The sequence below is a fragment of the Peromyscus californicus genome, unplaced genomic scaffold (genome assembly GCF_007827085.1).
Source record: "Peromyscus californicus insignis strain IS unplaced genomic scaffold, ASM782708v3 Scaffold_4__1_contigs__length_199733344, whole genome shotgun sequence".
Lineage (NCBI taxonomy): Eukaryota > Metazoa > Chordata > Mammalia > Rodentia > Cricetidae > Peromyscus > Peromyscus californicus.
This window is the reverse complement of record NW_026294562.1, coordinates 62,701,410-62,773,498: the sequence shown is the minus strand read 5'-3', so window position 1 is coordinate 62,773,498 and position 72,089 is coordinate 62,701,410. Positions and strand designations below refer to the sequence as shown.

The 72,089-nt window shown below is 42.3% G+C and overlaps 3 protein-coding genes and 2 pseudogenes across 3 annotated transcripts; 4 read left to right on the top strand and 1 right to left on the bottom strand.

Moving 5' to 3' along the window:
- Positions 1-7,666: 7,666 nt before the first annotated feature.
- Positions 7,667-8,620, top strand: LOC128094478 (olfactory receptor 13A1-like). The gene has a single exon (XM_052712886.1). It carries the CDS (start codon positions 7,685-7,687, stop codon positions 8,618-8,620), a length of 936 nt encoding a protein of 311 aa, XP_052568846.1. The 5' UTR covers positions 7,667-7,684.
- Positions 8,621-26,159: 17,539 nt separating this feature from the next.
- LOC128094451 (olfactory receptor 13A1-like) lies at positions 26,160-27,113 on the top strand. The gene has a single exon (XM_052712846.1). The coding sequence runs from the start codon at positions 26,178-26,180 to the stop codon at positions 27,111-27,113; it is 936 nt and encodes a 311-aa protein (XP_052568806.1). The 5' UTR covers positions 26,160-26,177.
- Positions 27,114-30,072: 2,959 nt separating this feature from the next.
- On the bottom strand, positions 30,073-46,013 carry LOC128123818 (olfactory receptor 13G1-like; annotated as a pseudogene).
- Positions 46,014-49,282: 3,269 nt separating this feature from the next.
- On the top strand, positions 49,283-50,236 carry LOC128094452 (olfactory receptor 13A1-like). Its single transcript, XM_052712847.1, has one exon. It carries the CDS (start codon positions 49,301-49,303, stop codon positions 50,234-50,236), a length of 936 nt encoding a protein of 311 aa, XP_052568807.1. The 5' UTR covers positions 49,283-49,300.
- A 14,761-nt stretch (positions 50,237-64,997) lies between these two features.
- Positions 64,998-65,884, top strand: LOC128123817 (olfactory receptor 13A1-like; annotated as a pseudogene).
- The last annotated feature ends 6,205 nt before the right edge of the window (positions 65,885-72,089 follow it).

The following is a 72,089-nucleotide window of genomic DNA, read 5'->3' as shown; positions in this document are numbered from 1 at the left end:
GACCAAGCCCCTCCCCCCTGCATCAAGACTGAGCAAGGTGTCCCACCACAGGGAATGGGCTCCAAAAAGCCAGTTCATGCACCAGGGATAAATCCTGGTCCCACTGTCAGCAGCCCCAGAAACAGACCAAGCCACACCACTGTCACCCACATTCAGAGGGCCTAGTTTGGTTCTATGCAGGCTCCCCAGCTGTCAGTCCAGAGTCTGTGAGCTCCCATTAGCTCAGGCCAGCTGTCTCTGTGGTTTTCCCCATCATGATTTTGACCCCCCCCCCTTGTTCATATAATCTGTCCTCCCTCTCTTCAACTGGACTCCTGAAGCTTGGCCCAGTGCTTGGCTGTGGATCTTGGCATCTGCTTCCATTAGTTACTGGATGAAGGTTCTGTGCTGACAATTAGGGTAGTCACCAATCTGATTACTGGAGAAAGCCAATTCAGGCACCCTCTCCATCATTGCTAGGAGTCTTAGCTGGAGTCATCCTTGTGGATTCCTAGGAATTTCCCTAGAACCAGGTTTCTCCCTAACGCCATAATGGCCCCTCTATCAAGATAGCTCTTTCATTACTCTCCCTCTCCTTACCTTCCAACTCAACTATCCCATTCCCTCATGTTCTCACCCCCCATCCCCTCTCCTCTTCCTCCCTACCACAGTTTACCCAGGAGATCTTATCTATTTCCCTTTCTTAGGGCAATCATGCATGGCCCTCTTAGAGTCCTCCTAAATTTGCAGGATAAATTTCTTTTTTTATTTTAATTTTTATTTTATTTTATAATTTAATTTAATTTTACATATCAGCCACAGATTCCCTTGTTCTCCCCGCTCTCGCCCACCCCCCTTTCCCCCCAGCCCACCCCTCATTCCCATCTCCTCCAGGGCAAAGACTCCCCTGGGTATTGAGTTCAACTTGGTAGATTCAGTCCAGGCAGGTCCTTTGATATACCACCTACCATAGTTAAATCAAGATCCATATTGACTTAAACAGACCTGTAACCCTAAGTGAAATATTAAATGTGATTAAAAGTTTCTCAAAAAATAAAAGCACAAGACCAGATGGATTGAGCATAGAATTCTACCAGACTTTCAAAAAAGAATTAATACCAACACTCCTCAAATTATTCCACAAAATAGAAGTGGAAGGAACATTGCGAAATTCTTTTTTACATGGCCACAGTTACCTTAATACCTAAACCATGCAAAACCCAACAACAAAAGAGAATTACACACTGATTTCCCCTATGAAAATAGATGGAAAATTCTCAATAAAAACATTGCAAACTGAATCCAAGAACACATCAAAAGGATCATCCACATTGATAAAGTAGGCTTCATCTTATATATACAGCTGTGGTACAACATATATAAATCAATAAATGCCATCTACTACAGAAACAGAGTGAAAGACAAAAATTACCAATTAAATTCAAAAAAAGCTTTTGATTTTATATAAAATTTAAAACCCTTTTATAATAAAAGCCCTGGAAAGTCAAGGGATAAAGGGACATACCTCAACATTATAAAGGTGATTTGCAGCAGCCCACATCTACCATCACACTAAATGTAGAGAAACTCAAAACATTTCTACTAAATCAAGAACAAGACAAAGATATCCACACTCTCCATACCTATTCTGTAGTTCTTGAAGTCTTAGCTAGGGCAATAAGACAACTGAAGGAGATCAAGAAGATACAAATAGGAAAGGAAGGAGTCAATGTATCGTAGTTGCAGATTGTATAATTGTTTACATAAAAGACCCTTAAAACTCCACCACCAAATATCTATAGCTGATAAACACTTTCAACAAAGTAGAAGGACACAAAGTTAACACAAACATCAGTAGCCTTCCTATATAAAAATGACAGACTGGGAAAGTAATAGGGAAACAATGCCTTTCACAGTAGCATTAAAAACGATCTTGGATAACAGTAACCAAGCAAGTGAAAGACTTAGGTGAAAAATTTAAGACACTGAAGAAGTTATAAGAAGACAAAATATATCCCATGCTTATGGATCAGGAAAATTATATAGTGAAACTGGACATCCAACCAAAAGCAAGCAGCAGATTCAATGCAGTCCTCATCAAAATTACAACACAATTCTTCACAGAAAATAGAAGGACAAATTTCAGCTTAATATGAGAACAAAAATATAAGGATAGCTAAAATGATCCTGAATAAAAGAACTGCTGGAGATACGACCATCCCTGATCTGAAGTTGTACTAAGAGCAATAGTAATAAAGCTAACATTGTTTTTTATATAAAACAGATATGTTGATCAATAGAATTGAATTGAAGGCACAGACGTAAGTCTACACAGCTATGGACACCTGATATTTTACAAAGACATCATAAATACACACTGGGAAAAAAAAGACAGCATCTTTAGCAAATTACGTTGATCAAACTGGAGGGCTGCATGTAGAAGAGTAACGATGGATCCATCCTTTACCCTCTTCACAAAACTCAATTCCAAATGGGTCAAGATCAGACCAGATACCCCGAATCTGACAGAAGAGAAAATTGTCTTGAACTCATTAACACAGAGAAAGATTTTCTGGACAGGACACCACCAGCATAGGCACTAATAGTACCTCATGAAACCAAAAAGCTTCTGTATGGCAAAGGACACCATCAAAGTGGCAGGCTATAGGATCAGAAAAGATTTTTATCAACTACACCTCTAATAGAGGGCTAATACCTAATAGAGGGCTAATATCTAAAATATATAATGAACTCAAAAAACTGAACATCAAAAAAACCCCACTAAAAAGACCCTGCGCCTAGACAGGGCCACACAATAGAGCCAACCCTGTTAGCAGAGATGTGGGTGAGCCAGCCCCAAAATTGTGAGCATGAGAAAGATGTCCCCACTTCTCATGTGTCTTGTGGCAGCATGGGAGGGGGAATGATGCCCTTCCCCCAGCCCATCAATACCTGAGGCAGGTATGACAGCTGAAGCTGACCCTACGGTCGTAAGAATAAAAGAGCCATCCCCGACCCCTACCAGCTTTGATGTTTGGGAGAGCAGACCCTGCACCTTGCCAGGGCAGCACAATAGAGCCAACACTGTTAGCAGAGGTATGGGTGAGCCAGCTCCAAAATTGTGACCATGTGAGAGCTGTCCCAATCTGATGGACCAACCCAACAGCTGCCCAGGCCCAGACCCAGGATTATAACTTAGCCCACCCCATCTCCAATCTGTTGGAGCATATCAAGGGACCTGACCCGTAGACCCAAAGCTGCAGGATCTCCAAAATACAGGGCAGTGGTAGGATGTCAGGAAGAATTCTAATGGGGGCTGGGCCCAGCATCAATTGTGGAGTGGAGACCAGGAGCCTCAAACCAGACCAATGACTCTTTGCAATGAACACTTGCAAATAGAGATGTATAGACAAAGGGGTATAAGCATGACTTGTTGGGTCGCATTGCAGCTTCCATGATGAGATTTTTTTATTTTTACCTATTTTTTTTTCATTTTATTTTCTTCCTTTTTTCCTTTGAATTTTGTTTTGTTTGGTTTGGTGGGGGTGATGCAGGGGCACAGGGCAGAAGGGAAAGGATAAGGAATGAATGGGATCAAGATACAAGATGTGAAAGACACATAGAATAAATTTTAAAAATGGTGTACAGAACTAAACAAAGAGTTCTCCAAAGATGAAACACAAATGACTGAGAAACATTTAAAGAAATGTTCAGCATTCTTGGTCATCAGAGAAATAAAAATCAAATTACTTTGAGGTTTCATTTTACCCCACTCAGAATGGTAAAGATCAATAAAACAAAGGCAGCTCATGCTGGTAAGGATGTGAGGTAAGGGGAACACTCATCCATGCCTGGTGGAAGTGCAAATTTCTAGACCCTTTATGGAAACCAATTTGGCAATTCCTTGGAAAGATGAGAATCAATCTAACTCAAGATCCAGCTTATCATTTTGGAGGCACAAACCCAAACGACTCTATATTCTTCTACAAAGACAGTTGCTAATAATCCATGTTAATTGCTGCTCTATTCATAAGTTCTAGAAATTGAAAACACCCTAGATGTATGCCAATAGGTGAATGGATAAAGATAGGGGTAGATTCAGGTGTTAAAAAAAAATAAGAAATCTGCAACAGAAAAGTGAATACCACCCAGCTATGAACTCTTCAATCTACAGTGGTGAACAGCTTGCATGATAAACTGTTGTAACAGTGGCACAAAAGTTTTGGGAGTAACCAACCACTACTTAATTGGATGTAATTTCTACTCTATGAAATGGAACTCATGCCTGACAGTGTTCCAATGGCCAGAAACTTGAGACTATATAGGACATGAAACAGGGGGAACACCAAACATTACAGCTCTCATAAAGGTAAGTAGCAACCAAATGACTCCTAATGACGTTCTGCTATACCCATAGATCAGTATCTCACTCAGCTATCATCAGAGAAGCTTCCTCCTGCAATATATGGGCACAAAAACAGAAATCCACAACCTTACAGTGTGCAAATAGTGAGAGATTTGGAATACTCAAGGATAATTCATTCTCACCAATAGAGCATCACTGGGTATATAAACCCTACTTATGGGTAGACCTCGTAATCAGTAGTAGATGGAAAAGAAAACAGTCTGAGTAGTATTTCAGTAGACTTTATCTGTCATATTTCTTTGGCTGTTTTTTCTCTTTCTAGTCTTTTTCTTGTATATTATTATTTCTGATTTTCTGTTGTGTGGCTTTTGGTTGTATTGTTTGTTTATTGTGTTTGCTCTTTTTGTTGCTTGTTGTTTTGTTTGCTTTTTGTTTGTTTGTTTTCTAAAAACAGAGAAGCAAGGGCATGGAGTTGGGTGGATAGGAAGAATCTAGGAGTTGGGAGGGAATCACAATCAGAATTTATTGTGTGAAAAAGTCTTTTTCATTTAACATTTTAATTAAATTGGTTTTATTTATGTTTTTCTTTATGAAGAATCTAATGACACATAAAACTTTGAATAATTTTTTGACTTTAAAATTTGTTGAGGTTATAATTTGATTTTAACTTTTATGCTGTTCCTTTCTCCTTCAAAATCTTCCTATATATTCCTCCCAGACTCTCTCCAAATCATGACTGCTTATTTATTTATGAGTTGTTACCGACTGCATATAAGTATATGTATATTCATGTATATTCCTAAATATAAACTGTTCTGTCTGTATAACACCACCTGTATATATAGTCTCAGGGCTGAATGAATATTCTAAATGCTTATAAATGTAGCAAACAGAATGGAGGTGCAGAGTTATAACAATAACATTGAAAGACTTGAATGGAGGAGGAGGAGGAAGGGGAGGCACAGAAAGTACAAGATACTTAGAATAAACCCATTGCATGTGTGTAAAAGTCAGAAGAAATACTCTCAGAGGAATAGGAAGAGTCAATTCATATCTAAGTAACACCTTCCACACAGGCCAGGAGAATACCGATGACATTCTAGGAGATGCATGTAGAGTGTTGGAGGAGGGAGGTGTAGAGGACCAACTGCTCCTACCCACACTATGAGATTCCATTTACCACTGTCCTCCACACCAGTCTGCAGGGAGTTTGGGTCATGAGGCTATGAGTCCCCTTTAATTGATCCTAAGAGCTTTCTCCTTCAGTTTCTATCCCAGGAGGCACCAGGACAAGCAACTGCCCCTGGTCTCAGAAAATCACAAGTATTTCTGAAGACCAATGACCTCTACACAAAGGAAGACAGAGCTTCAGAGAAACACTAAAGACTTGGTGCTTGCAAGAAAGGAGAGTCTGTGGTCAGCAGTGTGTACTTTTGTAGGAGACATCATCACCTGAATTCACAATGACAAGAAAAGGTGAGTGAAAGTTTAGTTTCCACTGTGTGACTCTTCCAACTAACAATGGAGCTTCAAAACAGAAGTCTCACTATGAAAGTGACATTTATCCCAGTGTTTGAATAAAAGCACAGAGGGGCATTACTCATGTTCTCGATGAGTCTTGAGATTGAAAAAGAGTTCTGTGTCAGAGAACAGATTATGATAGAAAGATTTGATTTCATGCTTCATTGTATAAACAGCAGAATGTTCTAGCTTCTAATCATGATCAGATAGTTTATTCATGTCTGTTATTTTTGCCTTATGTTCAAAACTGGGCTTACTCTCATGACCCACAGTGCTCACACTAATTTAGAATTGAAAACCAGCAAATTTAGATGAATCTAAGATCTATATTGATGACTAGAAAAGACTTGAATGTTGTCTTGTTTGATCATGACATCTACAGAGCATGGTGAGAAAATGTCACAGAAAGATTTTCATACCCTGTAGTCCAGAGTCCACTGTTGAGGTTCAAAAAAGACCTTCATCTTGCATGGAATTGAAAACACCAGCTCAGCCCTATTGGTGTTAGCCCTGCCTTATCTGCTACAGACCAGGGCTAACATGACTGGGAGTCACCTAAAGAAACAATTACAGCTGTCTAAATATAAGTATCAAGAAAAATGGTCAAACAAAGAGGAGGAGGACTGTGATAACAGGGCTGTAAGTGTACATGCTTCCTCTACCAATCTTTCTGGACAGACCATGGAATCTGCAGACACTCCAGTTTGTGACCACGGTGAGGATCCTCAGCTGCTTTGCTCCTGGTTGAGGCTCAGTTTCTGAAGGTTTTCAAGTCAGCCCTGCTGAGATCTAGCTTACATGTAGACATGAGGGTCTGCTGTGAATTTGCTTCACCACAATCTCCCCACCTGGATACTAGATCCTCCCATGTCTACTTATGCACAAACGGGCACCCTAGCAATCAAAACTAAATTCACAAAAGAGAAGGATGAAATTACAGAAAGGGGGCTTGAGTATATGCAGCTAGACTCTCTGCTTCACAGTGTACATGTGTGAACAGTAAGGAAACTTATTGATTAATTTTTCCCTCTGTATAGCAGTATCACATCAGAGTAAGATAATATTATCTGGTAGGCCAATAGGAATGTCAGGCATCAAAACATAGCTAAACATCATGTGTATGGAAAAATGATTATTGGTTTATAGTTTTCCAGAAGTGTCATTCTACTTTCTGTTGTGCATAACAAAATATCACACACAAAAAAAGAAAGAAAGAAAAAAATTTTTAATGTGCATTATTTTCTGGGATATAAAAGTATGTGGCATGACCCCAGGTAGCCAAATGCAGGCAAGACGGCAGTCTTTGGTCCCCAAAGTGAGTTCTCATCGACCTCTTCTCTCAGTAGTTTATCTTCTATGAGGAGCACAGGAGAAGTAAGTACTTTTCCTATGAAGAGGCACATCCACTGCAGGGAGCTGAGACTGTGTGAAAGTCCTGTGTCTAATCTAACATTTGCCCATCAAGATTCATAGTCATGGGGAATGATAATTATCAGGTTTCAATGGATAGTGTAGTTCCACTCCAAATATCAGAGAAAGCAAAATGATCAAGATGAGAAAGTTGTAGATGTCCCCTTTGATCCAAATGTCCAGGGTAAAAGATTCTCGATGTAAAAACAAAAGCAAGTGAAATACAAAATGGTAGGGTAAGGACATAAGGGACAAGAGGCATCCCTGATGTTAATACATTCACTCATTCCTTTTCAGACAACAGAGACTCTTGAGATGATCAAATTTCAAAATCAGACTTTGGCATGGTAAATGGTAATATGTTCTCAGAAGCCAACAGACACGGTTGTGTAACGGATACTCTCCATCATGATGTTGAGTCCCAACCAGACAATGGTGACAGAGTTTGTGCTGGAAGGGTTCTCAGAGCACCCTGGTCTACGGCTGCTCCTGATTGGCTGCTTCCTGACCCTCTACACAATGGCTCTACTAGGCAACATTGTCATCATTGCTTTGGTCACCTCCAGCACTGGGCTCCACAGTCCCATGTACTTTTTCCTGTGCAACCTGGCCACCATGGATATTCTCTGCATCTCCTCCGTGCTGCCCAAGGCACTGGTTGGTCTAATCTCTGAGGAAAACACCATCTCCTTCAAGGAGTGCATGACCCAGCTCTTCTTCCTTGTGTGGTCCGGATCCTCTGAGCTGCTGCTGCTCACAGTCATGGCCTATGACCGCTACATGGCCATCTGCCATCCCCTGCACTACAGCTCTAGGATGAGCCCACACCTGTGTGGGGCCCTAGCCATGGGTGTGTGGTCCATCTGTGCTCTGAATGCATCTGTCCACACTGGTCTGATGACAAGGCTGTCATTCTGTGGCCCCAAGGTCATCACCCACTTCTTCTGTGAGATCCCCCCACTCCTCCTCCTCTCCTGCAGCCCCACATATGTGAATAGCATTATGACTCTTGTGGCAGATGCCTTTTATGGAGGCATCAACTTCATCCTCACCTTACTCTCCTATGGCTACATCATCGCCAGCATCCTGCGCATGCGCTCTACTGAGGGCAAGAGGAAGGCCTTTTCTACCTGCTCCTCCCACCTCATCGTGGTCTGTGTGTTCTACTCATCTGTGTTCTGTGCCTACATCAGTCCTGCTTCCAGCTACAGCCCGGAAAGAAGCAAAGTGACTTCGGTGCTGTACTCAGTGCTCAGCCCAACCCTGAACCCCCTCATCTATACACTGAGGAACAAGGATGTCAAGCTCGCTCTGGGGAGACTCTTGCCCTCTTCCTCACATTAAGTGGAGATGTGCAGGCTGTTCTCCTGGCCTGGGCTCTTCCTACACATGCCCTCCTGAGAGCATCCCTGTGGAGTGGGGTGTACCTATTATTGTGTTAGAAAAACATTCTCTGATGCAAAGATTGAACAATTCCACTTACTGTAACCTCAAAAACAACAAAATTCTTAGAGGCAATGTAAACAAAACACTCAAGCTTTATTTCCTGATAAATACAAATTGTTCCTAAAGTAATTAAGTTTATCTAAATGTGGATGGCCGCATTCCACTTCCTGGAAGATTTTCAGTGGGCAAGAATGATGATAGACACAAAACAAAGCCCTTTCATCCAGCGCCACCCTGCAAATATCTCGGGGCTTGGTGTCAGAACTGCGGTTAATGGATCCAAACTTCTTCAGGAAACTTGAGGTGTCAGCATGCCACAGAGTCTTGGAAGACACAAGTCGAGTGGCGCCGTTCTCAATTTCACAGCTTCCTACTGAGCTGTGCAAGTCAAGGCTGGTGGCGTTGGCATGAAGAGGATGGCAATTAGAGGAACAGAGATAAAGTTTAAAGTTCAAAAAGGAGCTCACAGATGTGATTCCAGCTTACTTATGACAACGGTGATACTTAAATGTGAAGGCAGAAAAAAAGGAAGAGGAAAAGGAAGTACATCTGCAGCCACTCTAAGACACTGACAGGAAGACAACTGAGTGGAGAAAGGGCAGCATCTGAGGCAACTGCTGCTGAGATGATGCTGTATCCTTTTCAGACTGAACACATTATTCATCAACTTACTTCCTTATTCTTCTTAAATGCTGTACCACAGCAGAACATGTGATGCAAATCAGGTATGTTGTATTAAATAGCTCTACATCCTTGTGGGCAAAATACCTTTTCAAAACGTTTGTTCTGTCTCATATTTTCAGAGGACTCAGTCCATGGACATTTGGCTCTTTGTCTTGGCCTATTGTAAGGCAGGGACTCACAGCAGTGGGGGCAAGTGGGAACCATCATGGTGGCCCAGAACACATATCAGAGGAACGCCGTGTTCAGCTGGATTTCTCCTTTCACTTTAACCCAGACTTTCTAGTCCCCAGTCCCTAGGATGGTATTACCCACATGGAGAGTGCATCCCTTGCTTCAGTGAATGCTTTCTGGAAACACTCTCCACTGCATGGACAGAAGTGTCCCTCAGTGATTTCCTAGGTTATTTTTCATTCAGCTATGGTGGCAATAGAGAGTTACATCGGTACATCACTGGCCTCAGCCTGTTTCAACCGTTGGTTTCTTTCACACTGTTGGCTTCAAGTCATGTTTGGTGCCATGCCTTCGGTTGTTAGTCTCGTGACTGCTGTGTAAGCTACAGAGCAACTGACAATCACCCAAATACTAAATACAAAAATGGTCACAAACACATCTGCATGCATACATCTCTTAAACACATTATTTGGGAATTCTTATCATGATGGTGTGATGCCTAAAGAAACTGTGTTTCTCACTAGGCATCCATCTTGGTAGCCATTTATCTCTGATTCAAGTTCCTGGAAGATAACTTCTCAGTAACCCTGACTCCTTGACCACCACCCAGAAATGTACAGCTGTTACTGTGTGATACGGCATAATTCCAATGTCCAACTCTCCAATAGACAGGACATCCAGACTAAAATTACACAGAAATGCTGGAGCTAAATGATGTCATAAATCAAATAGACCTAGCAGATATTTCCAGGAATGCTGCTGGAAGATCAGCTTTCAGCAGCTCAGGGAAACCGGAAAGGAGTTGTGGTGTTGGTGGAGCTGTACACACACACAGGAGACTGAGGGCAAAAGCTTAACTCTTCATTTTATTTTTCTCTCTGATGAATGTTCTATTCTTTTTCTATTCTGTTCTTTTACCCTGTTATTTTCCTACTACTTCTCCCCACTTGGTCTCCTTCTATGTCTTTCCTAATGTCTATTTCTATTACTTTCCCTCTTTCTCCATCTCTTATTTTTTCTTAACCCTTTACACCTCCTAGTATGAATATTTCTGTTCAAGAAAATATTACCTCATAACCACAAGTTACATTTTTTCCAAAAGCAATTTAAAAGTTTTACATAAGAATCATATTAAGATCACAGAGATGCTGAGACCATGATTGGAAAAAGCACAGGGACAAATAGCCAAACTAGTGGAAACACATGAACTATGAACCAATAGCTGAGGAGCCCCCATGGAACTGGATCAGGCCCTCTGGATAAGTGAGACAGTCGATTAGCTTGAACTGTTTGGGAGGCCCCCAGGCAGTGGGACCTGGACCTGTCGTTAGTGCATGAGCTGGCTTTTTGGAGCCTGGGGCCTATGCTGGGACACTTTGCTCAGCCTGGGTGGAGGGAGGAGGGGACTGGACCTGCCTTGACTGAATCTACCAGGCTGAGCTGAATCCCCAGGGGAGTCCTTGCCCTGGAGGAGATGGGAATGGGGGGGTGGAAAGGGGAGAGGGCGGGTGGGTGGGTGGAGGAAGGAGGACAGGGGAATCCGTGGCTGATATGTAAAATTAAATTAATTATAAATTTTTTTAAAAAAGATCACAAGTTACATGTTTTCTTTAGAAGCCCACAGGTAGCTAAACATTTTTCTTTGTATTAATTTTCCCACCATAACATCTTCACCCTAAAGCAATGATTCTTTTATGACTGATTAATAAGGTTTTGAGCAAACTAAGTGTATTTCAGTCTATTTCTTTTGTCCTGGCGGTCAGCTGTTGGTAGTTTTGGTGTAGCAGATTTCTATTCTTAATTCCCTCTGGAGAAACTTTACAGGACTGATCAGCTAACCATCTATTTTTCCTTACACACAATAGGGTCATCTAATTTCCTTTCACAGCTTTACTTTTCAAGGTGCATAGCAGGGCTTGTGATTAATTCTGTAAGTTACATGACCAAGGAACTCAGGCCTAACCTTGGGTGTAGAGACATAATTGCTTTCTTTGATTATCAACCTGTTTTCCACAGACAGAATTCATGGGCCTCTAATGCATGAAACTTCCTTGTTCTTATTTTTCATCTTCTGCAAAGCTCATATCTAACTAAAGGGAAGGTAACTTTTAGCCTCTTTATATCTTTTTTGTATCTCTTATTGGCGCAATTATCAGAATAACCTAAATCATGTCCCTAATCATCTTTACTAATGTCCTAATCACCTGTATCTTTTAGGCTAACTCAAAGACTCCAATTAAATCATAGATCTAACTAATCATCATTACTCTTATAAAAATCATCTTCATTATGATCCTCAAGTAAATTGCCCAGTGAGGAGTGGGATTTTCCCAAGAAACAATCACACTATACTAGATACAGTGAGATCCCTTCATATAGTGATCATACGGTGCCAAATATAGCAGGAACCCGGCAGCAGCAAACAGAAGGAAGACCAGCAGGAGTAGGGGGGCATTAACAATCCTCCTGGGGCTTTGCTCTCCAGAGGATGTATCCAGAGTAGCTTTGCTATCCTGAAATAAGCTCCATTGCTGTCTACAGCTCCTCTGACATGGCCATCAGCACAGTACATTTCACCCAAACAAAAATCAATATACCTTCTTCTCAGCAGCTCGTAGAACTTTTTTCAAAATTGGTCACATATGCAGATACAAAGAAAGTCTCAATAGATATGAAAATATGGAAAACACCCTGCATTCTATCTGACCACCATTGATTAAACTTGGATATCACCAAACAAGGCAACAACAGAAAACTACAGACTCATGGAAGCTGGACAACTCCATACTGAATGAAAAATGGGCCAAGACACAAAGTAAGATAGACATTAAAAGCTTTTTAGAACTGAATGAAAATGAAAGCTCAACATACTCAAGCCTATGAGACACAATGAAGGAAGTATCAAGAGGCAAGTTCACAGCACTAATTACATACATCAAAAAAACTGGAGAGATTCCTATTACCAACTTAAAGGCACACATAGAATGAAAGTTCTAGAACAAGAAGAAGAAATATCACCCAAAAGGAGTAGATGGCAATAAATAATCAAACTCAGGATTGGAGTCAATAAACAAGAAACAACAACAAAAAAGCACAAAGAATCAATGAAACAAAGACTTGATTCATTGAAACAAATCAATGATTGATAAACCCTCAGCAAAATTAACTAAAAGGTGGAGAGAGAAGATTCAAATTAATAAAATTAGAGACCAAAAGGGTACAAACAGGGAAATTCAGAGAATCCTAAGAACACACTTTAAAAATATGTACCCCAGAAAACCTGAAAACCTAAAAGAAATAGATAAATTACTTGATATAAACCACCTACCATAGTTAAATGAAGATCAGATAAGCAACTTAAACAGACCTATAACCCCTAATGAAATAAAAACAGTAACTAAGTCTCTCAGTCAAAAGAAGCCCATGGCCAGATGGATTGAGCACAAAATTCTACCAGACTTTCAAAAACAAATTAACATCATATTCCTCAGTTATTCCACAAAATAGAAATAGAGGGAATATTGCTTAATTCTTTTTATGAAGCCACAATTAACCTGATACCTAAACCAACGAAGATTCAACAAAGAAAGTAGATTACATAGTGCTTTCCCCTATAAATATAAACGTAAAGATTCTCAATTAAAGAAAAAAACTTGCAAGCTTAATCCAAGAACACATCAAAAAGGTCACCACCTTAAGAAAGTAGGTTTCATCCCTGAGATGCAGCCATGGTATAACATATGTAAATCAATAAATGTAATCTAACACAGAAATGGATTGAAAGATAAAAATTACTAATTAGATGCAGAAAGGGCCTTTGACAAATTCAAAACCCTTCTATAATAAAAGCCTTGGAGAGACTAGAGATAAAAGGACATAGCTCGACATTATAAAGGTAATTTGCAGCAGCCCACATCCAACATGACATTAAACAAAGAGAAACTCAAAGCATTTCCACTAAATCAGGAACAAGACAAAGATGTCCTCTCTCTCCATGCCTGTTCTATAGTATGTGAAGACTTAGCTAGAGCAATAAGACAACTGAATGAAATCAAGAAGATACAAATAGGAAAGGAAGAAGTCAAAGTGTCTTTATTTGCAGATGAAATAATTGTTTACATAAAAGACCTTTAAAGTTCCACCAGAAACCCTTATAGCTGATAAACACTTTCAGAAAGTAGAAAGATACAAATTGTACACATAAAAATCAGTAGCCTTCCTATATAAAAATGATGAATAGACTGGGAAAGGAATCAGGGAAACAATCTTTTACAATAACATTTAAAAAATATCTTGGAGTAACTCTTATCAAGCAAGTAAAAGACTTATATGATAAAAACTTTAAGACATTGAAGAAAGATATTGAAGAAGATATCACAAGATGAAAATATCTTCCATGCACTTGGATCAGTATGATTAATATGGTGAAAATGGATACCCTACCAAAATCAATATACAGACTCAATGCAATCTTCCTCAAAATTACAATGCAATTCTTCACAGAAAATGAAAGGACAATTTTCAGTTTCTATGCAGTAAAATGTTTCTAAGGAGGAGGAAACCATCATACCTCTCATTTTTTTTTCAAATAAAGTTTTATATTCTGCACCAGAATATCACTTTTGTAGGTTACTAAGTGTGGTGATTCATGTTTTGTGGGCTGAATTAATCTAATAAAATATACAAAATTTATAATTTTAAAAAAAGTTTCATATGGAAAAAAAATAAGGATAGTTTTTAAAAATCCTGAAAAACAAAAGAACTGCTGGAGATATCATGAACCCTGATCTGAAGTTGTACTACAGAGCTGTAGTGATTAACAGTTTATTGATATAAAAACAGACACATTGATCAATAGAATCAAGTTGAAGACCCAGACATAAATCCTCACAGCTATGAACACCTAATAGTTTATAAAGAAGTCATAAATACACTCTAGAAAAAAAAAGGCAGCATCTTCAAATGCTCAATGGGAAGGCTGCATGTAGAAGGGTGCTAGTAGATCCATTCTTATCACACTGTTCAAAATTCAACTCCAAATGGGTCAAGGACCTCAACATCATGCCAGATATACTGATTCTGAAAGACGAGAAAGTGGGGAATAATCTTGAACTCATTGGCACAAAGATTTTCTGAACAGGACACCAATGGCACAGGCACTAAGAACAACAATTAACAAATGGGACCTCATGAAACCAAAAAGCTTCTGTATGGCAAAGGACACCATCATTCAGACAAAGTAGTTGGCTACAGAATTGGAAAAGATTTTTTTTAATAACTACACTACTGATAGAAAACTAATACCTAAATATATAAAGAACTCAAAAACTGGACATCAAGAAACAACCCAATTTAAAAATTGAGTATAGAACTAAACAGAGGGTTCTCAAAAAATGAAGCACATATGATTGAGAAACACTTAAAGAAAAGTTCAGCATCCTTGGTCATCAGGAAAATGTAAATTAAAATTACTTTGAGATTTCATATTACATCAGTCAGAGTTGCTAAGATCAATAAAACAAATAAAAGCTCAGCCTGGTGAGAAGGTAGAGTAAGGGGAACATTCATCCGTTGCTGGTGGTAGTACAAACTTGTACAACCACTATAGAAATCAGTGTGGTGGCTCCTTGGGAAGATCAAGCTTACCATTTGGGGCATGTACCGAAAGGACTCTACATTCTACCACAGGGACACTTGCTAATCCATGTCAGTGCTACTTTATTCATAAATCCCAGAAAGTGGAACACCGTAGATGTCTGTCAATGGGTGAATGGATAAAATTAGTGGTAGGTTTACACACTGAAATCTTTTCAGGTATTAATAAACAAGAAATAATGAAATTCGAAAGAGAAGAATAAATTCCTCCCAACTACAAACCCTTTAATCTTAATAAATTGGTGACCAGCTTGCATGATAAACTGTTGTAACAATGGCACAAAAGTTTTAGGGGTAACCAACCACTATCTAAGTGAATTTAAGTACCACTCCATGAAATGGAACCCATGCCTGACGCTGTTCTTGTGACCAAGAACCTGAAATAGGTCAGAGACCAAGGGAAACACTATATACTACATTTCTGCAAAAGGGAAGTACCAAATAAATGACTCCTGACAACATTCTACTATAGGCAGAGATCAGTGTCTCACTCAGTCATTCTCAGAGAAGCCACCTCCTGCAGTACATGGGAACAAATACAGAAACCCACAACTGTACAATGTGCAAATAGTGAGAGACCTAGAACACTCAGGGAAGATCCATTCTCACCAAGAGAGTATGACTATATATATAAACCTCACTTGCAGGTAGGCCCAATGACCAGCAGTAGATGACCAAGAGAAAATGAGCTCAATGGTGTTTCCTCAGACTTTTTCTCTCATATTTCTTTGCTTGGGCAACTATGTGTCTTACTGGCCTTTTGCTTGTATATTATGGTTGCTGGTTTTGTGTTTTTATGGACTTTGGTCATGTGTGTTTGTTTCTTGTGTTTGTTCTTTTTTTGTTGATTTTTGGTTTTTTTTGTTTTTTTTTTGTTTGTTTGTTTGTTTTTTTGGTTTTTCGAGACAGGGTTTCTCTGTGTAGCTTTGCGCCTTTCCTGGAACTCACTTGGTAGTCCAGGCTGGCCTCGAACTCACAGAGATCCGCCTGGCTCTGCCTCCCAAGTGTGATTTTTATTTTATTCGCTTTTTGTTTGTTTGTTTTCTAAAGACAGAGAGGAAGAAAGGGCATGGAGTTGAGTGGGTGGGAGGCTTTGAGAGTAGTATGGGGAGAAGAAACCAGAATCAGAATATTTTGTGTGGAAAAAAAATATTTTTCAGTTAACACTTGTAATTAAATTGGTTTTATTTAAGTTTTCCTTTATAATGGATCTGATGACATCTAAAACTTTGAATAAATTTTTTCTTTGAAATTTTTGAGATTATAATTTGATTATAATATTTTTGCCCACATTTCCTCCATCAAAACCATTCCATATATCCAACCCCCACTCTTCTTCAAATTCATGTCCCTTTTTTATTTACTAATTATATTAAATGCATATAAGGATATGTATACTCATCTATATTACTAAATAAAACTTGATCTGCCTGTATAATGCTACCTGCATGTATATTCTCAGGGCTTAAAAAATGTAGCAAATAGAATGTAAGTGTTGATTATACTAATTCATAACAATACATTGAAAGGCTTAGATGTAGGAATAGGAAGGGGAGGCGCAGAGAGTAAAACATACTTAGAATTGCACGTGTGTCAAATTCAGATGAAGCACTCCCAGCAGAATACAGAGGAGTCCATTGCTACCACGGTGAGACCTTCCACACAGAACATGAAAATCCCAAAGACACTCTGGGAGATGAGTGCAGGGTGTTGAAGGGAGGGTGTGGAGGGTGAACTGCTCCTACCCACACTATGAGACTCCCCTGACCACCCTCTTCCACACCAGTCTTCAGGGAGTTTGGGTCATGAAGCCAAGAGCTTTCTTTAATTGATCCTAAGAGCTTTCTCCTTGAGATTCTCTCCCAGGAGGCACCAGGACAAACAGCTGCCCCGGGTCTCAGAATATCACAGGAATTTCTGAAGGTCAGTTCCCACTCAGCACGAAGGAAGACAGAGCTTCAGAGGGACACTAAAGACTCCATGTTTGCAGGAAATGAGAATCTGTGGTCAGCAGTATTCACTGTGTGAGACCCACCCATCACCTCAACTCACTGGGACAAGGAAAGGTGAGTGAAGGCTTATATTCTACTGTGTGATTCTTCAGGCTAATAATGGAACTCCCAAGCAAAAAGGTATCTCACTATAAAAGTGACATTTGTCCCAGTCCTTGAAAATCAGCACAGAGGGACAAGCACACAGGATAGCTGTGTTCTCAATGAGTCCTGAGTTTAATGAAGAGGGCTGGGTCAAAGGACAGAAGATGACAGAAAGATTTGGTTTCATGCTCCACTGTATAGACAGCAGAATGTCTAGCGTCTAATTATGATCAAAGACCTTATTCATGTCTGTTATTTTGCCTTATGTTCAAAACCATATTTACTCATTTGAAACCCACAGTGCTCACACTAATTTAGAAATGAAACCAACAGATTTAGATGAATCTAGGATCTATATTGATGACTAGAAAGGACTTAAATATCGTCTTATTTGGCCATGTCATACAGAGAATGGTAAAATGCCACAGAAGGGATTCCCTTGCCCTGTTGTCCAGAGTCCACTCTTCTGGGGCAGAAATGACCTTCACCTTCCATGGAGTTAAAAACACCAGCCCAGCCCTATAGGTGTTATCCTTGCCCTGTCTGCTGCAAAGCTTGGCTGGCATGACTGGGAGTCACCGAAAGAAACAATTCCTGATGTCTATCCTTAAGTATCAATAAAATGGCCAAAGAAGCGGAGGACTATGATGACAGGGAAGTACGTGTAGATGTTTCCTGCACCAAATTTTCTGGACAGACCATGGAATCTGCAGACACTCCATTTGTGACCATGGTGAGGATCCTCAGCAGCTTAGCTGCTGGTTGAGGCTCAGTTTCTGAAGGTTATCAAGTCAGTCTTGCTGAGATCTGAGTTACATGTAGCCACGTGTGGCTGTAGTGAATTTGCTTCCCACAAACTCCCCACCTGGGTCCTAGATTCTTCCGTGTCCACTTAGGCACAACCGGGCACACTAGCAATGAAAGCTTAATTCCCAAAAGAGCATGATAGAATTATAGAAAGAGTGCTCAGGTAGGTGCAGCTTGTCTCTCTGCTTCACAGTGTACATGGATGAATAGTTGGGAAACAAATTAATTCTTTTCCCTCTGTATGACAATATCACATCTAAATAAGATAGCCTTGTCTGCTAGGCTGGTAGGAATGCCATGCATCAAAATATTGCTTATTAAACACAGCAAGTATGAAGCCTCACTGTTGACCTGTGGTTTTCCAGAAGTGTCATTCTCCTCTCTATCATGCATGCAAAGTATCCCACAGAAAAGCTCTGCATTTGGTTGTTGGATATACCAGTACACAGCATGCCCCAGGTGGCCAGTCCAGACAAAATGACAGTCATTGTCCACCAAAGTGAGTTCCCACCATCCTCTTCTCTCTGTGGTTTATCTTCTATGATAGTACAGATACTGAGGCTCCTCCATGGTACACTGCAGGGGATGCCTGGTGTGATACTTATGAGAAGCAGCAACTGGTACCACTTGGTGAGGAGCACAGATGAAGTTAGTACTTTTCCTATGAAGAGGCACATCCACTGCAGGGAGCTGAGACTGTGTGAAAGTCCTGTGTCTAATCCAACCTTTGCCCATCACAGAATCAAGAGCAAAGCTCCCTCCAGTGTGCTAGCCAGTCTCAATGTGGACTTGGGAATCCCAGCATTAGGCACCTGTCTGATGTCACGAGTTATTCCAGTTCTTGGTGCTTCAGGGTTCTCAAACCATCATGGTGCCGATCTCCTAGGACAGGAGCTCATTATTCATCATGGCACTACAGGATCTTACAAGTTGTTACTGCAGTGTCTGTGTCCAGGCCCTGAACAAGCCCTTCATCCCTTTTCTGAGAGATCATGTTTATCAGGCTTCAGATGTTCGTTGTAATTGTTCTGTTCTTGCTTCTAAGTGTTCAAAGTAAAATTGAGTGGAACATATTATTTTTCAATGTGGTTGGTATAGGTTTTATCATAAAATTCAGCACACAAGCTAAGGAATCATTGATATTTTCCTGTGTTCAGTCTAGACCTATCTGGTGCTGTGCACACACTCACATTCTATCTCTCATTGCTGACAAATGAATGCATGAGTGTAGATGTTGCCATTAGTACACTGTTCAGAAGACATGTCTCCATGTGACATGTCCTCTCCATTATTACCTCCCCAGTAATAATCTAATTCCACAGAGGTCACACCCTCTCCACTTTCTTATTGTTGTCTCCTGACTCCACCTTAAAGTGTGTGCTCCCATTACTCTGTATATGCATCCCATTTGCTCTAACACACTTAAAACATTTTCAAGCCAGGCTTTAGTTAAAGAAAATTTTAAAAGTTAAAGTAATCTTTCTTTATCGTTTTCAAGGCGCATTTAAAGAAGAGGTTTGCATTTTTTAAACTATTTTGTGTTTTAAGGAGTGCTTTCTTTCATGTATCCTAGTTCCATAAAGATGCAGGACATTTTCATGATCCTGAAAGTTCTCTAAATGATCTTGTTTAGGTCACAATAATTAAGAGGTAAAACAGATGTGCATTTTCTGCTACAGATCATTTTTTAGTACATTTCCCTCCACATGAAAGCACATAACTGCACTGTGAACAGCTATTTTGCACATCTTAAACTTTGGACTCCAGCCACATTGTTCTCTGTTTACATCTTTCTTTTCTGTGATATATTTTTCTGGGTTGATATTATGAATAACAATAGCTATCATGAGTGCTGTCAGTCAATACTGTTACTTGTAACAAGAAATCATTGCATATGTTGATGGGATGTGAGCTGATATGTCAATATGTTTACATACATTCTCAGTAAATGTTTGTGTTTCTGTAACTTTGTCATCTGTCTTCTCAAGCTTTCAGTTCCTCTCTTTTTTGCTATCGTAGACACTATATGATGCAGAGCCTTAGAATTTATTTTTCTGTCTAAATAAAGTCATCTACTACCTGTGGCTCTTACAATCTTATTTCCTTCTCCCCTTCCATGAAGATTTCCAAGTCTTGTGGAGAGTGATCTAGACATCCAATAAGGTCTGAGCACCCCAAAGTTTCTTATTCTGTGCACACTGACCAATCATAAGCCTTTCTGTTCATTGTTATCTACTGTAAGAAGAAGTATCTCTGATGAGGGTTGTATGATGCACTGATCTATGGGTATAGCAGTAAATCACTAGAAGTCTTTTTAACACTGTGTCTATTTAGTAGGAAGAAGTAGTAGGTTTTCTTTAGACCTATGATCTATCTAACCACAGATTCTTGGCCTTGTTAACAGTACCAGGTATGGATTCCATCTAATGAAGTGAGCCTTAAACTCAGTCAGAAAGTGGCTAGTTACTCCATAACATTTGTACCACTCTATTTTTTTATTTAAGAACCTTTTTTACTCATTTTACATACCAACCACAGATTCCCCTCTCATCCCTCCTCCCTACCCCCTCAGCCTTCCTCCCCCCAAAACCCCCGTCCCATCCTAAAAAAGGGTAAGGTCTCCCATGGGGAGTCAGGAAAGCCTGGTATATTCAGTTGAGGCAGGACCAAGCCCCTCCCCTGTGCCAAGGCTGAGCAAGGCACCCACCATAGGCAATGGGCTCCAGAAAGCCAGCGCATTATGCCACTCCTGCATCACTGATGCAGTGGCCATATCTTGCCAAGCATACTGCTGTTATAGTTTATAGAGTTCTGAGCTGGGTGAGATTGATGATGATTTTCTTCCTCAAGTGGTGTACATAGCATCTTCCAGAACTGCAAAAGCTAGCAAGTAGGGGTGAAGCTTTCAAGTCAGTACCCACTTGATTTCTCCATGTTTAGAGTTTCCGTTAAGTGGTGTCTCCAGTGATAGTGTCCTACCATCATATTCTGAAGGCTAGCCAAGTGCAATAACAATAACCTGTAAGGTGTGATGGTCAATGGGATCCAGTGATTAACATCTCTGAAAGAGGTAATCCATTCCTCCGATAAGAGTTTTGTTTGGTATCATATGGTGTCTAGTAGAGGTATTACCCCTCCCCCATTATAAGATAACTCCACATAAGTTCTTTTTTATCTGTATAAGAATGTATTTTATGAATATTGGGCTGTACTAGGTTTACAGATAAATTTTTCAAAAGGCTTTTAGTGTTGCTTATTTTGCTGGCTCATTTTATAAGTTCTTAAGAAAGCAGGCTGAGAGATTCCTGATGAGCAATCCAGTAAGCAGCACCCCTCCATGGCCTCTGGTTCCTGCCCTGACTTCCTTCACTGATGAAGAGGGATGTGGAATTGTAAGTCAAATAAACCCATTCCTCCTCAAGTTGCTTTAGTCATGGTGTGTCATTACAGCAATCATAACCCTAAGACACTTATATCTGAAGCTTAAAAGGTAACATCCACATGTGATGTTTGTCTTTCTTCATCTGGGTTACTTCTCTTGGGATGGTTGCTTCCAGATCCACCATTTTCATATAAACTTCATAATTTTTATTTTTGTTAACAGCTGAGTAATGTTCCATTATATAAGTATCGTAAGTTCACTATCCATTCTTAATATGATGGACATTCATGTTGTTTCCATTTCCTGGCTACTATGAATAGAGCACCAATGACCACAGAAGAGCGAGTGTCACTTTATTAAGAGGTGTAGTCCTTTGGGTACAGGCATAGGAGTGGTGTACCTGAAACATGTACTATATCTGCTTCTAGCTTTTTGATAAACCTCCACACTGATTTCCATAGTAGCTGTACCAGTTTGCACACCCACTAGAAGTGAACAATTGTTCCTTCTCCCCACATTTTTGGCAGCATTTCTGTCATTTGCTTTTTTTAATTTATTTATTAAATTTAATTTTACATATCAGCCACGGATTCCCTTGTTCTCCCCCCCTCCCGGGCCCCCCCACCTTCCCCCCAGCCCACCCCCATTCCCATCTCCTCCAGGGCAAAGACTCCCCTGAGGATTGAGTTCAACCTGGTAGATTCAGTCCAGGCAGGTCCAGTCTCCTCCTCCCAGGCTAAGCAAAGTGTCCCTGCATAGGCCCCAGGTTTCAAACAGCCAGCACATGCACTGAGGACAGGACCCGGTCCCACTGTCTGGATGCCTCCCAAGCAGATCAAGTTAATCAACTGTCTTATTTATCCAGAGGGCCTGATCCAGTTGGGGGCTCCTCAGCTATTGGTTCATAGTTCATGTGTTTCCTTTCGTTTGGATGTTTGTCCCTGTGCTTCATATGCTTTTTAATTTTTATTTTGGCCATTCCAACTGGGGTAAGATTTAATCTCAAAGTAGTTTTAATCTGCATTTCTCTGATGGCAAATAGTGTTGAATATTTTTTAATGTTTTTCAGCTATTTGTGTTTCCTCTTTGAAAATTCTCTGTTTAATTCCATTCTCCATTTTTAGTTGGATTGTTTGTTTTCTCTGTTTAAACTTTGAATTCTTTGTATATTCTAGATATTAATGCCCTTGGCTGTATAGTTGGTAAAGACTTTTTGCCATTCTTTAGGCTGCTTCTTCATTCAAATGATGATGTTATTCCTGCACAGACGTTTTATTGTTGCATGTGGGCCCAGGTTTCAGTTATTGAGATTGGTGCCTGTGCAGCTATGGTCTTGTTCAGAAAGTCCTTTCCTGTGACAATGAGTTGAAGCACATTCCCTGTTTATACTCTGTCATTTTCAGGGTTTTGGGTCTTATGCTGAGGTCCTTGATCCACTTGGAGTTGAATTTTGTCCAGGCTGAGAGATAAAGAACTAGTTTCATTCTTCTACATGTAACTCCAGTTTGACCAGCACAGTCTTTTCTCCAGTGTATAGTTTTTACGTCTTTGAAATAAAACAGGTGTCCATATAGGGAGAAACAGGGTGCTAGGGAAGTTCCCAGGAACCCACAAGGATGACCCCACCTTAGACGACTAGCAATAGTCAAGAGGGTGCCTGGACTGGTCTACTCCAGTAACCAGATCAGTGGACACCCTAACTGTCATCATAGAGCCTTCATCCAGTTACTGATGGAAGCAGATACAAAGATCCACAGCCAAACACCAGGTCGAGCTCCAGGAGTTCAATCAATGAGCAAGAGGAGGGATTCTATGAGCAAGGGACATCAAGATCATGATGGGAAAATGTGCAGAGATGGCCAACCAAACCAGTGGAAACCCATGAACTGTGGACCAATAGCTGTGGAGCCTCCAGGGGCCTGGACTAGGCCCTCTGGATAGGCGAGACAGTTGTTTAACTTGAACTGTTTAGGGGACCCACAGACGGGGATTGGGATCTACCCCCGGTGCATGAGCAGGCTTTTGGAGCCCAGTGCCTAAGATGTGACACCTTGCATAGGTTTGATGCAGGGGGGAGGGCCTTGGACTGGCCTCAAGTGAATGTACCAGGCTCTGATGACTCCCCATGGGAGACCTTGACTTGGAGGAAGTGGGAATGTGGGGTGGGTTGGAGGGGGAGGCTGGGAGGTGGGGAGAGGGAGGAGGGGGAATCTGTGGTTGATATGTAAAATGAAAAGAAAATTTCTTAATAATTAAAATTTTTTAAAAAACCATAAATAAATTTATTTTAAAATAAAAAGAAAGAAAGAAAGAAAGAAAGAAAGAAAGAAAGAAAGAAAGAAAGAAAACTGGTTGTCCAAAAGGGCATTGACATGTGTCCAGGTCTTCAAATCACCCTATTTATTACATTTCTTCTTAGGTATGTTATTTAGAAATTGGTTAAGCAGTGGAGCCAGGACCTGTCCTTGGTGCATGAGCTGGCTTTTTGGAGCCTGGCGCCTATGCTGGGACACTTTGCTCAGCCTTGTTGTAGGGAGGAGGGGACTGGACCTGTCTTGGCTGAGTCTACCAGGCTGGGCTGACTCCCCAGGGGAGACCTTGCCTTGGAGGAGGTGGGAATGGGGTGTGGGTTGGGGGGAAGGGCTGGTGGGTGGAAGGAGGGAGGACAGGGGAATCTGTGGCTGATATGTGAAATTAAGTTAATTATAATATATATATATATATATATATATATATATAAAGAAATTGGTTAGTTATTTTTCACCCATTTCAATTTTTATAGATGTGCTATTGATGTTAGGAGAGTTCTACCATACAGCACATGTTATTCACAGGTTGCAATTATTATTAAATCTTTCCCTCTAGCTCAACCTATGGTCAATCCTGATCACACTTCCTGTACTCTGAGGGAGGTGCACCCTGGGAATGGAAGTTAATATCACACACAAATTATTAGTACTATCAGGGGAGTATTTCACAATTGCAAGTGTAGTTAAATTAGATAGCCAGATCCAGAAACTGCCAAGAACATTAGAGGAATTCGCTTTTGCAATTCTGTTTTTGCAGAACCCCTTGCAATACCAAACTATGCATTGACATTCTCTAGTGTAATAGAATAGAGGGGAGGGGGAGAGATGTGGTTAGACATAACACTGTCAGAGTAAATGCTATATTTGAGTACCCCTAGTTTGAAATGGAGGCAGATACAATATTTAAAATTCAACATTTACTACTAAGTTGGTGAGAAGTAGATTGTGAACCTTACTATGGAAAAGAGACATGAGATAAAAATGTGATTTTTAAAAAATGAAGTAGCACTGCAAGTAATTGCCACAAACATGTTTATAAATAGGAGCAGAGTGTGTTCATATATGAACTCATGAAGGCACCTATGGAAAAGGCTAATGAGGGACATCCAATGAGTCTCCTATGGCAAGCTAAAGAGTGTGATTTGCTGAAGGACTGGGGAGAGACACAGTGAATTTGAACTAGGGCCAAGGGTCAATTATCTTCAGGTGCTACTCTGTAGTCCTTGATTGCTGAAGAGGAACCTGGAAATGTTGAAAATGACAAGAAGCCAGAAATTATGAAACAGCCGAACATATTGAAAACATGAGTTATAATGTTGGGAAACTTATAATGGCAGGCTTTGCAGACAAGTTGAATGAGAGAGGGAAGAGAATGCATAACACTATTCCTGGCTCATGGAACAGGAACCTACTGAGGATCTATCATAGGTCTAGACTAAAGGGAAGACAATGAGTCAGAGAGAAGGAGCTGTGCTCTGTAGAATAAGCACCTAGAAACACTGTGTGGCTGAGGGTGAGCTTTGTATAAGGCTACTGAAACCATGAAGAAACATCTGTATATAGTGGCAGTGACTTCAGTTGTGAGTTTATTGACTTTGAAGGTATTATGATTCATTGCAACAAAAAGACCACAAAAGTACTATGGGTTTATAGGCCTGGCTTTTGAGAAATGCTCTCTGGAGTAACAGATTTGAAATATGTTAGAGTCAGGACAGTTTCAACCAAATTAGAAGTCACAGACCACAGTAAGTAAAATTCAGAATATACATGGCTGCTTGGCAATGGCGAATGACACTTGTCAGGTTGAAATGCGTAATAGAGAAACCACTCCAAATATCGGAAAAGACAAAGTGTCTGGAAAGCTAGGAGGCCAAATGTAAAGAAAGGTAGAAGAGTCATCTCAGTACGTTCATCCAAAATTGTCATGCTGTGAAGAATACCTGCTGTGGAGGAGAGTGGTACAGCTGTGTTTCCAGCACCGTGTGCAGAACACAGTGCTTACAGGTGACAGAGCAGTAAAGCATAAGCAGGTCCTGACTAAGGGATGTTCCACTCAGCCCACATATTCAAGAAGATGAGGTAGGTTCAGATGTCCCTGTTGATCCAAATCTACACAGGGAAAGTCTCTAGGTGGGATATCAAAAGTAAATAAAATATATATGGTTTCCCAACAGCATGATATGGACAATAAAAGACAAGAGGGTTCTATGATGGAAATATATTAACTCCTTCCCTTTCTGACAGCAGAGAATTTTCAGATGACCAAGTTTGGAAACAAGACTTTGAAGTGGTAAACTGTCGTGTTGTCTCAGGAGCCAACAGACACGGTTGTGAAACGGATACTCTCCATCATGATGTTGAGTCCCAACCAGACAATGGTGACAGAGTTTGTGCTGGAAGGGTTCTCAGAGCACACTGGACTACGGCTGCTCCTGATTGGCTGCTTCCTGTCCCTCTACACAACGGCTCTACTAGGCAACATTGTCATCATTGCTTTGGTCACCTCCAGCACTGGGCTCCACAGTCCCATGTACTTTTTCCTGTGCAACCTGGCCACCATGGATATTCTCTGCACCTCCTCGGTGCTACCCAAGGCACTGCTTGGCCTAGTATCTGATGAAAACACCATCTCCTTCAAGGGGTGCATGGCCCAGCTCTTCTTCCTTCTATGGTCTTTGTCTTCTGAGCTGCTGCTGCTCACAGTCATGGCCTATGACCGCTACATGGCCATCTGCCATCCCCTGCACTACAGCTCTAGGATGAGCCCACACCTGTGTGGGGCCCTAGCCATGGGTGTGTGGTCCATCTGTGCTCTGAATGCATCTGTCCACACTGGTCTGATGACAAGGCTGTCATTCTGTGGCCCCAAGGTCATCACCCACTTCTTCTGTGAGATCCCCCCACTCCTCCTCCTCTCCTGCAGCTCCACACGTATTAATAGTATCATGACTCTCGTGGCAGATGCCTTTTATGGAGGCATCAACTTCATCCTCACCTTACTCTCCTATGGTTGCATCATCGCCAGCATCCTGCACATGCGTTCTGCTGAGGGCAAGAGGAAGGCCTTTTCTACCTGCTCCTCCCACCTCATCGTGGTCTGTGTGTTCTACTCATCTGTGTTCTGTGCCTACATCAGTCCTGCTTCCAGCTACAGCCCAGAAAGAAGTAAAGTATCTTCAGTGCTATACTCAGTGCTCAGTCCAACCCTGAACCCCCTCATCTATACACTGAGGAACAAGGATGTCAAGCTCGCTCTGGGGAGACTCTTGCCCTCTTCCTCACATTAAGTGGAGATGTGCAGGCTGTTCTCCTGGCCTGGGCTCTCCCTACACATGCCCTCCTGAGAGCAGCCCTGTGGAGTGGGGTGTACCTATCATTGTTTTAGAAAAACATTCTCTGATGCAAGGACTGGACAACTGTACTTACTGTAACCTCAAAAACAACAACAACAAAATTCTGTAGATATAATGTAAACAAATACTCAAGCTTTATCTCCTAACTAGTACAAACCATTTCAAAAGCAAAGTTTATTTAAATGGAGATTCCATGTTCCTAGTCTGGAAAGTTTCAGTGGGTGATAATGGTGATAGTCACAAAACAAAGCCCTTTCCTCCAGTGCCGCCCTGTAAACAGCACAGGGCTTTGTTTCAGAACTCTGGCTTAGAATCTAAACTTCATAAGGAAACTTGAGGGGCGAGCATGGTCACAGTGTCCTGGGAAGACCAAAGTTGAGTGGTTCTCCATTTCACAGCCGCCTACTGAGCTGTGGAAGTCAAAGCTGGGCTGGAGAAAGCAGAAATCTGTGGAGCAGAGATTAAGTTTAAGCTTCAAAAATGAACTCACATTGATGAGTCCAGCTTGCTTATGACAATCGAACTCCTGGGAAAGATTAATTATTTCCAACAAAAAGTTTTGGGGAAACTAGATGAATGTTTACATGCCAAGGGTACAGTGAAAGTCTTACCCCACAGAGTAATTAAAAATCATAAAAAATAGATCACAAGCAAAAATGCTAGGGTAAAACTTTTTTCTACATCATATTCTTTCCCCTCCCCCCACAACTCCTCCAAGAGCCTACCTACCTACTTTCCTACTCACCCAACCTATCTCTGTCTCTGTTTTTCTCTGTCTCTCTGTCTCTCTCTCTGCCTCTCAAAGTACAAAAAACCCAAACCAGCAACATAAAACAATATCAAAACAAACCAAAAAGCACACACACACACACAAATGGAGTCTGTTTTGTGTTTACCAATTACTCCTGGATAAACTCTTAAAATTCTCTGATAGTAGAAAAGAGAAAGAGGAGAATAGGAAGGGAAAGGGAAGTGCATCTGGAGGAAGAGGAAGAGAAGTGCATCTGGAGGAAGAGGAAGACAGAAAGAGGAAGGGAAGTGCATCTGGAGGAAGAGGAAGAGGAAGACAGGAAGAGGAAGGGAAGAGCATCTGTAGGAAGAGGAAGGGAAGTGCATCTGAGACCACTGCTAAGATTCGGTGGGAAGACAACTCAGTGGAGAAAGGGCAGCATCTGCAGCAACTGCTGCTGAGATGATGCTGCATCCTTTTCAGACTGAACATTCTTCATCAGCTTACTCCTTATTCTTCTTAAATTCTGTACCACAGCAGGACTTGTGATACAAATCAGGTATGTTGTATGAGTTAGCTCTTCAACCTTGTGACCAAAATACCTTTTCAAAACATGTGCTCTGTCTCATGTTTTCAGAGGATTCAGTCCATGGACACTCAGCTCTTTGCTTTGTCTATCATGAGGCAGGGCTTTATGACACTGGGGACAGTGGGGGTGTCTTCCCATCATGGCAGCCCAGAACACATATTTAGAGGAGCACCTGTGCTCAACTGGCCTTCTCCTTTTCCCTTTAGCCCATGCTTTCTAGTCCCCAGCCCAGGAAATGCTGTTACCCACATAGAGAGTAGATCCCCTGCTTCAGTGAATTCTTTCTGGAAACACTCTCAACTGCATGGACAAATGTGTCCTCTGGTGAGCTCCTAGGTCAGTGGTTCTCAACCTGTGGGTCATGACCCCTATGAGAGTTGAACGACCTGGGGTCACTTAAGACCATCAGAAATATCAGATATTTACATTATGATTCATAGCAGTATCAAACTTACAGATATGAAGTAGCAATGAGAATAATTTTATGGTAAGGGTCACCCACAACATGAGGAACAATTGTATTAAAAGGTTGCAGTATTAGGAAGGTTGAGAACCACTGTCCTAGGTGATTCTGGATTCAATTATGGTGACAACAAATAGTAACATCTGTGAACCATTGGCCCGGGTCTAATTTGCCTGTGGATTTCTTTGACACTCTTTGCTTCATCTTTAAGTCATGTTTTGTGCCCTTTCTTCTATTATTAATTTCATGCCTGTGATTTAAGCTACAGCACAACTGATAATTCCGCCATCACAAGTATACAGATGGTCACAAACACACCTCATAGATACATTATTTGGGAATTCCTATCATGAGACATGCCTTATGTCATGTTAACATTACCTACAACATGCAACATAAAGCAGTGACCCTCCAGGAAATGTCAGGTCAGACAGAACAAACCTGGCACTGGGATCTAAGTCAACACTGTGACTAAGCAAACCACTGATATGGCACTGTGTCTAGGAAAGGGCTACTGTGCTGGTGTCTGTCTCCGGTCTCTGTATGTTGGATCAGGAGAAGTTCAGTAGGCATCAGCAGTTGTCAAGCTCAGCCTCTTATTCTTCTATAATGGAAATCCTTCCTTCAAGCTGGAATACAAACTATGCTCCAAGAATGTTATGAAATGCTAATAGGAAAGATGTAAAGAATCAAACTAGGGCCATGAGAGTCTACAGGAAGCATGGGCTGAGAGCAGAGATTCCTCACCCCCAGGACAACACAACAAGTGGCTGTTGAGACAGAAGTTCAAGTAGTTGAATTGTGTCTCACCAAAGAACTTACAGTCCATTCTTAATTAGCAGTGAGGTTTGATTCAATGAGTCACAGAAGTAGCTTAATGTTTAAGAGCACTGTGCTTATACTTAAACACACTTGAATGTGTTAGATATGTGAAAATGCATGAGTTAATTAAAATGTATTTTAAAAGAGACAAATCCAGTAGAAACTGAGGTTTTCTTTATACATAGACTTGGACATGTGGTCCAAGGTGATGTCTTAGCCTATCCAATCTATAGTCAGGGAATGCATAAATGAAGTCTCTTACAGATGATTCCAGTGTTCCTCTCTAATCTTACAGTCTATAAGGGGAATATAGTTTTATGAGGGATGTTTTGAATTCCTCACTTCTCAGGCTGTAAATGAGAAGACTGAGATATGGGGTCATGGTGGTATACAAAACGATTATGGCCTTGTCCAGGAACCAGTAGATCCCACCGTGGGCTGAACACAGGTGCAGGATACTATGGAGCAAAGCAGGGTGATCACCCCCAGGTGGGCAGAGCAGCTAGAGAAAGCACACTTCTTGCCCTCAGCTGAGCAGATGTGCAGGATGCTAGTGATGAGGAAGCCATAGGACAACATGGTCAGTAAGAAGTTTAGGACGCTAAGGAACATGTCTGACTTTCATGACATTGTTGACGAAGGTGGGGCTACAGGGTGGCAACAATATCAGTGGGATCTCACAGATAAAGTGTGAGCTCAGACTGGAGTCACAGAAGGACAGCGTCAAAATGAAGCAGGTGAGCAACAGTAGTTGAGAGCCCCCCTGAACCACACAAAAGTTACCAGGGCCACACAGGCCCATCAATTAATGAGGGAGCTGTAGTCCAAAGGTCAGCAAATGGCTAGGCAGAGGCTGGAGGCCATGGCAGGGAAGAGGAGTAGCTCAATACTCAGGATCCAGGTAAAGACAAATATTTGGGTGAAGAAACTCCTGAAAGAAATGGTGCTCTTGGCTACCAGGCTCTGCAGGACCTAGGGCAGGATCACTGACATGTAGATCACATGGAGCTGGGCAGGGTTGACCAGGAAGAAGTACATGTTAGTGTGGAGGTTGAGGCTGTAGTGGATAGTCATGGCTAATAGGCCATTGCCAACCATCACCACCATAAACACAGGACAGAAATGGCAGAATATGGTGGCCTGGGACAAGAGTTAATCCAGAAAACTTTGTAGGACCAACACATTACAGTGGACTGCTACTCAAGAGCCATATCTGACACTGTTATCTAGGCCAAGGGTAGGAATCTCACCATGGGCCATCTCTGCAAGAAGTAGGGAACATTCTTCTTTCTTTTTCTTTTTTTAGTAATAAAATTGTTCACTTATTTTTCATACGGACCACAGTTTCCCCTCCCTCCTCTCTTCCTGTTCCCTTCCCCCACCTCCCATCTACCACCACCACCCCCATCCACTCCTCCTCCATCTCCGTTCAGAAAGGGGCAGGCCTCCTGTGGGAATCGACAAAGCATGGTACATCAAGTTGAGGCAGGACCAAGCTCCTCCCCGTGCATTAAGGCTGGGCATGACAACTCAGCATGGGGAATAGGTTCCCAAAAGCTAGCTTAACTTTGAGATTTCATATTAACTGTGGGGCGTTTACCCAACCACCCCCACAGTTCCCCAGAGTTTTCTTGAGTGCGAGCAGCAGGAAATATTAGATAGAAGGATTTATTGCGGAGAATACCGTGGAGATAAACAGATAGAAAATAAAGGATAGCCTCGAGAGGGCCTGGAACCTATTCCAATGGGCCCCGACTGTCTCTGCCCCAGGGTTTTTATTGAGACGCCAAGGGGTGGAGCAAAAGACCTCCTCCCCCAGCACAGCCAAGTGCAGACCATCTCAGACACCTGCACTCAGGCCCGTGGTCCTAATCATCCTCTATGCGGACCTGCTGGGTAAAGCCACGAGGAACCCAAGAATGGGCTCCCACAGGTCCCCCTTTCTTAATATATAAAAAATAACTATTAATGGCTTACAGCAATCTTCATAGCTGTTACACCTCCCAGTATGGGAGTAGAGGATGATAAAGATGGCATTTCTCTTTTGAATTAGGTCTAAAGTGACTACAGCAGTCTTAGCTGCCTCAAGCCCTTTCTAAGCCAAAAACTCTTAAGGCGACTACAAACTTAAAGAATCCCTTAGCTTCATCATTACCATTAACAGGTTAACATAAATATTGCTATACATAGTCACAATTCTCTGAATCTTACAACTCAAAGCAAACTCTTAACAGAACCATTTAAATTAGCATATATGGTGCTATATATAGTTAACAATTTTCTCCGTCTTACAACTTTAACTCAATCATTTGAATTTTCTTGCTAACAGAACATAGGAAAAACTTCGATGTATTCACATCAAACTTAAATATTCCTTAACTCCACAAATCCAGGGTGCATTAATATCAATAGGGTAAATATAATTTCTGCAAACATAATTCAACCTCATAACTCCTTTTTTTATAATTTTTTAAACAAAATCTCAAACCTAATTAGAAGAACCCAAACTCATATAATTCCTACAAACCCATATTGAAAAGCAATCTTCTCTATCTAACCATTAACACTTTGAAAACTTAGCAAAACATCCAAAAGCAGTTTCTTAATAAAACTCTTCTTAATAAAACTTTAAAAGTAGTCTCTTAATATACCCCATTTGCATTTCTTACTAACAAAACATGACATTAATCCACTCAAACAATTTTTGAAATTAAATAGACTAAGGAATATTAACTCTCCCCCTTTTCTTTATAATTTAAGCAAAATCTCAAGCCTAGTTAGAAAACCCAAACTTTTCCATTTAAACAGTTCCATTTATAACACAAAACCAGTTCTGTAAGTAATTTCATTTTTACATAAACAGTTCCACAAAACAATTCATGAATCACCAATTAATAAAGCATATATGCATACACAAAACTGCATCTTGATTCTAGGTAGAAATAATAAATTTCTTCATTTAAACAGTTCCATTTTTAACCCAATTCCAGAAAACAGTTCCTAGGTCATTACTATAAGTAAACTCAAAATTGTCCCCAATGAAATCTCTATTGTTTATTTCATTTCTTAAGTCTTAAAATTCAAACGATAAATTCTGGTACTAGCCTTCCAAATATGAGAAATCCATAACCAAAATCTTTTTGTAGTTTTATCTCATTTTAAGTTCAAAAAATTCAAACAAATAAATTCTGGTATTAGGCTTTCACTTCAAAATATGAAGAGACGTTTTTCAACCAAAACGTTTTTGCAGTTAACAATTTTTGTTCAAACAAGCATCTCTGAACTTATTCTCAAGCCAGAGACCTTTTTAGATACAGTAGTATTCTAAACCGCACCGTTTTTGATGTTAGCTCAGGTTTTTCTGTGTTGAGTGGATTTTCCACAGATCTCAGCTGCGGATGCCTTGTGCTGGCTCTGGAGTCTGCCCTTCTTTGCTTCTTAGCGGCTTCTGGAACTTTTGAAAACCGCTCAGACTGCCTACTTTGCAGTCTGCTAGGACACTACCTTCTGTGTCTCAGGTTCTTTCACCATATACATTAATAGACTCACACTTAACATTTACACTTTTTCACAAACTCACATATAACATTTTTTGCCTTGCAAAGCATTTAGACTCACATTCAACGTTTACACTTTTTTACAAACTCACATAACATCTACTTATTTATACTCCTTAAGGAAACTCTAGCTTATTACTTATATACTTATATTCATTCCATCTTATTTCTTATTTAAACTTACATATACAACTAGCATCTTTACTTCTTACAAGCTTATTACTACATGTCTTAAGACTACCTTAGATATTTCTTGCAAGCTTATATTCTTAAAGGAACTCTATAGATCTATTTTACAAACTTATACAGGGCTACCATTAGCATATATTTAACTTAGCAAACACCTAAAGATTTCTTTAACACAGATCTAACAAGACAGAATAATTTCTACAAACTCACATCTTATTTTCATCTTTTTCTATTTCTTACTCTTAATTATTATCACTATCTCTATTAGAAAGATTCTCTTAACTAGACAGGAAGTACGTACATCATTTCTAAAGTTTAGAGTTAATAGTCAGCTTTGTTATAAAGCACTGGGATTTAGTGAGTGTTGTTGTTATAGAATTGTGATAGTTGTTGCTAGGGGACTGTAACCTTCCCAGGATGACGCCACACTCCAAAGTTGCCAGTTCTCTCAGCCATTCCAAACTGGCAGAGAGGCACTGTCAGCGGTAGACAGTTTTTAACTAGAGGCTGTCCCTTCACCCAAATTCATAATAGCTCCCCTAAGTGCTTCAATTCAGAAAAGTGTTTCTATTACAGCAGTACTTTTGGTTTGTTCTACTGAAAAACTTCTGAGGGTGAAATTACCGTATTTAGCTGCTGTAAAGCTTTTCGCCAAATACTGCACAGCTATTAGGTGATATAAAGTATTTTTCTAAAGGAGCTAGTAAAGCCACAAGTGGCACAGCTCCGAACTGTATTTAGTATTTTCACTTTATTAGCTTTAACTCCTGATGTTATTAGCAGCTGTAATATTTAGCATTGATTTTTTATAAGGAACTTTCAGGTGAAGCAACTCTTGTAAGACAGCTAGATTTTCTGAAGTTTGTTTCCCATGTATAAAGCAGTCATTTCTTTTTGAATGCCTGTTTGTCTCCTTATTAGATTTGCAAAGGAATTACTCATTGCAGGCAGTTTGTTCAAAAGGCAAAGAACTTTTTTAATTTCAACATAAGTTTCTTCATATCTAAGACAACGTTCAGTGTATAAACTGCTCTCTTGCTTTCTTAAGGATTTTAAAGTGGCTTGTTTGCTCTTAAAGGTAGCTTTTTGTCTTCCAACTACTGCAAACACAGCTATTAGGGTAAATAAGGCATTTTACCAACGGAGCCCCAAACCGCCAAGCACCTAGTTCCGTATCCTTTCAATTTTTCATTGGAACTGACACTTAAACTCTTAGACGATTTTCCTCCTTATTCTTTTAAAAGCTGTATTTTAAGTTTACCAGGAACGTATTTTCAAGCTGACAAACGTGTTTCAGGGCAATGTCGCCATCTTTAGCGGAAAAACTACATTTCCCAGAATGCATTTCCCTTATATCAGTCCATAATATCATCAGTCCTTTAAATCAGTCCTTTATATCATTTCCCTTATATCAGTCATTTCCCATAGTTTTTTTTGGGTCTGAGAGTCAACTGGTTCTTTTACACCAGACTTGCTTACAAATTCTTGCCCGGGAGATTTGAACAAAGTTTTTTGCTTTTGCAACCAGAGATTTGGACAAGCATTTTACATTTTCAGCTTTGGGACATTGGGAGGTTTCTGGTCTCTCAGCTGGCTTCAACAGGTGTCTCTCCTTCATTTGACACTGGCCCCCAAATCAGAACTGCACCTGCCTTGTTAGCGCACATTGAGGTGGGCAATTTCTGATAGCAACTTTCCTCGGGGCTTGTGTTTGTCTTAGCCAGTCAGTGAAAAACAAGCATTTACAACAGAGCTTTTCCATAGCTCCTTCAGAGAGATTTTCCCACTGATCTGTTTCATTTTGCTTGTTCCTTCCCCAGATGCAGAGCTTCAGGTATCTGTCTGCAGCTCTGTACCTCTGCTAGCTGCCTTTGGAGGTAGGGGCTTTTTTTCTCCCCCCGAATCTGCCTCAAATTCTAGCAGCTTTTTCAGGTCACATATTTTCTGGGGAGGATTATGTCCCTTCTGTTTCTTCGGAGTCTTTTTCCCAGACAGTTCCCAGTTTGGTCTCAGTTTGTCCCCTCTACCCCAGAAACAGTTTCCGACACTACAGTGGCGGCTTTTCCTGGTACTGAAGGTAGGGGCTTTTTGTCCGTTTGTTTTCGGGGTCTGTGTGGTTTACGTATAGACTGAAAATCTAACAAGGGAGGTTTTTGCCATCTCTAAACTCCCATTAGGACAGTTGTTTTGTCTCATCAGGCCTTCACCTGGCCCAGTCCCCCAGTGGGTTGCATTTGCTTGTCTGTGTGCTCAAGGACAGAGCTTATGGCAGAGGCAATCACCCCTTAGGGCTACACTCCCCCTCATCTCATGGGAGTCAGTGGAAACAAAGCTTTTCTCAAAGAGGTACTTTCTCTGACAGAAAAGAAAGCTTTGCTCTTGGATAGTTCTGTTCTGCCCTGGCTGGGCTCTTTCCCCAGACAGCGTTCTGACTCAGCAGCACAACTGCTTCAGACACAGTTCAGCTTTACTGTTTTCCCAGAAAGGTCCTTACTTTGATAGAAAAGCTTTTTTGTCAGATTTCTTTTTTTTAGCTGTGGACCTATCAACCCGGGACTTGTAGGAAAGTGGACAACTGTGCTGTTCCCACTGGCTTTAGCTTTGGTTGTTCATTAGCAATCTTCCCCTGGGTCCTGCACCTTCCTGCCTCAGCTCTGTGCTCCAGGAAGTTTACCACTGCAGGAACCCTAGTATCCCTGAAATGCACTCCAACTCAGAGACGCTGGCCAGTCGCCTCTGGGTTTTTGGTCAGAAGTGAGGATACAATGCTAACAGTTTGCATGCTTCAGGGGATCTTTGCATTAGGACAATTAGGAGCACCTTTTCATTCTGAAATGCTCACTCAGAAACAGAACCCTTGTTGCCTCAGCTGGGCATAACTGAAAAGCTTGGCTTTTTTACTTTTCTCAGGTAGAGTTTCAGGCCCTTTTGGGCTCTCTGTAGCTCTTTCCCCACACTCTCCCAAGCGTTTCCCTCAGGGTACTCTGACCCACTGTCTTTTACTAGCTTGAAGAGACAGAGCTTAGAAGAGGTTTTTAGGAACTTGTCCCTGCCTCCTGCATTGCAGGGAGGATTTTTAAAGCTTGAAAGAACTTGGAGAGGTTTTGCTGTCTTAAGAGGTTTGTTTTCCCTTTGAGCTAATCACAGGTGGTCCCCATACTAATATCTTCAGGTGATTCTAATTTTTGTCCTTCTGAGAGAGTGAGTTCTGAAAGGCTTTAGTTTTTAAGTTTGAGAGCTTTTAGTTTGAGAAAGATTAAGGCTTTTTTAGAGAGATTTTTTTCCCCAAATTTTCCAAGAAAAGCTTTATAGTTTGAAAGATTTTTTTTTCTTCCCAAAAGAGAGAGACCAACTTTTCCCAAAACTTTCCAACTTTAAACTTTGGCTTTTTACACCCCCATTTTTGCCTCAGGGAGAAATCACTTTCTCCTGCTACTTGGACTTAGCATTTCAGCTGTCCCCAGGACAAAAGCTTCCATAGGAAACTTTTTCTTCCCCATAAGCTCAGAGAAGAGCTTTTTTACTACCCGTAAAGCCCAAAGAAAGTTTTTCCCAGTTTGTGTTTATAGCCCCTCAATGTTAGAAAATTGTAGAGTTTTTCTGTCTAGTTGCCTTATTTTTTCCTACATGATCTTACACTTGTAAGTTTTTCCTACACTATATTACTACCCTATACCTTATACTTATTTTTCGCAGATAGAAATTGAGAAAGGGATAGAAGATAGAAAATTTTGACAGAAGAGAATTTCGCTGCAGCATCGGACATCCTTCCAGTCCGCTTTCCTTTTCTCTCGAGGATAAAACCCCTGCCTCTCAATATATATAAAAAATATATATTTTCCATAACACCGGCATGCCTTATCCACTGGCAGGGCTGAACTCAGCACTTTCGCCAAAAACTCTGTAATAAAACTATTATTTTCCCTTATCTTTAGTCCCTATTACTTTGTCTTTAGTCCCTGTTCATTTGTCTTTAGTCCCCCCTTTTTTTAGTCCCCCTTTTTTTCTTTAGTCCCCCTTTTTTTTTCTTTAGTCCCTGTTCATGGCGCCATTCTGTGGGGCGTTTACCCAACCACCCCCACAGTTCCCCAGAGTTTTCTTGAGTCAGAGCAGCAGGAAATATTAGATAGAAGGATTTATTGCGGAGAATCTTGCAGAGATAAACAGATAGAAAATAAAGGATAGCCTCGAGAGGGCCTGGAACCTATTCCAACGGCCCCCGACTGTCTCTGCCCCAGGGTTTTTATAGAGACGCCAAGGGGTGGAGCAAAGGACCTCCTCCCCCAGCACAGCCAAGTGCAGACCATCTCAGACACCTGCACTCAGGCCCGTGGTCCTAATCATCCTCTATGCGGACCTGCTGGGTAAAGCCACGAGGAACCCAAGAATGGGCTCCCACAATTAACTTCAGTCAGAATGTCTAAGATCAATAAAACAAATGAAAGTGTGTGGTAGCAAGAATACAGGATAAAAGGAACATTCATCCATTTCCGGTGAGAGTAAAAACTCATATGGAAGCCACTATGGAAATCAGTGCGGTGGCTCCTCAGGAAGGTCAAGGTTCAGCTTACCATTTGGGGCATATACCCAAAGGACTCTACATTCTACTACAGAGACACTTGCTCATCCATGTCCATTGCTGCTTTAGTCATAAATTCCACAAATTTGAGACACTCTAGGCACTGTCAATGGGTGAATGGATTTTTTAAAGTGGTATATTTACACAATGAAATGTTTTCAGGTGTTAAAAACTTTGAAATCGCCGGGCGGTGGTGGCGCACGCCTTTAATCCCAGCACTCGGGAGGCAGAGGCAGGCGGATCTCTGTGAGTTCGAGGCCAGCCTGGACTACCAAGTGAGTTCCAGGAAAGGCGCAAAGCTACACAGAGAAACCCTGTCTCGAAAAACCAAAAAAAAAAAAAAAAAAAAAAAAAAAAACTTTGAAATCATGAAATTTGCAGGTAAAGAATGGAGCTAGAAAAAAAATTTCCTGATTGTTGTAGAAATTTAGCAGAGTCACTATATCTGAGGTAGACATTAGAACGAATAGTTTTCACTGTATCTAGAGTAGACATTAGAATGAACTGTTTCACTGTATCTAGGGTAAACATTAGAGTGAATACCTGTTTTCTAGAAGCAATTTGACCTGAAGAATCATTGTGGAAAACAGTAAAGAATCTTTGTGGAAAACAGTGATTGTTTTCAGTGATTTGTAGAATTGTTTTTCTGAAGGGGTGTTGCAGCCTTCACATGACTTTGGTCACAAGATGCCTCTGGCACACCTGAAGCTCTTGGATTATTGTGTACTGCAAATGGCACACAATAAAGGACTAAGATCACGTGGGCATATGATGCTTAGAGAGACATCTGAATTAGAATAAGGGTCTTTGGTATGAGGAAATACTTTACCCAAAAAACAACTTTGTGTATAATTAAATATGCCTTTGTATGGCTATTTGGGGTCCAGTTGGTCAGAGGCTGGACCTTCCTGCTGCCATATAGGCCTTAAAATTTCATTTTGGAGTGACCTCTTTCTTCAACCGAACCACACAACACAGAACACCCCACACCTGAGTACAGTGACCCAAGTTCCAAAAGACAAATAAGGTAAGTGTTCACTTAAACGTCGGTGTTGGCTGTTAAGTCTTTGATAAGGAAGCTGCAATCCATACAACCCCCAAAATCACACAGAGTAAGGGACTAGGGGGAGGACATGAACTCCCGAGGAAGGAGGGATAGAATCTATAGTTAAGGAGGGAGAATGGAATAGTGTGATAAAACAGAGGGAGGGAGGGAATGTGTGGGATGAGGGAGGGAATGCAGGGTGGGACAGCTAACACTAAGGGCCATTTGAGCAGTCATATGGAAACCTACTACAGTAGACACATCTTAAAATACATACATATATTAAAGAAATCTAAATGGAATCACCAAATAATAGGAGATACAAAGGCCCAATTAGACATCTCTTGCAACCATATGAAAGCTCCAGTGCCAGAAATGGGTTACATCTCATTGAGGCCCCAAAAAGGGCCCACAGGAATCCCCTAACATCTCAGGCTGTTGTCAAGGCTACTGGTTGCTCTCCACAAACTGATTGTAAAACTCTGTCTCCGAAAACAGCACCTACATAACTCATTGAATACAGAGCTAGTGCCCAACAAGAGCCTTCACCCCAGCTGATTAGTATTCATGGTGCCAGAAGATACTCTGCACACCACCAGAAGAAAGAGGCAAACACCAAGCCCACCACAAGGGCTTCAGTCTGCTGCAGCAACCCCCTTGCACGGTAAACTGTTGCATCAGTGGCACAAAAGTTTTAGGAGTAACCAATCAATATCTAATTAGATTTGAAGTCCCACTCCATGAAATGCAACCCATGCCTGATGCTGCTTAGCTGGCCAAGAACCTGAGAACAGGCATAGCACACAGTTCTGCTAAAGATGAGTAGACACAAAATGACTCCTAATGACATTCTGCTGTACTCATAGGTCAGTGTCTCACTCAGTCATCACCACAGAAGCTCCCTGCTGCAGTATTATGGGAACAAATACAGAGGCCCACAACAGAACAATGTGCAAATAGTGAGAGACCTAGAACACTCAGGGAAGAATCATCCTCAACAATAGTCTCACTGGGTATATAAACCCCATTTAACTGTTAGCCACATGCCCAGCAGTAGATAGAAAAACAAAAAACAAACTCAATAGTTTTTTAGACGAGCCCCAGCCCATGCTATTTGGTGGAGGAAGGACAGCAGAGGCCAGGAAGGAAGACAGCCAGAGCCCCAGGCCTGCTGGCACCTGGTGTGGCTGCTGGGCACCACTGGATGAGTAAGTTGCTGTGGGATGGTCTGTATGTCAAGTGTGTTGCTGATTGGTCAATAAATAAATCACTGATTGGCCAGTGGCCAGGCAGGAAGTATAGGCGGGACAAGGAGGAGAATAAAGCTGGGAAGTGGAAGGCTGAGGCAGAGAGACACTGCCAGCCGCCACGATGACAAACAGCATGTGAAGATGCCGGTAAGCCACGAGCCATGTGGCAAGGTATAGATTAATGGAAATGGATTAATTTAAGCTGTAAGAACAGTTAGCAAGAAGCCTGCCACGGCCATACAGTTTGTAACCAATATAAGTCTCTGTGTTTACTTGGTCGAGTCTGAGTGGCTGTGGGACTGGCGGGTGAGAGAGATTTGTCCTGACTGTGGGCCAGGCAGGAAAACTCTAGCTACAGTAAGTGCTTGGAGAGACTGAAGAGTAAGACAAGAGGAGTAGTTCGTGTGCTGTGGTGAGAGCTGTAGAAACAATGGTGGTGAGGAACAGGCTGATGTGAGCGGCCTACATTGCCACCTGAGGCCATGTGGTGTCCAGGCCCGTGCTGTGGCCAAGGGCCATGACTGGGTCCGTGGTTCTATAGCAGCCAGGGTTCATGTTGGTGTCCCTGTCATGTAGTGCCACCAAAAGCGGTGCAGATGCCTATGGTCTGGGCTGCTTCCTGAAGCCATGTTGATGTCTGAGGATGGTACAAAGCTGGCCCTGCCCCTCACCAACCACCACAGGGTGGCACTGATACAATGTGGGCAATGGGAGAGCTGGCCCTGGTGGCATGGACGAGGTAGAGATGGACCCACACCTTGCCAGCCACAGAACTCAGGAGAACTGGTCCTGCCCCTCACCAGCCACCACATGGCAGTGGCCTGGGCACCCAAGAACTGGTAGAACCATAACTACAGGATCGCCATGACTTAGGGCAACAGCAGGATAGCAGAGAGGAATCTCAGTGAGGGGCCAGTATAGCTGGTGTAGCAGAAGTCAGAGGCCTTGAACCTGACCAACAACTCATTACAATGAACATTTGCAAGCAAAGCTGTTTGGGCAAAAGGGTCTACTTTGAGTGGCTCCCAATGTCACTACTATGAACGAATATGTAGAGGAAAAGGAAGGAAAGAGGGAGAGGTGAAGTGGTACGCACACCATAACTGAACACAGACAGCTGTGATGGGTGCGAGGGAATGCTGCTGGGAACACTTTGGAAATCAGGATGGCAGTTTCTCAGAAAATTGAGAATCAATCTACCTCAAGACTCAGCTATACCACTCTTGGGCACGTACTCAAGGAATGCTCAATCTTACCACAAGGACACATACTCAACAATGTTCATAGCAGTATTATTCGTAATAGCCAGAACCTGGAAACAACCTAGATGCCCCTCAACTGAAGAGTGGATAAAGAAAATGTGGTACATATACACAATGGAGTACTACTCAGCAATAAAAAACAATGAAATCATGAAATTCACAGGCAAATGGATGGAACTAGAAAATATCATCTTGAGTGAGGTAACCCAGACTCAGAAGGACAAACATGGTATGTACTTACTCATAAGTGGATACTAGGTGTAAAGCAAAGGATAACCAGACTACAACCCACAGCTCCAGAGAAGCTAGCTAACAAGGAGGACCCTAAGAGGGACACATAGATCACCCAGCGAAGGAGAAATAGATGAGAACTACATGAGCAAACTGGGGGTGAGTTGTGGGGGGGCGAGTAATGGAGTGCAAGGGATGGGGGATGAGAACATAAGGGAATGGGAGGTTTGAGCTGGAACAGGGACAGAGTGGAAGAGCAAGGAAAGAGATACCATGATAAATGAAGACATCATGGGAACAGGGAGAAACAGAGTGCTAGGGAAGTTCCCAGGAATCCACAAAGATGACCTCACCTTAGACTACTAGCAATAGTCAAGAGGGTGCCTGGACTGGTCTACTCCAGTAACCAGATTAGTGAATACCCTAACTGTCATCACAGAGCCTTCATCCAGTGACTGATGGAAGCAGATATAGAGATCCACAGCCGGGCACCAGGCCAAGCTCCAGGAATCCAATTGATGAGAGAGAGGAGGGATTCTATGAGCAAGGGACATCAAGATCATGATGGGAAAATGTACAGAGATGGCCAGTCAAGCTAATGGAAACCCATGAACTGTGGACCCTATGATACTGGACTAGGCACTCTAGATTGGCGAGACAGTTGTTTAGCTTGAACTGTTTAGGGGGCCCCCAGGCAGTGGGATCAGAATCCATCCCTGGTGTATGAGCAGGCTTTTTGGAGCCTAGTGCCTACGGTGGGACACTGTGCAGCCTTGGTGCAGAAGGGAGGGCCTCGGACCTGCCTCAAGTGAATGTCAGGCTCTGCTGACTCCCCATGGGAGACTTTGCCTTGGAGGGGGTGGGAATGGGGGATGGATTGGGGGGAGAAGCCTGGGGGGTTGGAGGAAAGAGGAGAGGAGGATCTGTGGTTGGTATGTAAAATGACTAGAAAATTTCTTAATAAAAAAAGAAGACCCCCCTCACCTTCCCCCCAGCCGGAGGGAGGAGAACAAGGGAATCCATGGCTGATATGTAGAACTGAATTGTATTGCAAAATAAAAATAAAAATTAAAAAAAATTAAAAAAAATTTTAAAAAGAAGAAAAAAATAATTCCCATCTAATAATGATGACATATATTTACAATAATGATGTCATACCATTCCAATCATTATGTAATAAATTTAAAGTGACAATCTTTAAAAAAGAGGTCAGGCAGTGGTGGCACACACCTTTAATCCCAGCACTAGGGAGGCAGAGGCAGGCAGATCTCTGTGAGTTTGAGGCCAGCCTGGTCTACAGAGCAAGATCTGGTCTACAGAGTGAGATCCAGGACAGGCACCAAAGCTACATGGAGAAACCCTGTCTGGAAAAAGAAAAGAAAGAAAAGAAAAGAAAAAAAAGCAGGTTATTACCAAGAGGAGCCAGCTAGGTGTAGCTAGAGAGTTTTGTCCTGCCAAGCCCCGGCAGTCCGACAGCCCACTTATAAAATAAACACACAGACGCTTAATTATTTACAAACTGTATGGCCATGGCAGGCTTGTTGTTAACTGTTCTTATATCTTAAATTAACCCATTTCTATAAATCTATACCTTGCCACGTGACTCGTGGCTTACCGGCATCTTCACATGCTGCTTGTCATGGTGGCGGCTGGCAGTGCCTCTCTCTCTGCCTTTCTGTTCCCTCAATTCTCCTCTCTGTTAGTCCTGCCTATACTTCCTGCCTGGCTACTGGCCAATCAGTGTTTTATTTATCAATCAATCAGAGCAACACATTTGACATACAGAACATCCCACAGCAGCTATGTGTTTTTTGTTTGTTTTCTGGGTTTTTTATTTTAATTTTTTTGTGGGGGAGGTTACACAGGTAGAGGGCAGACATGGAAGTACTGGGAAATGAGTAGGATTGGGGTGTATGATGTGAAATTCTCAAAGAATCAATAAGAAAAATTTGATTAAAAAAATATTTTAGGAGACTTTTTCTCTCATATTTCTTTGTTTGGTTGTTTTTGTCTTGCTGACCTTTTGCTTGTATACTATGGTTTCTGATTTTGTGTTTTTATAGGTTTTTGGGTTTGTGTGTTTGTTTCTTTCATTTGATCATTTTCAGTTGGTTGGTTTGTTATTTTGTTTGCTTTTATGTTTATTTGTCTTCTAAAGACAGAGAGGAAGAAAGGACACGGAATTGAGTGAGTAGGGAGGACCTGGGAGGAGTTTGTGGAGGGGAAACCATGATCAGAATACACTGTATTAAAAAAAATACTTTTCAATTAAAAATTGTAATTAAATTGGTTTTATTTAGATTTTCTTTTATGACCTGGTGAAATATAAAACTTTGAATAACATTTTTATCTTTACATTTTTGAGATTATACTTTGATTATAATATTTCTGCCCACCCTTTCTCCCCCAAAACCATTCCATATGTCCCTCACCCATTCTTCTTCAAATTTATGACCCTTTTTATTTAATAATTGTTATTGCATCCCTATGAGTATATGTATATTCATAAATATTCATAAATATAAACTGTTTGGTCTGTATAATGCTACCTGTATATATAGTCTCAGAGATGAATAAATATTTTAAATGCTTATAAATGCAGCAAACAGAATGAAAGTGCTGAAGTGACGTTAATTCATAACAATATATTGAAAGGCTTGACTGTCAAAAGAGGAGGGAGAGGCACATAAAGTACAAGGTACTTAGAATAAACCCATTGCGTATGTGTCCGATTCAGATAAGCACTCTCAGCAGAATAGAGGAGTCAATTTCTATCATGGTGGGACCTTCTGCACAGGGCATGAGAATCCCAGTGACACTCTGGGAGATGCATGCAGAGTGTTGGTTAAGGGAGAGTATGAATGATGAACTGTTCCTGCCCACAGTATGTAACTCCCCTGACCTTTGTCCTCCACACAAGTCTGCAGGGAGCTTGGGTCATGAAGCCACAAGTCTCCTTTAATTGATCCTCAGAGCTTTCTCCTTCAGTTTCTATCCCAGGAGGCACCAGGACAAGCACCTGACCCTGGTCTCAGAAAATCATAGATATTTCTGAAGACCAATGACCTCTACACAAAGGAAGACAGAGCTTCAAAGGGACACTAAAGAGTTGGTGCTTATAAGATAGGAGAATCTGTGGTCAGTAATGTGATCCTTGGTGGAAGCCATCTGTCACCTGAATTCACTATGACATGGAAAGGTGAGTGAAACCTGAAATTCCATTGTGTGACTTTTCTGGTTAACAGTGGAGATCCAAAGCAAAAGTCTCACTATAAGAGTGACATTTGTCCTACTTTTTTAATGTTAGCACAGATGGACACCAACTCATGTTACCAATGAGTCCTGAGATTGAAAAAGAGTTCTGGGTCAGAGAACAGATTATGATAGAAAGATTTAGTTTCATGCTCCACTGTATAAGCAGCAGAATGTTCTAGCTTCTAATCATGATCAGATAGTTTATTCATGTCTGTTATTTTTGCCTTATGTTCAAAACTGGGCTTACTCTCATGACCCACAGTGCTCACACTAATTTAGAATTGAAAACCAGCAAATTTAGAAGAATCTAAGATCTATATTGATGACTAGAAAGGACTTGAATATTGTCTTGTTTGACCATGACATCCACAGAACATGGTGAAAAAATGTCACAGAGAGATTTTCATACCCCGTTGTCCAGAGTCCACTGTTGAGGTACAGAAAAGACCTTCCTTCATCTTCCATGGAGTTAAAAATACCAATTCAGCCCTGCTGGTGTTAGCCTTGCCTTGTCTGCTACAGACCAGGGCTAACATGACTGGGAGTCACCTAAAGAAACAATTACAGCTGTCTAAATATAAGTATCAAGAAAAATGGTCAAACAAAGAGGAGGAGGACTGTGATAACAGGGCTGTAAGTGTACATGCTCCCTCTACCAATTTTTCTGGACAGACCGTGGGATCTGCAGACACTCCAGTTTGTGACCATGGTGAGGATCCTCAGCTGCTTTGCTCCTGGTTGAGGCTCAGTTTCTGAAGGTTTTCAAGTCAGCCTTGCTGAGATCCAGCTTACATGTAGACATGAGGGTCTGTTGTGAATTTGCTTACCATAATCTCCTCACCTGGATACTAGGTCCTCCCATGTCCACTTATGCACAAATGGGCACACTAGCAATCAAAACTAAATTCACAAAAGACCAGGATGGAATTATAGAAAGAAAGCTTGGGCAGACCAAGCTCATCTCTCTGCTTCACAGTGTGCATGTGTGAGCGGTTGAGAAATATTTGTTAACTTTTCCTTCTGTATAGCAGTATCACATCTGAGTAAAATAATATTGTCTGCTAGGCCAATAGGAATGAAAGGCATCAAAATATTGCTTGTTAAACACAGTGTATATGGTAAGACTCACTGTTGACCTGTGGTTTTCCAGAAATGTCATTTTCCTCTCTGTCATGCATGCAAAGTATCCCACAGAAAATCTCTGCATTTGGCTGTTGGATACCCCAGTACATGGCATGCCCCAGGTGGCTAGTCCAGCCAAAATGGCACTCATTATCCACTAAAGTGAGTTCCTACCAACCTCTTCTCTCTTTAGTTTATCTTCTTTTTTTAATTTTCTATTTTATAATTTAATTTAATTTTACATATCAGCCATGGAATCCCCTGTCCTTCCCCCTCCCACCCCCCCATTCCCATCTCCTCCAGGGCAAAGACTTCCCTGGGGATTCAGTTCAACCTGGTAGATTCAGTCCAGGCAGGTCCAGTCCCCTCCTCCCAGGCTGAGCGAAGTGTCCCTGCATAAGCCCCAGGTTCCAAACAGCCAGCTCATGCACTGAGGACAGGTCCCAGTCCCACTGCCTGGGTGCCTCCCAAACAGTTCAAGCTAATCAACTGTCTCACTTATCCAGAGGGCCTGATCCAGTTGGGGGCTCCTCAGCTATTGATTCATAGTTCATGTGTTTCCATTAGTTTGGCTCTTTGTCCCTGTTTTTTTTTCCAATCTTGGTCTCAACAATTCTCGCTCATACAATCCCTCCTCTATGAAGGGCAAGGGTCGAAGGAAAGAGATCTTAGGGGAGCTGGAGATCCCAGCTGGATCAAGAACAGAGAGGGAGAACAAGGAATAAGTTTATCTTCTAAGATAGTACAGATACTGAACCTCCTCCATGATACACTGCAGGGGCTGCCTGGTTTGATCCTGATGAGAAGCAGCAACTGGTACCATTTGGTGAGGAGCACAGGGTGAAGTTAGTACTTTTCCTATGAAGAGGCACATCCACTGCAAGGAGCTGAGACTGTCTGAAAGTCCTGTGTCTAAACCAGGCTTTGCACATCATAGATTCATCGTCGTGATGATCTTCTGATCTCCTTCCCACTGTTTATTCTTGAAGAACTAAGCTCCCTCCAGTGTGCTAGCCAGTCTCAATGTGAACTTGGGAATTTCAGCATCTAACGTCCCTCATTGTTCATGTTCTGGAGCTTCAGGGTTCCCAGTTAAGAACCCTGCATGATGTCTCACAACACTACAGGATCTTACAGGTTGTCACTGCACTGTCTGTGCCCAGGCCTGAACCTGCCCTTAGTCCCTTTACTGAAAGATCATGTTTATCAGGCCTCAGACATTCCTTGTAATTGTTCTATTCTTGCTTCCAAGTGTTCTCATAGGACTCAGATGGAACATTTTATTTATCAATGTGTTTGATTTTAATATGATCAGAAATTTTGACACATGTGCTATGGAATAATTGATGTTTTCTTGTTCAGTTTCAGACCTGTCTGCTGCTGTGCACACACTCACATTCCATCTCTCACTGCTGTAAAGTGAATGCACAAGTGTAGATATTGCAATGTGATTTCTAGAGTGTTGACAGCATTGTTATACTGTTCAAAAGACACGTCTCCATCTAATCTCTCAGTAATAGTCTACTCCGCAGAGGTCGTACTCTCCACTCTCTCATTGGTGCCTCCTCTCTCCACTTTAAAGCATGTGCTCCCATTACTCTGATGTGCTCTAACACACTTAAAACATTTTCAGGCTAGATGCCAAGGCTTTGGTTAAACAAACTTAACAAGTGAAAGTAATCTTTCTTTATACTTTTCAAGGTCCACACTTAAGGAAGTGGTTTGAATTCTTTTTTAACCATTCAAATGTGTTTTACAGAATACTTCCTTCCATATAGCCCAGTTCCATGAAGATAAGGACATTTTCATGATCCCAGAAGTCCTCTACATCTTCTTGTTCAGGTCACAATAATTAGGAGGTGACACAGATGTGCATCTTCTGCTACAGATCAGGTTGTGAGAGCATTTCCCTCCACATAAAAGCACATAACTTCACTGTCAACAATCATTGTGCACATCTTAAACATTGGACTCCATCCACACTGTTTTCTGTTTATATCTGGCTTTTCTGTAATCTATTTTTCTGAATTGGTGTTATGAATACCACTAACGACCATGAATGCTGTCAATCAGTGCTGTGATTCATGGAGTGGGAAGCTACTGAGGATCTATCAAGGGTATAGGCTAAAGAGAAGACAATGAGTCAGAGAGATGGATCTGTGCTCCATAGAATAAGCATCTTGAAACACTGGGTAGCAGAGGGTGAGCTTCTGAACAAGGTCATTAACACCACACAAGAGCAGCTATAGACAATGGTTATGAATTCAGTTGTGGGTATGTTAACTTTGATGTTACCGTGGTTCATTGAGACAGAAGAGCCCCAGAAGTGCTTTGGGTTTATAGGCTTGAGTTTTGAGAAATGCTCTCTGGGGTGATAGATTTGAAGTGGGTTAGAGTCAGGATAGCTCCAAGTTCAGGAGAAGTCACAGATTGCAGTAAGTAAAATTCAGAAAACACATGGCTACTTGGCCATGGAGGATACCATTATCAGGTTAAGATGGTTCGTAGAACAACCACTCTATGTATTTAAACAAAAAAAATGCCTGAGAAGCTAGGAGACCAGATATGAAGAAAGGTACATGAGTCACCTCAGTGTGTGTGTCCATCAGAAATTGTCATTGTATGGAGAATACCTGCTGTGGAAGGGGGTACAGGTGTGTTTCCAGCACTGTCTACAGAGCACAGTGCTTATAGGTGACTGATAAATAGACTATAAACAGGTCCTGAGTGAGGGATGCTCCACTCAATCCACATGTTCAAGATGAGGGAGAAACAGATATCCCTCTTGATCCAAATCTACAGGGTGAAAGCTTCTAGGTGGAAAATCAAAAGTAAATCAAATATATGTGATTTCAAATTGTGTGATACAGACAAGAGGTTTTCATGAAGGAAATACATTCACTCCTTCCCTTTCTGACAGCAGAGAATTTTCAGATGACCAAGTTTGGAAACTAGATTTTGAAGTGGTAAACTGTCGTGTTGTCTCAGGAGCCAACAGACACGGTTGTGAAACGGATACTCTCCATCATGATGTTGAGTCCCAACCAGACAATTGTGACAGAGTTTGTACTGGAAGGGTTCTCAGAGCACCCTAGTCTACGGCTGCTCCTGATTGGCTGCTTCCTGTCCCTCTACACAACGGCTCTACTAGGCAACATTGTCATCATTGCTTTGGTCACCTCCAGCACTGGGCTCCACAGTCCCATGTACTTTTTCCTGTGCAACCTGGCCACCATGGATATTGTCTGCACCTCCTCCGTGCTGCCCAAGGCACTAGTTGGTCTAATCTCTGAGGAAAACACCATCTCCTTCAAGGGGTGCATGACCCAGCTCTTCTTCCTTGTGTGGTCTGCATCCTCAGAGCTGCTGCTGCTCACAGTCATGGCCTATGACCGCTACATGGCCATCTGCCATCCCCTGCACTACAGCTCTAGGATGAGCCCACACCTGTGTGGGGCCCTAGCCATGGGTGTGTGGTCCATCTGTGCTCTGAATGCATCTGTCCACACTGGTCTGATGACAAGGCTGTCATTCTGTGGCCCCAAGGTCATCACCCACTTCTTCTGTGAGATCCCCCCACTCCTCCTCCTCTCCTGCAGCCCCACATATGTCAATAGCATTATGACTCTTGTGGCAGATGCCTTTTATGGAGGCATCAACTTCATCCTCACCTTACTCTCCTATGGCTACATCATCATCAGCATTCTGCGCATGCGTTCTGCTGAGGGCAAGAGGAAGGCCTTTTCTACCTGCTCTTCCCACCTCATCGTGGTCTGTGTGTACTACTCATCTGTGTTCTGTGCCTACATCAGTCCTGCTTCCAGCTACAGCCCAGAAAGGAGTAAAGTATCTTCAGTGCTATACTCAGTGCTCAGTCCGACCCTGAACCCTCTCATCTATACACTGAGGAACAAGGATGTCAAGCTCGCTCTGGGGAGACTCTTGCCCTCTTCCTCACATTAAGTGGAGATGTGCAGGCTGTTCTCCTGGCCTGGGCTCTCCCTACACATGCCCTCCTGAGAGCAGCCCTGTGGAGTGGGGTGTACCTATCATTGTTTTAGAAAAACATTCTCTGATGCAAGGACTGGACAACTGTACTTACTGTAACCTCAAAAACAACAACAACAAAATTCTGTAGATATAATGTAAACAAATACTCAAGCTTTATCTCCTAACTAGTACAAACCATTTCAAAAGCAAAGTTTATTTAAATGGAGATTCCATGTTCCTAGTCTGGAAAGTTTCAGTGGGTGATAATGGTGATAATCACAAAACAAAGCCCTTTCCTCCAGTGCCGCCCTGTAAACAGCACAGGGCTTTGTTTCAGAACTCTGGCTTAGAATCTAAACTTCATAAGGAAACTTGAGGGGCGAGCATGGTCACAGTGTCTTGGGAAGACCAAAGTTGAGTGGTTCTCCATTTCACAGCTGCCTACTGAGCTGTGGAAGTCAAAGCTGGGATGGAGAAAACAGAAATTTATGGAACAGAGATTAAATTTAAGTTTCAAAAATGAATTCACATGTGTGAGTCCAGCTTGCTTATGACAGTGATGACAATCGAACTCCTGGGAAAGATTAATTATTTCCAACAACAAGTTTTGGGGAAACTAGATGAATGTCTAAATGCAAAGGGTGAAATGGAGCTCTTCCTTCACCCTATGCATGAAAATCAACATAAAAAGAAGATAGACAAAATGTTAGGATGAAACTTTTTTCATATAACATATTTTAATCATATTCTTTCGCTTCCCACAACTCCCAGACACTACCTACCTACTTACCTATACATCCAATACTCCCCTTTCTCTGAAACAAAATGCAAAAAAAAAGAAGAAAAAAAGACAAATCCAAGTCAATAAGACAAAAAATTACCAAAACAAAACAAAAAGCACACAGCAAAAATGGAGTCAGTTTTGTGTTGACCAACCACTCCCAGCTAAAATTCCTCGAACAATCTGTGTATTCCTGCCTGGCTACTGGCCAATCAGCGTTTTATTTATCAGTCAATCAGAGCAACATTTCATAGCTTCAGATATCCACAGCAAATCTAAGAAGAGGAATGAGGAGGCAGAAGACAGGAAGAGGAAGGGAAGTGCATCTGGAGGAAGAGGAAGACACAATGAGGAAGGAAGTGCACCTGTAGGAAGAGGAAGGCAGAAAGAGGAAGGGAAGTGCATCTGTGGGAAGAGGAAGGGAAGTGTATCTGAGACCACTACTAAGATTTGGTGGGAAGACAACTGGAGAAAGGGCAGCATCTGCAGCAACTGCTGCTGAGATGATGCTGTATCCTTTTCTGACTAAACACATTCTTCATCAACTTACTTCCTTATTCTTCTTAAATTCTGTACCACAGCAGGACTTGTGATGCAAATCAGGTATGTTGTATTAATTAGCTCTCTTCAAACTTATGACCAAAATACCTTTTCAAAACATTTGTTCTGTCTCATGTTTTCAGAGGACTCAGTCCATGAGTGCTTGGCTCTTTGTTTTGGCCTATTGTAAGGCAGGGACTAAAGCAGTGGAAGTATGAGATAGAGAAGTTTCTTCCCATCATGGCAGCCCAGAACACATAGAAGAGGAACATCTGTACACAACTGACCTTCTCCTTTTCCATTTAGTCCAAGCTTTTTAGTCCACTGTCCCTGGGGTACTGTTGCTCACGTGGAGAGTGATCTCTCCCTTCAGTAAATCTGGAAACACTCAGAGGCTACCTTCTGGGGTGCTGGAAGAATACAATCAGAAATGAGGCTGTGCAGTGTAGGAGGCAGTAAGGAGTGTTTTCTTTTATACCTGCTGCTGGCTTCTGAGTATGGAGAATAACACACATATGCTTCTGAGATGACAGACTCCAGGGACAGACCCAAATGTGGTCTGTATGCCAATGTGGCTCTTCATCCACATAACACAGAGGAGTTCTGGACATCCCCTTTAGTATCTATTCTCTTGACTCACAAGTTGAATGAAAGAGCAGACTGGGGACATACCCCATGGAAACAGCTTATGAATGTGAGTTGACATTGTGTGTCAAGTCCCTGAGCAAACTGTGTATGCATCAAGGACCTGACTTTTCATGGGGACAGAGTTGGCCATGCTCCAGGGAGCTGACCATGTGGTGATGCTAGGAACAGAAATAAAATCAGCAGGATGTGGATGGTGAGATATTGCCATGAGAAGGATTTGCTTTGGTGCAGCTGTTGACCACAGAGTATAGGATATAACATTCAGGTCCTTAAGCCAGTGGCACACTCTCCAGAGACAGGCACAGTGTGCTCTTTCTAGGACTGCATCTTGTCATCCATGTGGCAGCAATAAGTCCTGAACCCCCATACCAGGAGCTTTGTTCTCACTAGGACATCAAACCAGGGTACACAAGCCTAGCCCAAGAAGGAAGGTTGGTCCTCCGTGAGATCAGCTCCTCAGGCTGACAGGGTGTCTCAGATGGCTCAGATTGTCAGCCATAGCAACTAGGCTGGTCCTCAACCCAGACTCAGAACAGTTTCCCATGGAAACAAACAAGGATGTTGTGCTGACCCTGAAGCACTGAACTCTGATAGTCACACCAGTCCAACATGTGCTTGAACTGCACAGGTCCACATAAAACAGACAAGATGCCTTTGTCAGCCAGAGTATGTGCACTAACAATCAGCATGGGGAGCGGGGTCCTGCAACCTTACTTGGGCAGTCAGAGAGCAATGAACACTAGGCTTTTCCATGTGTGTGAGCCATGAGTCTAAAGTTGGGGCAGGGTTGGGGCTACAGCAGTATCTATCCACTGTGGCCTTATGAGGAGGGTACACAGCATGAGCAGGATTGCTCTCAGCCAATCATCAAGCTCAGGTTGAAAATGAAATTCAGGTTCCTAATGAAACTCCTTCATCTACTTCCACAAGATCGTGCCCTGTACTAGAACATAGTCTCAGAGATTCGGGGTGTTAGGTGCATATTAGTGATGTTTCCACCACCCTGTGACTGCCCCCCCCCCCAAGACTACTTCTCACTCTCCTGTTAGGGTCTTGTGGGGAGAGAGATGTGGGAAGATTATGTTATGCTGGCTCCACTTTCATTTGCCAATCAGAAAATCAACAGCAATGTGAAAAAGGTCCCATCAGAAGGGGCAGGCTTGTTCACCTCTTCCTGGGATGAACCTTCATTCTTTTTGTCTTCACCTTCTCAGCCACAGGGCCCTCAGGACACTGTCTGTTTGTCCAGGCTTGCCTAAGCTTCATGAAGTCTGTTACTGGCCAGTGGCCAGGGCATGTATGTGGTGTCCCTGAACACCCAGATACCCAGATAAACCTTAGTACACCTTAGTCAAGGTATGTCCCAAATCTTGCCTGGGAAATTCAATTATAGAGGATTTGCTGCTGATCTAATACACAGGTGGAAGTAGGCATCCTGTATCTTCTCTTGAAATGGGACTTGAGCCACTACCAAAGACCACACTATTTCTGTGCCTTTGAGGCCAGTAGCAATTAGTAAACTCCCCACGTCAAGATTTGGGTGTCAGAGAGGTGAATCACAATGTCCTACAGACTTGAAAATCCCTTGACGCCATCTCTATTCACCTCAACACCTACCCTCCAGAGGTGTCAAGAGGAAATTGCTGCCTGTAGTCTCTTTAGAGTGACTAGCACGATGAGAGATGGATACAGTCCAGGGTCATTCTTCCTGCTTGGGGAAGTAAGGCAATTCTTTACTTGCTGCCCCTACTAAAGAAGGGATGAGATAGACATGGTGTGCAGGTCCTCCAGAGAGACTAATGGTGTCACATTAATTGTGACAGACAGGCTAGGGACAGGAGCTGCTGCTGAGAAGTTTTCCTTACAATCCCTCTAAACCTCCTCTAGGTCCAGTGTCAGTGGCTCCAACCACTCCTGAATCGTGACTGATAGTGCTCACTGTATCTTTATGTATTTGTGGGTAAGGCACATGAGCTCTCTGGAGGGGACATACTTCAATTCCAAAGCAATGAAAAGGTCACAAGTATGAACTTATATATGAGTACAGGCTTGGGGCTGGGCATCCAGTAGTCAGTAGACAGAAACTAGATAGATAGATAGATAGATAGATAGATAGATAGATAGATAGATAGATAGATGATAGATAGGTAGATAGGTAGACAGACAGATAGATAGATAGATAGATAGATAGATAGACAGACAGGTAGACAGACAGACAGATAGGTAGATAGACAGACAAGAGAACATGAACCTCTGTGACTTCCTCAGCAGACATCAGAAGTATCCACAAATGTGCATCTGTATTTTTCTGACACAAGCCCTCATGCTCTTAAGTGTCCCAAACTCTGTCAATACATCTGCTGATTGAACAACCAGCAGGTAAGAGAAAGCACTACCTAATTTTAAACATCAATGTACATTAAGGGTTTTTGAAACCAGGAAACTTTCTAGTTGATTCCCTAAATGACAGTCTTCAATGTACTGCAGAGGCTCAAACCCTGGGAGAGAGGCCAGCCAGGTCTAAGGTCCCTCGGGATCTCATCACACCCTCCAGTCTATGGAAGGTTTCTGTCCTGCCGCTCAGAGTTCAGAGGTATCTGCCAACATCAAGAAATATAGACTTATATCTGGACAGCCTTGGCTATATGATGCAACCCAAGGCAACCTCTGCCCCATGTGAAGTCTTCCCCAAGCCCTGGGTCCTGTGGCCTTGTACCTGCCTGCCAAGTCCACGGTGGAATTTATTCAAAAGATCATACCCAGGTCAGATAGGTCACAGATGTTTTTCTGTGTTCCTGCTGCCTGTGGCCAGAAGCCAGATGCTGGCCCCACACCAGCTCAGTGCTTGCCTCCAAGTCTCAGATGGAGATAGAGTAGAAGAGGACTCATGGTACCTACAGGTTCTAGTTCACCAGAAAAGGACCTCAGCTCTCTTTAACTTCATGAGGCCATTCATGAAGAAGTCTGCCTGTCTTTGGAACTGCGATGACAAAACATGTGTGGGAAAAGATCACCCTACTCTCTGTCTCGATAGAGGAAAGCTAGAGCTGGAGACCTGCAGGATGTCCTGGAGAGTCCAGGCAGACAGGACTCCAGGACCCCAGGCTGCTATCCCACATACCCCAGCACCTCAGGCACTGGCTGGTGCTGTACACTTATCCGGGCTGGAGCTGTAAGAATCTAGTTCCCTGAAATATGGTGGTCGTGTGTCTTTAAATGGACCTCCACCAATGAAGTTTCTTTTACTTTCTCCTCAAGGTACAAGTTTTAGGATAGTAAATGCCTTCAGCATCACAAAATTCTGATAGAGAAATGGAATAAAGGTGGAACTTACATTCTTGGTGCTGGAAAGGTTTAAAATTAGGGGCAATGTATCTGATTTTTTTATATTGACATAATTTTTATTGATTCTTTGGTAATTTCACATCATGCACCCCAATACTACTCATTTCCCAGTCTTTCCATGTCTATCCTCCATCCATGTAGCCCTCCCCCAAAAGAAATTTTTCTAAAAAATTTTTTAAAGAAAAGAAATGCACTTCTTTCCTCCACATTCCCCCGCCTCTCCATCATATAATCATTTTGTCATAGTGGCCTTGGGAGCTGCAACGTGTCTCAAAGTAGACCCTCTTGGCCAAACAGCTTTACTTGCAAATGTTCATTGCAATGAGTTGTTGGTCTGGTTCAAAGCTTCTGGCTTCTGGTATACCATCAATACTGGACCTTCACCAAAATTTCTCTCAGATATTCTGTTATTGCCTGGAATCACCGACAACCTGTGGTTATGGTTCCACAGGACCCATCCCTTCACACACTCCAGCAGCTCAAAGATGGGATAGATGTTGAGGTGGGTGAACTCAAAGTCTTGGATGTGGGCCTGGGTGATAGCTGAGTTGGTTAGTCCCAGCCTCCACTGGCACCTCCCCAACTCAGGCAAGGGTCAGGGCCAGATCTCCTGTGCCCACTCCATCAGGGCCAGCTCTTCCATGTGCATTCAGATCCAGCTCTCCCACTGTGCCTGGTAAAGGGGAGGAGCAGTTTTTCCAGGGCCATTCAGGGTTAGGGCCAGCTCTTCTGTGCCCATGACACTGGGGACAGTCTTCTGGGGGAGGGACAGCTCTCCCACTGAAGCAGCCGGCAAGGGGCAGGACCAGCTCTCCTATGCCCAGGCCACTGGACCAGCTCTCCCATGACCCCTGATGGTAACATGGGCCACAGACATCAACACAGACCCCAGCTGAGGTAGGACCATGGACCCAGACATGGCCCTTGGCTGAAGCTTGGGCCTGGACATCACCATGGCCTTGACTGGCAGCATAGGCAACTCAGATTAGTATGGCCACAGCAGCAGCATGGCCCCAGACATCAACATGGCCTCAGATGAGGGCCCAGACCACTGGCATCTGCACAGCCTTCAGTGGTAACACAGGTCACAGATATCAACACAGACCCCAGCTGTGGTAGGGCCATGAACCCATATGTGGCCCTCAGCTATAGCTCAGCTGGAAGTCACCACGGCCTTAAGTGGCAGTATAGGCCACTCAGATCAGCATGACCCCCAGCAGCAGCATGGCCTCATGTGGTGGCCCAGACATAGATACCTGTATGGCCTTTGGTGGTATCACAGGCCATGGACATCAACACAGACCCTGGCTGCAGTAGGACCACGAACCCAGACATGGCCATGCACGGGAGCATAGGCCTGGACATCACATGGCCCCAGGTGGCAGCACAGGCCACCCATATCATCAGCCTGCTCCTCACAGCCATCTCATCTTCAGGGCCTCTTCTCTCTTTAGTGTGCAAACCACTCTGCTTCTCCTTCTCTCCCATTTCTCCACCACGTACTTGTTCATTGTAGTGGTGCCTGCCCATCCGGACAGCTTGCTGTGAGGCAGCCTTGCAGTGTGTGATTTTTTTTTTAATTAAGCCTATATTCATATATAAAACCCTTCACAACAATGGTGACATTTTCACCTCCACCTGTTTGTACTGTCCCTTCCAGTCTGAGCTGCCAAAGTGTTTACATAGTCTGGAACAACAATATAAAAGAATGCTAGCTATACAGAGGAGCTGAAAAAATAATGCAGGGTTTCCCCCACCCATTGTGACTGGGATTCAGCTAAATAAAGGATTTCTGTGCTTGACCTTAAAATGTCAGAATAAATGACAAAATAAGAGTGGTTGGATGATGATAACACAGTTGTAGCTATAAGTGGTCTTTCAATAAAGTGTTCTGTGTACACCAAGGTTCCAGGCCAGGCCTTGGGTGCTACTGTAGACATTCCAGGGTGCAACCATGGTGAGGACCCTCAGCAGCCTTCTTCTTAGTTGAGATCTTGCTGAGATCTGAGTCACTAATTGCAACATGGAGCTGTTTGTGAAGCTTCTTGAAGCTTTTCACATACTTCCTACCATACTCCTAGATTTTCCCATGTTCTTTGAGAAACAGATGTATACGTTAGCCATCAATGCTATAGTCCCAGAAGAATACACTAGCCTGGCTGTATATATAGGTGAGCAGTTGAAAGTATATTCATTGTCTTTTTTTCTACTCTGGATATTCCACATCTGAAAAACACAAAAATATTACCACGTGAGGAAGCAGGGATGAGTAGCATCAAAATATTGTTAAGAACCCTAACTAAAACAGAAGTTGGTACCAGGAGTGGGGTATTGTTGTGCTAGGCCTGACCATGTTTTCATTTGGGGGGATTTAGACTTTGATATTGTGGGTTAGAAAAGCAGTGTAATGCCGTAAGCACTGCTTAATGGGCCATAGTAGTAGGAGTATGGAAGGCAATGGTGCTGAGAATTATTTGAACTGTGGGGATCAAGAGGTTTCAGAGGAGAAGCATGTTAGTCTGTGACCTAGATACTGGTCTTGTGATATTTTGGTGAGGAATGTGGCAGCTTTTTGTCCTTGTATGAAAAGTCTCCCTGAGGCTAAAGTGGAGAGTTTTGGAATAATTCATTGTCAAAGAAAAACTCAAAACAGCCTAGCATAGACTCTGTCATGTGGTTGTTAGTGGCAACTATAATGAAGATTTATAATGAAAAGGAGCAAGCTGGGCAGGGAAAATTACAAATTGTAAATTTTGAGGAGAAAAAAAGAGCACCAGGAAGTGGAATGGAATAAAGTCTTGTTTTCAAGGAGATAAACAGATTAAGAAATAGAATAAAGGGAGTGGTGACCTCAGGGCAAGATCGCACCCAGAGAAATTTCCAATTTGTGAAAAGGAATTAAAGAACATCTTAGAGCCAGGTGTGGTGGGACACACCTTTAATCCAAGCACTCAGAAGGCAGAAGCTGGTAGATCTCTGAAGTTGAAGCCAGTCTGGTCTCCAGAGCAAGTTCAAGAAGAGCCAAGATTAAGTAGTAGAAGTAATAATCAAAAACAGAAAGCTAGTGAAGATGTAATTGAACATGGGGGCCATGTTTCAGCCCCAGCAAGCAGCAGAACTTGGCAGCTTTGGTCATTTGGATTTAGAGTTAAGGATAGAAGGAAGGAGCTATGGAATAAAGCCACTGAGGCCAGACATGTGTCAGAGGTGTCCCTGAATGGAGGCCTAGTAGAGAGGACATTTCGTGAAGCTGTGAAGTTGAAGCCTGGATTTCCTTGGAGAACCCAAGATGTCAGACATGCTAGAGATGTAGGATACCTGCTAAGGAGAGCTGATAACAGGGAATAGAACCAGCCCAAGAGAAAGAAGTGTGTTGTAGTCAACAAAGCTGAAAGAAGTTGGAGATCTGAAGAGTGTTTTGACATTAGACATGGAGATGCAGAGTTCGGAGTTCGCCCAGCTGGTTGTCGGTCTTGCTTTGGTCCAGTATTTCCTTGCTATGCTTCCTTCCCTGTGTTTTTGAATGATAATATATGTCCTGTGCCATTATATGTTGGAAGTATGTGACTGATTTTTTATTTTGATTTTTACAGGTGATTACAGTTAAGGGATTGCACAAATCTCAGAAGAGACTTTGAACTTCAATTTTAAAACATTGTTGAGACCGTGATAAACTATAGGGATTTTTGAAGTTGGACTGAATACTTTTTGCATTATGATATTGTTACAAGTTTATGAGGGCCAGGGAGTGGAATGTGGTAGTTTGAATGTAATTGGCCCCCATAATCTCATAGAAAGTGGCACTATTAGGAGATGTGGCTTTGTTGGCGTGAGTATGGATTTGTTGGAGGAAGTGTGTCACTGTGGGAGTTGGCTTTGAGGTTTCCTACGCTCGGGATACCACTCAGTGTCTCAGCTGACTTCCTATTGCCTGCAAGATGTAGGACACTCAGCTATTCCTCCAACACCATATCTGCCTGCATGCTGCCATGCTCCCTGCCATGATGATAACGGTCTGAACCTCTGAAACTGTAAGCTAGCCCCCACTAAATCTTCTTTATAAGAGTTACCACAGTCATGGTGTCTCTTCACAACAATAAAAACCCTAAGACAGTTGCTAATGCCAATGTGCAGGACTGGGCATCATTTTGAATTCTGCGAAGAACCACTCTCATCTTTCTCATGCACACAAAACTCTCCACAAAAAGCCTGCATTACAGCGGCTGAATATATCCTTCATATCAGTGTATGGCAGTTCCCCAAATGGCCAGATGAACCATAAAGACAGTCATTGGCCACTAGTGTGAGCTCCTCCACTTACCTTTCCCTTTATAGTCAACGTCTATGCCAATATTATGACCTTTGACTTGAGATCCCATGTTACTGCCCTTCAGAAAATGATATTACAACTTAGATGAGATCTTCAACATGAAGTTTCTACTTTTTCTTATGAAAGCAGTACATAATCTGCTGGGAGTTAAGAATGTATCAGTCCTGTGTCTAACTCAGCCTTTGCCCAGCTATGAACCCCTGGCTACGATGCTCTTCCCACTGTGCTCTTCAGAAATAAGTTCTCTTCCTCTTCCTTCCAATTAGATGTAATCTAAATGTGAGACCTAGAATCCTAGATCACAAATGCCCATCTGTTTTCCTCGGTTGTTTTGTATCACATTGGTTTGGGATTTGCAGGCAGGAGTCCTCCACAGTGCCTTTGTCTCCTTTAGCATAGATTCATTGTTGATGAGTAGTTCCTTCCATCACAGCTCAAATCAATATTCTATGCTGATGGTTTTCTGCCTAAGCCTCAGCCCTGGTTCCCATTAATCCAGAACTATATATAAGGATTTAGATGTTCACTGTGATGGTTCTTGTTCTTGCTTCTAAGTGTTCGTGTAGCGAGATGATTTGGCGTATTAGTAAAGTTTGGTTCACCTTCTTTTTCTTCATACACCTGTTCCTTTAGTGAGTTCACATGTTTTCCTGATAGCAGTTTTCTTCACTTCTGAATGTAGGACTCCATGACAAATACTCTGTGAGCGGGTCTAGTGGTTATAAGTCCCTTTAGCTTTCAATTGCCTTTGTTTCTGAGGGGCCTCTGCTTGAAATAGTGTCCTTTTCTTTTTCCTGGTTCTTTTTTAAATAATATTTTTATTACTCCTTTGAGCATTTCATACAAGAAATTTTGATCACATTCACTCTCTACTCCCCCTCATAACTCATCTCAGATCTACCCTTCCTCCCTACCCACCTCACTCGGTGTCCCTTTTTTTGCAGTAGATGTCCTTTGACTCTTACAGTCTCTCGGTCGCCTCTTCCATGATGTTCCTTGGGCCTTAAGTGTAGGAGTTATGCTGTAAATGGACAGGACATCCCCACAGTCAGTTGATTTCTTCATTTTAACTAGTTGTGGATTTCTATAATAATTTCTGTCTACTACATAAAGAAGCTTCCTTGATGAATGATGATAGCTATGTTTATCTGTGAATGTATTTGGAATATATATGTGGAAAAGTATTCAGAATACAGTTATAAATGATATTGGCTTAGGAAAGTGACAGTAGCAGGTTCTCCTCTTGGTTCAAAGCAGAAGTAATTAGCTAGTTTATAGTAACAAGATGGAATCCCTCCTATTTAATGTGCCTTAAATCCAATTAGGTGGCTACTCCTGGGATATAAGTGCTGCTATTACACCTCTAGGAATATTTTGCTGGGCTGATCATTTTTGTAGTTCACAGACTTTACAGCTGGGTGGCATATGGATTGCTTTTCTCCATCAGCAGCTCTCATGACTCCTTTGGAAATTGGGAGCTTGTCCCCAGAAACAAAGCTTCCAGGTCAGATCCAGATTGATTCTTCCAAGTCCTGTGTCTGAAGTGTATGACGTCTTCAGCAATAGGGTCTTACCTTCTTTCTCTGAAAGGCACCAAGGGCAATGGCAAACAATAATCTATAGTGTTTTTGGGGGGGTCTCTCAGTTTCCCCTGACCAATAAGTCCTCGTGTGTCACATTATATACCTCATTTCTAAGTCTTGCTTAAACTTGAGTCTGTTTATATGTCTAAGGAGAAGACGGGTGATGAGGAGGTTCTGAGGGGCATCAGCATTTTCTACATTGATATCTACTTCTGCAAAGGTCATCGCTGCTTTCATATACAATGCAGGACTAATTCCCTCTTTCAGGTTTTGTGGCAGGGATTCATCTACCAATTGAAGTGTGCAATGGTACTTATGGAAGTAAAAACAGCCCATCAGAATCCAAGTTTTCAATATTCACAACCTCAGAATCCTCCCAATACATCTTTACCCCAATAAGATCCTGCTCTCTTCCAATCATTCCCCTCACTTTAACTGCAGATGCCCTTCAAGGCTGACATTTAGACTTCCATTATAATTAACTCAATTACATAATGAGAGATTGTATTTTACTTTTGGTAACCCTAGTCCTATGTTTTTAGGAAAGAAGACTCTCTCTCAAAGCATACATAGAAGACTTTAGATTGTTTATTTATATCTGGGTCTAAGGTTGATAAATTTCATCTATGAGCTCATTTTTTTCCCTTTTTACTTTATCAAGAGATGCTAGAAACAAAAATCAGCATTATTATATTCCTTAGACTTCCCCAAATGCTCAAAACTGTTACGTATACAATCACTAAATTCCTTGACTCTCACAAGTGGTCACTGCGAGGTATCACATGCATTTATCTTGCCTAGTTATTTTAAAAGTTCATATGGATAGATTGTCCATGCTTTCCTTATTATCAAGAAGGTCTTTAGCAACTTAGATTGTAGTCACATTAGAGAACTAGTCCCAGAAACCACCACATTTAAGACGTTCATTTTTATAACCATTTCTCTAGAAAGACAATACCATTATCTGTATTAGCAGAATTATCAAGGAGAATAGAACCGAGAGAGAGAGAGAGAGAGAGAGAGAGAGAGAGAGAGAGAGAGAGAGAGAGAGAGAGAGAGAGAGTTTTCTAAAAGGGAATTTATTAAATTAGCTTACAAGATAGGAGGTGGGTAATCAAACAATAACTGTATTCTGGGGAGACAGAGAGCCAAATAGTGGATCTCTACAAGAAACCTGTCACTTCAGCAACCCCATCTGGCATTAAAAACCAGAATCTGTCTGGGAGCTCCTAGTATTGAGTCCATATTGGAAGGGAGAAGAATCTGGAATCTGATGTCACTGGAGCCTCCCAGCAGCAGCAGCAACAATGATAGACACATTTGCTCAAAAAGAAGACATAAAGACAGCCACACATACTACTTTTTTCTTTAAACCCCTGTTTATCTGGACCACCCACTGCAAAGTGCCACCCACTTCGAGGGTAGGACTTTTTCACTCAGTTAATCCCTTCTGGGAATGTTCTTACAAACACACTGAGAGGTGTGTCTCCTAGGTGATCCTAAATCCCAACAAATTGAAAGTCAAGACCAGCCATCACAGACCCCTTCCTTCTCGTTCTCTGTGTATACTTAAGAGTAAAGTAAGTCTTGCAGGTAACACTATATAGCTCTTACCTATTTTGTGTGTGTGTGTGTGTGTGTGTGTGTGTGTGTGTGTGTGTGTGTGTGTATGTGTGTGTGTGTGTGTGTGTCTTTCTGCCACTAAGTGATACTTTGGAGAATTTTATTTATAGCAGGGTAATTATGCATGTTTAACAACTACTGGTGTCTTTTGTGAATTGGTCAGAATATTTTTTTTTTGTTATCTAGAGTTTCTTATGACATAGGTCTGCCACTGAGATTTCTAAATCATCCACAAGGTAGTTGCATCTCACAGGTTCTATGACAGCAAGGAAGCATAGTCAGAATTTACACTGTCAGCATGGTTTCCTGGGGCAAATTTGATATTTGAGCATCTCCAGTTTGGGATAGAGGACCAGAAGCTATCGGATAGGAATGGTGGCTATCCTTAACTAGTCCAAGGATTATTTCTGAGCATGAGAAAAAAATCAGGTTATGAGTCCTGTTCTGGACATGATTTGTGAGATTAAAAGTACCAACAAGGAAAAAAATGAAGAGCTAGGGGACGGAAATGGAAGCTTACAGAGTGTAGGGTATTGTGGGGGAAAGTGTAGATGTGGTGAGTTTTGCTGAATTGCCTGGGGCTGTGGAAGAGCTTCACGGAATAATACATTGTGGATATGCTAGACCATGAGGATTAGGACTGCAAGCAGTGAGAGAGGGGTGAACAGTGAAGGCATCTTCACATAAATAGCACCACAAAGAATTGGCACATACAGGTTCCTAGGCAGAGTGTGTTTGTCTATAAACTCATGGAGAAACCTACAGAAAAGGCCACTGGATGGTCTCAGGTCATGGCATGGGTATTTCAGGGGAGGGGGGGTGCTATTATCGGCAGAGTCTAAAAATAAGATAATTAGAGAAATTGAGCCTTGCTTGGCAAAACAAGCACCATCCCCTCCCTCACACACTGGATGACTGAGAGTGAGCTGCATATTAAATCACACGGAAAAGGCTCTGAAAAATAGTGATGCCACTGACCATGAGTGTTTTTAATTTAGCATGGCTACTGGTCACAAAGGCAGAAAAGCCACAGAGTACTTTGTGTTCACAGGCTTGTGGTAGAGAGGGAGGCTCTCTGGGGTGACAGATTTGAGATAGATCATGTTAATGATGGAATCAACTGTAAGAAGAACGATGGATCACAGTAAGCAAAGCTTATAAAAGACATTCATTTGGGGTTCGAGACTTGGCTCAGAGGTTAAGAGCACTGGTTGCTCTTCTAGAGGATCAGGGCTCAACTCCCAGCATCTACATGGCAGCTCAAGACTGTAACTCCAGTTCCAGGGATTCTGACACCCTCACACAGACATACCTGCAGGCAAAACACCAATTCACACTTTAAAAAAGACATGCATTTATGAAGAGTGACACAGAGAGTTATGGGCAAGCGGTGTCCACACAAGTACCAGAGAAAGGATAGTGACCAAGACAGATCCCAGGAGACAAGGTTGCACAGAGACTACAAGAGCCATCTCAGCATGTAGTCTTCCCAAGAGGGGACAGTGGTGGTGAGAATAGCTGTTATGAAAGAGAAGGGCATAAATCTGTCTTCAGAACCGTCACCAGAGCACAGCTTGGAAGTGACACGGAGTAGAGTAGATGGGTCCCGAATAAGAGATGCTCTGTTACACTTGGAACCTAAACCTAGAAAGCAAAAGTTTCAAAGGTATAAATTAAAATGTAAATGAAGAAAATGAGCTTTCAAAACTAGGAAGGGTGGGTGATGAGTAAGCAAGCTTTCATGAGCGAGACAGGTTCACTCTGCCCCTTTATGGCAAGAGGGTAAGCTTTAAGATGGTTAAGTTTGAAAATCAGACTTTGAAGTTTTGAACTATGACCTGTCTCAGAGGCCTGTGGACACAGGAATGGATCCAGGGCTGCTCAATGTTAATGTCAAGTCCCAACCAGACAATAGTGATTGAGTTCGTGCTACAAAGGTTCTCAGAACAGCCAAGTTTGTGACGGTTCCTGCTTGGCTGTTTCCTGTCCCTCTGTAGTATAGAGGGTATGGCATAAAGTCTATACCATGGCATTCACAATGCTGTAACCATTGCTTTGGTCACCTCCAGCACTGATCTCCACAGTCCCATGTACTTTTTCCTGTGCAACCTGGCCACCATGGATATTGTCTGCACCTCCTCCGTGCTGCCCAAGGCGCTGGTTGGCCTGGTATCTGATGAAAACACAATCTCCTTCAAGGGGCGCATGGCACAGCTCTTCTTCCTTGTGTGGTCTGAATCCTCTGAGCTACTGCTGTTCATGGTCACAGCCTATGACCAATACGTGGCCATCTGCCATCCCCTGCACTACAGCTCTAGGATGAGCCCACACCTGTGCGGGACCCTAGCCATGGGTGTGTGGTCCATCTGTGCTCTGAATGCATCTGTCCACACTGGTCTGATAACACGACTGTGAACAGCATCATGATTCCCATGGCCAATGACTTTTATGGAAGTATCAACTTCTTGCTCACCTTACTGTCCTGTGGCTGAACCATCATTAGCATTCTGCACATGTGATCAGCTGAGGGGAAGTTGGAAACCTTCTCTATCTCTTCTTCAGACCTCCCAGTAGTTTCTGTGCACTGCTTGTCTGTGCTCTGTGCTTATATCAGAGCACTTCCAACTATACCCTACAAAGCAGCAGCGTCTTCAAAGTCGTACCCAGTCCTAAGCCTGATCTTGAACCTGCTCATCCACACACTGAGAAATAAGGAGATGATGTTCAAGCTGCTCTGTAGGCCTATGCTCCTCTCACATTTGCCTTGCTGAGAGTATCTCCATAAAATTCAGAATCAGCTATCATAATAAAGAAAATAACCTCAGTCACAGGTGATAGACTCTGTGTTTTTGACTCTGCTGTGTTATTTTGGTCACAGGGATGTATGTGCCAGCCATAAATGTCTGATTTTCAGAAGCACCGGTGACCTCAGGGTCCTGACACATGTTCTCCCGTCTAGGTAAGCATCCCAGGGTGACACCACCCCAGAGCTTGGCTTTGCTCAGCTCAGCCCTCGCTTACTTACCACTACCCCTTTTTATTGTTTAAGAGGCCAGTGTCCCTCTTTCCCAATGACTCACCCTGTTGGTGGATGAGTTGACTTTTCTCACTGCTTTGACAAAATAGCTGACACGGGCAACTTGACAAAGGTCTTATTTTGGGCTCACAGTTTGAAGGTACAGTCCACCATGGCAGAAAAAACATGGTGGCAGAAATGTCAACTAGATACATGGCATCCACATCAGAGAGCAAAGAATATTCACACTCAGCTAGCTTTCTCTTTTGCACATAGTCTGGAACTCTAGCCCATGGAATAGCGATGCCCCATGGTTAGGGCAGGACTTCCCACCTTAACTAACCTAATCTAGATAGTTGTTCATTGACTACCAAGAGACTTGTCTCTTTGGGGATTCTCGGTGCTGTCAAGTTGACAATCAAATTATCCATCACAAGAGGGTAATTAACGGTCTATTCTTCACATCCTCTCCCTCCCTCAATACATTGCCATGTTCTATTCTTCAAAATCCTCCACATACCATGCCCCAGCCTTCCTTCATCAGGCAAAAATGACCTGTCACTGTGCCTCCTGAAGCTCTGGCTCCTTTGTTACTCCTCATTCTATCTGAACCTTGCTCAGCCAGTACCTAATTCTAGTCTAACTTCTTAGTGTGTGTAGCTAATCCCATCTCCAACCTACACATCTGCATAGTGACCCAACTCTTTGCCCACCCTTTAATTCCTGTGATGTTGCGGCTGTGTCATGCTGGTATCTCTGAAATGGATGTTTATCCCAGGAATGGCCCCTTGTCCATGGAGGAGGCACCATACAGTCACCCTGGGCTGAGTGCCTGATCCTGTGCCACTCTGTGACCTGTGTATCTAACAAGCGACTGGATCGCTCACAGGCTTTATCTGTGGGGTTCTTTGGTGTCAGTTGGTTGTAACTCAGATTTCAGTTGTCCAGGTGACTGGGCAGGACCAGAATCAGCACCATTTATGCAGCAGTTTGTGATCTCAACACTGAAGTTCTCTTTCATACTCACTTGCTCTTTTCACCTTTTGAGATCCCTCTACCTAATTTTCACATGTCAGGGTTGACACACAAACCACCACCATCACCAGCCTGGAATCCATATCTCATTACAGCCCTAGAATTACCTTGGTATTCTTAACATTGCTGTGGGACCTACCTGAACTGCTTCCTCCAGAGCAGCCAGCCACCAGCTCACTCCCTTCATACACACGGAAAGGCCCCTGTATTAGTTAGTCAGCTTCGCATCCCTAAAACAGAATGCCAGACATAGATAACTTGATAACTTGATAAGGATTTATTAAGCTGCCAATTTCAGAGGCTTAAGGGCATGGCACCTGCATTCACTCCTTTCTGACGAGACCGTCATGGAGAATGACTGATAGATTGCCATGTCTGAAGTGTTTAGCAGGGAAAGCAGCCACAGCTAGAGCCAACAAGCAGAGAAGAAGCTGGGTGGGGTTAAACTCGGACTTTTATAATAATCAGCTTAGAAAAACAATGCCAAGGAGTCCTCTAAGAATTAGCCTCCAAGGACTCCTCCCAGGGGCCTCCTGATGAGTACCACTCTCTAAAGGTCCCGCCTCCACCCCCTACCCCACCCCCTCAGCACTAATCCTCAAACCACACTTGCATCATAGCACCTGTCATCATTTAAATGCTGATCTTGTCCTCTGATCTCCACACAAACTAATCCAAATGCTCCTCACACTTAAGTTTTCTTCCCACAGATTCCCAGCACAAACCCTTGGTTTTAGCTCTACTAATTTCTTCATGATCTACTTAAAATCCTGTTTCCCTCCAGGTATGATTTGAATTGTGTCTCACAACATGTGTTACAGGGCCAGTGCCTAGAGGAACGGGATCTCATTTTTGGATATGGGTCTTTTGAAGATAAGTGTTTACTGGTTGAAATAAAACCATTAGCATGGGCTCTTATCCACAAGGGAGATACAGATAAATAGCGAAGATGTCAAATGAGGTCTGAGACATAGTCTGCAGTGGCATGTCTACAATCTGAGGTGCACAGTGTTGGCAGCAACATCATAAGTGAGAAAAGGCAACAGAAGATTCTTTCCTGTAGACTTCACATGCATCATGATTCCGCTGGTACTGAATTTTGTAGTGTGGTCCCAGCACTATGAAAAAATAAGATTCTGTCATTTATGCCTTCCAGCCTCTGGTACTTTATGACAACAGTACTGAGAAATGTTCAACAAATGTTATTTAATTTGTTTTACTGTTCTTTTTATTTTTAATATTATAATATAATTACAACATTTCTCCCTTCCCTTTCCCCCCTCCAAACCCTCCCATATGCACCTCCTTGCTCCTTTTTTAATTTATGGCCTCAGTTTTCATGAGTCATCATTTCATTCACACATGTATACATATATGCATATATATTCCTAAATAGAACCTACTCAATCTTTATAACGCTGCTTATATGTACTTAGTCAGGGCTGACCATTTGGTATTGGATAACTAATTAGTGTGTGCTCTTCCCATGGGAAGACTATTTCTCCCATTCCCAGCATTCCTCAGTTGCCTGTGGCATTTTGGGTAGGGTTGAGGCTTTTCCCCGTTCACTTTGGCATGTCCATTGGTGTCATCCTTGCTCGGCTCACATTTGGGCAGTTGTGTTGGTGAAACTTTATGGGTGCAGCTTCTGGCATTACTAGAAGGCACACTTTCACAACAAACCCCCTGATCATCTGGCTCTTACAGTCTTTCCACCCCCTCCTCCAGAATGTTCTCTGAGCCTTGGGAACAGGAGCGTTTTGTAGATGCATCTACTGAGACTGAGCTCCACACCTCCGCATTTTGATTGTTTGTAGTTTTTTTGTTGGAAAGAAAAATGAAATAATGAGCTTTGTGGGTAAATGGATGAACTAGAAAAGATCATATTGAGTGAAGTAACTTAGACCCAGAAAGATAAATGTCACGTGTTCTCTCTCGTTGAAGGCTCCTAGCTCCAAATCTTCAGAAGATAGCACATAGCCCAGAGTAACTGAAGAAACAAGGAAAGTAATATTTCTTTTTTAAATCTAATAAAGTGGCTTTATCAATGACCATCATGTTAAGAACTGAAACTTTTGCAATGGATTGTGCAGCAGGGAGTTTTGATTCATTTTTTTTTTTTTTTTGGTTTTTTCAAGACAGGATTTCTCTGTGTAGCTTTGCGCCTCTCCTGGAACTCACTCGGTAGCCCAGGCTGGCCTCGAACTCACAGAGATTCACCTGGCTCTGCCTCCCGAGTGCTGGGATTAAAGGCGTGCGCCACCACCGCCCGGCGATTCATTTTTTTATCTATCATATACAAATAGTAATTTATGGCCAACATATAGTGCAAAGATCAGGATGGAATATTATTGAACATCAGTGGTTAGGAACTCTAATCAAACAGACCTAATCTCACAGACAGTGCCAAGATTCCCATGGTTTGGCTCTTTATTAAGTTCTAGGAACGGAGTGTACTAGGCATGTATGACTCTCTTTACTCTGCAGAACAAAGTTATGGTTTATACAAATGCACAAATACTTCCAAGGACTCCTCCTCCTCCCTAAACCAGAGCAGAGAAGGGGCTAAAACCACAAAGCTCCATTTTTATTTTCTGAAAGCAAGCAGTCTCTTCCAAGCCTTGATGATGGGAAAGCTTCTAGCCAGTCTACATCAGAGCATTAACTGGAGATGAAATAAGAGCTTGTCACTTCCTGAAGCCTCTTCTCCTTGCTCATCCCAGTGCTATGAACCCAGAAATTCCTTCTGGAAATACTTGGTTCACACTTTGAGTTCACCCTACCCAAGGGTCTCTACGCAAGATCACATAGCCCTAGCTGCTGGAGGAACATGGCATTCTTTAACAGCCCTAGCTCACAATAAGTAAGTGGTTTTAAATGAATATGCAAGCACTTCTAAATGATCTAAATGGCTCCCCAGGATCAGTGCCAAGAAGCTACTAAAATGTATCCCTGGCTGCTCCTTGGAATGGGTTTACTTTTTTTTTTTTTTTTTTTTTAGCTTTTTTTTTTTTTTCTCACTGTTGTGTAAGGATCAGGCTGCTATCCAACCTGGAACTGGGAACAAAAAGGGAAAATAAACATAGCCTTCCTTTAACTAAAGGGGAATTCAGGCTATGGAAATATTTTCTCCTAATTTCTCAATAAAGCAAAGCCTGTAGACATTTGGCAGACACTTCCCAAGGATTAGCAGGACAAGCTGGCTGAAAGTTCAGATGAACTGCCACATGTGCTTACTCTGAGACAACATTGAGAAAGTGGAAGACAAATCCCAGCCTTTCCCTGTGCTGGGGACAAGGACACACACTGGACACTCCAGTCTCCCCAGCAGCATCTAAAAGGTGTGTTTTCCATCTCACATGTCCCAGAGTGTTGACAGGACTTGGCAAATCCTAATCTACTCAAGCCCACTGAAAACAGACAGTGGGTTGGACAGACACAATTCAAATGTTATAGAGGTCCCTTATATGTAACAAGTCATATATAAACAGATCAGACTAAGTTGCTAAGGTCCTTCTCCTACACAAAGCCTTTTGGATAGGATTAAGAGAGATAGATGTATGATATAATTGAAAGAAACAGCACAGAGTCCAATAGAAATTTTAAAAAGTGAAGACATATAGGGAAATGGGAGGGTCAAGCTGGAACAGGGACAGAGTGGGAGAGCAGGGAGGAAGATACCATGATAGATGAGGACATCATGGGAATAGGAAGAGGCAGGGTGCTGGGGAGGCTCTCAGGAATCCACAAGGATGACCCCACCTGGTCTGCTGGCAGTGGTCCAGAGGGTGCCTGGAACGGTCTACTCTGGTGACCAGCCTAGCAAATAACCTAGCTGTCATCATAGAGCCTTTGTCCAGTGACTGATGGAGGAAGATACAGAGATCCATGGCCAGGCACCAGGCTGGGCTCAGGGAATCCAACTGATGAGAGAGAGGAGAGATACTGCAGGCGAGGGACATCAAGATCATGATGGGAAGATGCGCAGAGATGACCGGCCACACTAGTGGAAGCCCATGAACTGTGGACTGGTGGCCGTGGAGCCCCCATGAGACTGGACTAGGCCCTCTGGATATGGAAGACAGTTTTTTGGCTCGAACTGTTTGGGGGGCACTCAGGCAGGGGGATCGGGATCTGTCCCTGGTCTATGGGCAGGCTTCTGGAACCCGGTGCCTGTGGTGTGACACCTTGCACAGCCTTGGTGCAGTGGGAAGGGACTTGGACCTGCCTAAGCTCACTGTGCTGGGCTCTACTGACTCTCCATGGGAAACCTCGATTTGGGGCATGTGGGGATGCGGGGTGACTTGGGAAAGAGGGCTGGAGGTGGGAGGGGGATCTGTGGATAGTATGTGGAGTGAGTAGAAAATTTCTTAATAAAGAAAAGTGGAAAAAAAAGACAAGACAGGTTTCCACAAACCAACTCTATTGAAAAGGACCTGGTTCACAGAATTAAAAATAGTGGCTATAAAGATATTTGCTGAGGTATACAGAACAATCTGTTAACAAATAAAATGTCAACAAAGTAGTTTTAGAAATACCTAGCATAAAAGTAGGACTAACTCCTGGAACATGAGAAGCACATGTGGATCGTATGAATCCAGAACTTAAATGCATTCTGGTCATACTCCCTTCCAGACATTCCCCCACAGGTATTTTGATGCAGAGGGACAATATCATATTGGAATGGATATTTCTACCATGTAAACCATGTAAGAAGTTAAAGACTTATATAGAAAAGATCTCTGATTTGATTCAAAAAAAAGAAAATTAAGACTTCGCCAGTTGACAGGAATGGACCCAGCAGAAATTGTAGTACCTTTAACTATTGAGGAAATTTCCTCACTATGAAAAGGTAATGAATACTGGCAGATGTAGAGAGCCGTGCACGGCCGCGCCTCAAAGATGGCGCCAGCGTCCAGGTTCCA

Bases quoted from the DNA above. Each gene is read 5' to 3' on its own strand.
- LOC128094478 (XM_052712886.1), top strand. From the start codon at position 7,685: ATGATGTTGAGTCCCAACCAGACAATGGTGACAGAGTTTGTGCTGGAA.
- LOC128094451 (XM_052712846.1), top strand. From the start codon at position 26,178: ATGATGTTGAGTCCCAACCAGACAATGGTGACAGAGTTTGTGCTGGAA.
- LOC128094452 (XM_052712847.1), top strand. From the start codon at position 49,301: ATGATGTTGAGTCCCAACCAGACAATTGTGACAGAGTTTGTACTGGAA.